This window comes from Chlamydotis macqueenii, chromosome 3, assembly GCF_036417535.1.
Source record: "Chlamydotis macqueenii isolate bChlMac1 chromosome 3, bChlMac1.mat, whole genome shotgun sequence".
Classification (NCBI taxonomy): Eukaryota; Metazoa; Chordata; class Aves; order Otidiformes; family Otididae; genus Chlamydotis; species Chlamydotis macqueenii.
This window is the reverse complement of record NC_141558.1, coordinates 117,533,324-117,605,081: the sequence shown is the minus strand read 5'-3', so window position 1 is coordinate 117,605,081 and position 71,758 is coordinate 117,533,324. Positions and strand designations below refer to the sequence as shown.

The 71,758-nt window shown below is 44.7% G+C and overlaps 2 protein-coding genes across 2 annotated transcripts in view; one reads left to right on the top strand and one right to left on the bottom strand.

Annotated features, from left to right (window-relative positions):
• The window catches only part of LOC147601456 (serine/threonine-protein kinase MARK1-like), a 12,029-nt gene extending 8,435 nt beyond the window's left edge, over positions 1–3,594 (bottom strand). Inside the window, 2 exon segments of the mRNA XM_086744675.1 lie at positions 2,830–2,942; positions 3,522–3,594. Of these exon segments, the coding sequence (XP_086600801.1) occupies positions 2,830–2,942; positions 3,522–3,594 (186 nt within the window).
• A 22,442-nt stretch (positions 3,595–26,036) lies between these two features.
• On the top strand, positions 26,037–62,155 carry LOC147601455 (serine/threonine-protein kinase MARK1-like). The gene is given in 16 exon segments (XM_086744674.1): positions 26,037–26,402; positions 31,678–31,881; positions 32,543–32,596; positions 39,286–39,334; positions 40,386–40,451; positions 41,430–41,500; positions 42,525–42,581; positions 45,650–45,886; positions 45,976–46,095; positions 50,102–50,195; positions 50,775–50,893; positions 57,018–57,118; positions 58,206–58,367; positions 59,174–59,425; positions 61,796–61,886; positions 61,889–62,155. Coding segments are annotated over 16 exon segments (2,310 nt in total).
• Positions 62,156–71,758: the final 9,603 nt, after the last annotated feature.

The following is a 71,758-nucleotide window of genomic DNA, read 5'->3' as shown; positions in this document are numbered from 1 at the left end:
GCAAGGTCCTGCACATGGGTTGGGGCAATCCCAAGCACAAATACAGGCTGGGTAGTGTATGGATCGAGAGCAGCCCTAAGGAGAAGGACTTGGGAGTGCAGGTGGACAAGAAGCTCAACACGAGCCGGCAATGCGTGCTTGCAGCCCAGAAAGCCAGCCGCATCCTGGGCTGCATCAAAAGAAGCGTGGCCAGCAGGTCGAGGGAGGCAATTCTGCCCCTCTACTCTGCTCTTGTGTGACTCCACCTGCAGTACTGCATCCACCTCTGGAGCCCTCAACATAAGAAGGACATGGACCTGTTGGAACGAGTCCAGAGGAGGCCACAAAGATGATTAGAGGGCTGGAACACCTCTCCTATGAGGACAGGCTGAGAGAGTTGGGGCTGTTCAGCCTGGAGAAGAGAATGTGCCAGGGAGACCTTAGAGCAGCCTTACAGTACCTCAAGGGGGCTTATAAGAAAGATGGGGAGAAACTTCAGCAGGGCCGGTTGCCACAGGACAGGGGGTAATGATTTTAAAATAGAAGGAGGCAGATTCAGACTGGACAGAAGGAAGAATTTTTTTACACTGAGGGTGGTGGAACACTGGAACAAGGTTGTCCAGAGAGGTGGTAGATGCTCCATCCCTGGAAACATTCAAGGCCAGGCTGGACGTGGCTCTGAGCAACATGATGTGGTTGGAGACGTCCCTACTCCTTGCAGAGGGGGTGGACTAGATGACCTTTTGTTGTGGTTTTGTTTAGTGAGGGGGGGCCTAAGCTGGTAGCTTTTGTAGCAAACTGCTAGAAGTCGCTCCCCTTTGTTCAGTGGACTCGGCCGGGCCTAGGGCGGACCCGCTGCTGGCCAAGGCCGAGCCGATTGGTAGCAGAATGTTCCGTGACAACGCCTTTGCGATAACGTATTTAAGAAGGGGAAAACAGAAAAAAAAAAAAAAGAGAAGAGAAGATGTGAAGAAGCTGAGTGGGGGCAGAGGCACAGAGGGGGAGGTGCAGGCCTCATGGGCCTTGCAGGCCTCACCCTCTGGCCTCTTGCCAGGTGGCCGACTGGGCCCGACTCTGCCCGGCCCGGCTGCAAGAAGTGGAGAGGAGATGAGCTGGATGATGTGAAGAGATTCTGAGAGGCGTCTGCCAGCCTGTTGTGGAGAACTTTTCTTGTGAGAGGAACGGCTGCAGATGCCAAGGTGAGTTGGAGGGGGAGGAGTAATGCGGCTCCTGGCCAAGATTCCCCTGCAAGCCTGTGGTGACGACCGTGGTGGAGCAGGTTGTCCCCCTGCAGCCCATGGAGGTCCACGGAGGAGCAGAGATCCACTTGGAGCCCATGAAGGACCCCACACCGGGGGAGGTGGATGCCTGAAGGAGGCTGTGACCTGTGGAGGGCCCGCTGGGACAGCCGTTCTGGAGAGACTGAACTCCGTGGAAGAGATGACCCACGCCGGAGCAGTTTCACGAAGGACTGTGGCGTATGCGTGGCACCCCATAACGGAGCAGGGGAGGAATGCGAGGAGTTCTTCCCCTGACCATGAAGCAGCGGCGTAAAACAACGCGTGATGAACTGACCACAACCCCCATTCCCTCTTCCCCCCTGTGCCGCTCGGCGGGGGGGGAAGGTAGTAGAAATAATGTTAAGCTTGGGAAGAGGGAGGGGTGGAGGGAGGTTATCTTGTTCTCTGCCTCATTATCCTGCTGTTTGTAGTTATAAATGAATAGTTTTGCCCGTAACGGTAACTTTAATGATTTTCTCCCTGTGCTTATTTCAAACCTCGAGCCGTTTTTCCTTACATTATCTCCCCCTATTCTCTTGGAGGGTGGGGGGAGTGAGAGAGAGACTGCGTAGTCTGGTCCCGATCGGGGCTGAACTACGACACCTTTAAAGATCCCTTCCAACCCAAACCATTGTATGATTCTGTGATTCTATGACTGACTTTGTGTTACTAATTTCAGTTTGCACACACTTCATAGAATACCTACAATCATTCTGCTCCTCCCCTTACCACGCACAGATTAGCTGCTGAAGACTTGCTTTCAGTATATGACATACAGTGCTCAATTGGGGTGGTAGAGGTTTTCAAAGTGCTAATATTACGTAGCAATGCATGCTGGCAAAAGATTTCAAATACACTACACTTGGGTACTGTAGGACACCATGAACTCTGCAGGATTTACTGTGTGTTTAGGTCTCCCTCGTCTACAGCTTTTTGGCATTATTATCACCCCACAGAGACTCCTGAATAAACTGTTTCAAAGCCATTTTTGCCAGGAAGATTAACAACTGCAGTAATTGTTTTTGAAATCAACTCTCTTAAGCCACACTGATACGAGTGAAGGTGATAAATATGTTTTTAAGAAATCCTGCCTTCTCTAACACCAATATTTCCTCATTGTGTATCCTAAACATGGACACTGCTGCACATGAACTTCCTCAAGGCAAAGTAGATGCTTTCACATTAGGAGAGACAGACTCCTATTTGGAACAAAGATGTCTGAAGCAGTAATAAGATAGCGGTTTACAAAACTACGAATGATATAACAGAAGAACGAGTAAATGAATCATTTCTTAATACAAGAACGAGGTTGTAACTCATAACACCAAGAGGCACACACACAAGGAAACAAGCAGGTTGGTTCCTCTACACCTCACCCCATTTCTGAAGTCCAAAATGAAGTGGTTTCAGAAAGCCAAATAGACGAAATTAATAATTATAAATTACCAATCACAATTTTTCTTTAAAAAAAAGATGTTACAAAACAGTTCATAAAACATCAACAACCAGAATATTCAACCCAGCCAGAGGTAAAGGCCAAAATCAAAGATGTAAATTAGGTAGCACTTACTTCAGGCGGTTTTCTACCTAGAAGCAGATAAGTAGCCATGACTTCATCGTACTTTTTGTTCACTAAAGATTCGTGGGTTTCTTCTCTTGAAAAGCCCATTTTGACCATAATGTCTAGAAGTAAAGAGAGCTAGATACATTAGCAAAATAAGTGCTTGGGTTTATTGACAACTGAAGAACAGCAAACAGAGAAAAAAATCCTTAGAATGTAACGGGTAACTAGGATTCAACTCAACCAGCATCATCTTTGCTGTGCAGATCAAAAAGCCTACAACTCCCCTCTTTCATTGCTATTTTCTTCTTGAAAACTCTCAACTATGTTATTCAACATAGTTCAACGTGATTCAACAAACAAGTAAAACACTGGCAAACAGAAACTAGGGCCAACGGAGTATCTTTCTCTGACCATGGTGGATAAAAATTGTTGCCCTCACAACAAAATCTGTTTCCTTCTGCCTGTTGAATTCTGTAATCTTATTTGTCTCTTGCTGTGCTTGTAGACTCACGTCAGCTCAGTCAAGTCACAACAGTAGTTATAAGGACAGCACTGTAATGAAATTTCTCATTTAAATAAAAATAAAACATTTTACTTGTACGATGAGACTGTATCTCCAATTCAGTAAGAGTTTCGTTTGACTTACAAGATAAAATTGCCTGCATATATCAGCTGCAACATCCTTGTAAAAGTCTTACCTATTGTCTTAGTGTCAATAAAATCTGGTTCAGGCTCAGGCTTTAGTTCTTCTTCTTCATGGCCAACATTCATCCACCGATCCTTCATAATTTGCTAAGAAAAGAAATGAGCTTTAGGTCAATATGCCATTTACCATACCCAATTAAATCTGTGCTAGCAGGTCAGAGGAAAAACAACTTCAAAATTCATAATAATCTGAATGCTGCTCTTTCCCTCACACCTTTTCACCCCCTCACATCTTATAGTTTCTTCTTTTATCTTTCACGTCCTTTTCTTTACATCAGTTCATCCTCCCCTAGTAGTCACCCTTGCCCAAAATATCAGAAGAACTACTGAGAGAAAAAGCCTGCAGGTCCAAACACAAGAATCTTTCATTTTGTACCCTTCACTTCCATTCCCTCTTAATCTTATCTTGCCGAGTGCCTGACACTCATGCCCTTACCTTGGTTAAGATCTCTAGATATTTCTGCAACACCAACTCTATCACAATAAATAACTCCTCCAAATAATAACAAAGGAAGTGTTTAGAAACTAAGGAATATTTCAGGAGCGTGCTGATGCTTCTTACAGTCATTTGTTACAAGATCGTGATGCCAACTGGTCATTTTTTCCTATGGATCTTCTCACTGCCCTTGACCTAAATATGTTCACAGCTTGGCTGGAGGGAGAAATGCTTCTTAACTCTCTCTGTGCCATGCAGATATTTACTTTAACAATTTCTCCTGCATTTCTTGGAAAATTTCCTTCTGCTGTAGCCTGGATCTTTTATATCCCTGGAAGACTGATCAGCTGGAATCCCTAACCACCACCACCACAATTGCTCCTTAAGGGCATATTTATTTAGTTATTTATTTATTTTTAAACAGCTAAAATAATTTTCCCTCCTACAGTAACAGGCACACATGCCTCTTTAGGGACAGATGCTAATATTGCTCACTAGGTTGACAGAAGAGCAAAACAAGTGCCAGCAAGTCAAGTTTCCCACAGGCTACAAAGATGCCTCGCAAACACTGAATTCAGTTATTTCTCACAAAGAGCAAAAGACTCAATTTTCCATTGATATAACCAAGTTCTTTGTAGGTAGTGCTGCTGCCAAATTACAGATCCAAATAGCTGTATCCTTCAAAGAACAATACAGAACTTTGTACTTGGGCCAGTTAACATTTTGCTGACAATAAGACTTAAAGATTTGTTCAAAATTCTATCACAGAACCGATTTTTTGGCATTTGAGGGGGAAAACGGGGAAGAGATTGTGAACATGTATTGCTATATGCAATATCTGCAATTCCAATTAAAAAAATACTGTTCATTAAATCTGAAGTTTAAGCACGATGAGGTGTTTGGATGACAGGAATCACACTGCTCAAATCTTTTCTCCCTTTCTTGATCCTTCTTGAATTAATATGCAAACCCAAGAATTCCCACTTAGGGTTTTTCATGCCTCTTCAGTAGGTGGATCTATAGTTCCATGTAATCTCCTCTGGGTATCCATCCGTTCAATACCTGAACTTTTGCTGCTTCTGTTTTTAAATACATGATCTCATAGGCGTACTGAGTTATTGCACAACTCTTAAACAGGCTCTTACAGTCAAGCATTTTGAAGTGACACAAATGATCCAGTTCCAGGATCAATATTACATCTGTGTAAGTTCAGCTGCGCTTCCAGTCAGCTGATTAAACAGCAGCAGCCTCGGTCAGGATATTTAACGATCTGACCCAAACTGTGTTTCTTAAAAGTCAGCCCACTAGATATTGATGAGGTTTCCCACAATTTTCATGAAAACTATCTGAGCAAATAAAGCAAAGCAAATAAATACAACTGCATCGGCACTATTAACGCTGCTAACGGATGCAGAGTCTGTACGCTACGCTACGTTACAAAACAGAACCGCTCTTAGCCTGCAGAGCACATTTGACGGGCCTTGTTGCGTGCGCTGGCCGTGCACACAGCAACGTCTGGTCAGTACTTTGCTACTGAATCTGCTGAGGGTGTAGATAGAGGTGGCTCGGAGCAGGGAGAAGGGGAGACCCAGAGCGCACTCTACGAACAACAGGGGACGCCCTGAAGGTGCTGCGCCTGCCTCCTTTCTCTGCTCTGACCCGGCTGATCATCATCCTCTTGCTCGGCGTAGTCGGGTTGGTAACAGAATAGATCAGCAATGGATTTTTTTATTATTAGCACAAAATCCTGGTTGTCAGGATTTTGATGGGCTTTGCTGCATGTATCTGATCATTCAGAATCTATTCACAAAAGCATTCAAAACTTGCAAAAAGGAGTACAAAAACTGCCACAAAGTGATGATTTTGACATATTCAGAAATCTTTTTGGTGGATTGATAAAAGCTTATTACAAATAGCTGTAGGATGCTTATTCTACTAGAAAACTATCAGTTTATTCTGAGGAAGGAAAACAGCCTGGCATGAATCACCAGCTGTTTTATAGCAACACTGCTCAGCAGAAGGTGACTCACCAACATGCATCAGGCTTTTCTTTTCTCAGGCTCACACAGAAACAGCATTTACAGATCATTCTTGTTCCGTATGGATGGCAATCAGGTTATTCCCTTAAAGTTGCACCAGGCGAGCTAAGACATGCAAACGCCTTCATTCAAAAAAAAGGCAAAGAAGGCAAATGAACAGCATTTTTTTCCAGAACGTAAGTCAACTCCTCGATTACAAAAACACTATCAAAAAGTAGAAAGATCTAGAATACAGAAAGAGTGCTAGCAGGGAAATCCTTTACTGCCACCACAAAAGACTGACAGAAAAAACAAACAAAGCCAAAACCCACAGAATTTTGAAGGCCCATGTTCCTGTGTCATCAATACAAGACTTCTATCCCTGGAGGCGTGACGTGGAAGCCGTTCCATCCACACCACTGAGCTGAGCCATCTGATGTTCGCATTCTCTAGCTACAACTTCCACATGTGGAAATCAAGACGGAGCTGGCAGGTTATCTGGCCCCTTCTGATACAAAATGGTTGTACAGTCTTATACCAAATGCTGTATGTAGTTTTTTTCAGATGCAGCTGGTAATCCATTTTCTTTTCTGGTGGACACCACAGAACTGGGTGTTCTTACAGCCCCAGCTTCCAGAATCAAGTATGTGAGATATAAACGCTGTTCTCAGTAAGAGAAGTATATGCAGCTTGCACAGGAGCACAGGAAAAGCTGAAAATATTAATCACAGTGAACATTTAATGCCCCAAAATCAGAAGACAAAAACACTTCATTTTCTTTCTGGATTTTTACATCAGTCTCAAGATTTAAAGGCCCATGATCTCCAGTGTTTGAGATGAACCATAGTGATGCAGCAAAGCTCACCATGTCTCAGACCACAGTCCTTTTATATCTGAGTATATTTTTAAGTATTCTCATGCTCTTAATCCTGTTGGGGGCCCAGGGCAGAGAAAGGACACCAGAAAACCAAAGACTACCTTTTCCTGATCTGTTTCCTCCACTGCTTTGACAATTCCTCTCAGTAGCCAGACTCAGATATCACCTCCCCAGCTGCCCCCTCATCCTCTACTTCCCTTCATTCTTCCTTTCTCTCTCCCTCACCTACTTGCTTTTCCATCTGTCCTTGGCTCCGTTCCACACATAGCCCAAAGCTTCAGAAAACCAACTCATGTCGGAGAACAAACTTCTGCTCAATTAATCCAAGATCATTTCCTCATCCTTGCATTTCTTCAACTCCATCTGATTTTATAAAGCGCTGGAAGTTTTTGCAGAGAAGAGCACTCAGTGCGGGGGAAGGGGCTGGCAGAGGTGCTCGGGGCTGGGACTGTTTGTCCCAGAGGGTTTCTGAGATGCAAGTCTCGGATTTAATCTTAAGAAAGCAGCAATGGCCTCACATCCTCCCCAGTGGGGCGCGTGGAGCTGCGCTTAGCGGACAAAGGATGCCACCTGAGCTGCCACCCCAAAGGGAGCAGAATAGGCTGTCGCTAATCCTTGCGGGCCGACCACCAAGTAGCGGCTTCCCTTCTGCAGAGCTTTGCAGACATTCTGCGGAGAGAGACGGGAGAAGGGGATAAAAAAAGGAGAGGTGATAGAAAATACCTTCATGTAAAATCATTTTGACAGCCAACGTCACTGACCCAGAGAGTGAACTTCTCCCACAGCTGATAAGGGCTGGAGCACGGAGCAACATTTAGCTATCTATTTTTATACAGAAATACACACCCACAGAGTATAGTTAAACTGAATGGATGCAGACTCCACAGGAAGCAATGCTTTTATGTGGGCTTATAGTCAAGAACAAAATTAGTTTAAATTCACAGCTAGTTTGCAGAGGCACGTGTTTCCCACACACACAGGTTCTAAGTATTCTGAGTAACCAAGTGTTCTAAGTAACTCTTAAAAGCACGTGAGCTGTTAAAACTGGTGCTGAACAAGAAGGCAGTAAATCACCGAGAATACTTTTACGGAAGTTTCATTGCTTTTTGTCAAAACAAATTTTTTTTGGGTCAAAATAAGAATGTTTTGACCCACTTTCATGTCTGTACAAATTTAAGAACTCATCTGTGTACTGCGTTAGAGATAACTTGCTACAGGTTATTGAAACTAAAAACTTGATCGAATTTTAATTTCACTCTTGATAGTTTTTGCTCATATGGCTGGTCACGGCTGGGGAATTAACACACTGCAGTCAGTCTGGCAGGAATATCAGAATTCCCTTGTAGTAACACTTTATGGTTGTGTGGGACTAGATCAAAATCATGTCTTGTAATATGGAAAACACTGAAACAGAGCATACATTTTTAAATCTAATGAAACTGGTGAAATCCAGTCAGTATCTATTTTATTCCTAGGATTTCTTAAAGCTGGATTACAGTGGTACTAGCAGATGAAGACCTTCAGCTGTCACGATGCCACTGCACAGCTGAATTTTGCTGTATTTGCTCCTATGAAAACTTACGCAAAGGGAGTTCAGATGGTAAAATAAAAAGGCAGCTCAAACCCAGGGGTAGAGCCTGGCGACGGAGGAGGAGATGCAGAGCCCTCCCTTCCCACATCTGCCCCTGTCCCACTATCTCGCACTGGCGACTTCTTTCCTCCTTCCTGCACCATATACAACTTACCTACCCGCACCTCACCGACGCCTTCACGAGTTGGTCTTTACTGCCAAAGCTAAACTGGCAAACCTTCTGTCTGACCAACAGAAAAGGGAATATGCAGTGTTCAAGAAGTACCCTGTGCCCTAAATGCTATTGGAAGCGCCCTTATACCAGTGAACTGCTGCGGCATCACCACGCTCGCAAAGCTGCTCTGTATAAATCAAGCCTACGTTGGAAGCTCTTCGGCCTTGAGACTGCTTCACGTTACGCATGTTTACTGTGATTTGGAAATCACTCTGCTGGAAACCTGAAGTAGCAAATCCATCAGGAAAGAATGAAATATTCTATTAATCTCTTCATGAAACAGTAGTATTTGTGAGGCAGCTCATGACTATGCTCTCATCAGTAAATTCTGTGAATGTCAAAATTAAGTAACTTTGCCAAGCTAACTGGCATTTTCTGGATGTCAGACATAGCAAGCATATCCTTAACAAAATCTTTTTCTTTCTTTTTTTTTTTTTAAAGAATGCAGTAGAAAGTCCGGTCTCATACTGACATCTGTTACCTCTCCGGTAGGAAAGAGATTCCAGACAGATTTTTCCTGCTAACAGAAAACTATGTTTTGCTACAAATATACAAGACATATCTAAGCTGTATTTAAGCGACGTGAACAACAGAAAAAGAATCAAATCCTTCCAAATAGCACTTTTGTAATTAAAGGCATCTGCCCTCCGGGGGCGGGGGGGTGTGGGGTGGGAATAATCGCCGGACTGCAGGAGTCGGGAATTTCCACACAGGAAGACCAAAAGAACAATTTTGAGCCAAAACAGCAGTTACACAACGCTGCCGCGCCTTCCCCAGCCGGACCGCCTCCTCCCGGGCAAGGGCTCCAGCACGCCAGCCGGCTCGGCCCCCTCCTCGGACCCAAGCACCGGCGCCTCAGGTGCCCCAGGAGCCCCTCGAGGAAGCCGCTGCCGAGACCCCGCCGCCCGCCCTCCCCGCTGCCCCGGGGGGCGGCGGCCGGTCCTGGGCTGCGGGGGAGGCCCTGCCCTCACCTTCCCGTACTTCTGCCGCGCTCCCACCGTCATGGTGCCGCCGGGCAATTCCTCCGCCGCCGCTGCGCCACAGGTGGGGCCGGAGGCCGGAGGCGGCCGCTGCCCCCTCCCCGGGCCGGGACGGCGGCGGGAAGAGGCGACCCGGCCCCCGCCGCCCTGAGGGAAACCGGCCCGGGACAGGCGGGCGAGGGCTGGCGGGCCAGCGGCGTCGCGTCCCGGCCTCGGCTCCGAAAACTTTCCAAGGGGAAAGTACTGCACAGCCTTCATGGAAAGGCCAAGTTTTTCGCCCAGAGGCAGGGGGCGGCTGACAGCCGTGTGGCTCTGCAGCTGGGTGGGCTGCAGTTGAGGGCTCGCACCTCCTAAGCAGTGCCCGTGCAGCTGGGGCAGATCAAGAAAAGCCAAATTGTAGAGGGAGGATTGGTATCGTCTATTAAACTAGTTGGTGTTTTTATCAACACTGAGAATCCTAGAATGGTTTGGGTTGGAAGAGACCTTTAAAGTCATCTAGTGCAACTCCCCTGCAACCAGATCAGGTTGCTCAGAGCCCTGTCCAACCTGTCCTCGAATGTTTCCAGGGCTGGGGCATCCACCACCTCTCTGGGCAACCCGTTCCAGTGTTCCATCATCACCATTGTAGAATTTTTTTCCTTCTCTGTAGTGTAAATCTACCTCCCTCTATTTTAAAATCAGTAGCCCATGTCTTATCACAACAGGCCCTGCTGAAGAGTTTTTCCCCATTTTTCCTAGAAGCCCCCTTGAGGTACTGGAAGGCCACTGTAAGGTCTCCCCGGAGCCTTCTCTTCTCCAGGCTGAACAGCCCCAGCTCTCTCAGCCTGTCCTTGTAGGAGAGGTGCTCCAGCCCTCTGGTCGTCTTCATGGCAGATACAAATATTTCACGTAAGCAGATGTAATAAGGGGACAAATTAATCCTTCACTGCAGGTTTTTATCTTACTGAGGAACAGAGCCTTGAACCTGTCTCTCCCCAGGATGTGCCCTTAGCTTTTGGCAAGTAAATCCTGCAGCTAAGCGTAGTTATCTGCCCCAGGGACCTTGTTTCACCGTTGTCACGGTTCTGGCCAGAAAGCTGTGCAACGGAGAGCTTGGCCAGTCCTCAGAAGGGTGGAAGACATGAGCCAAGTCTCGGGTCTGTTGCTACCAGGAAAGTGCTCTATCTCTTCCCCTGTTTTATATTAAAGGTGTCACTGCGCCTGCTACCATTATCAGGTTTTAAATTGAATTTAATTTTTAATTTAAATCTCCAGAAGGTTGAGGTGGGAGCCTAAAGCAGTGTTCTGGTTTTGTTTAGTGAGGGGGGGGCCTAAGGTGGCAGCTTCTGTAGGAACCTGCTAGAAGTCGCTCCCCTTTGTTCAGTGGACTCGGCCAGGCCTAGGGCCTACCCACTGCTGGCCAAGGTCGAGCCGATTGGTAGCAGAATGTCCCGTGATAACGCCTCTGCGATAATGTATTTAAGAAGGGGAAAAACGGGAAAAAAAAAGTAGGGAGAGAAGATGTGAAGCAGCTGAGCGGGGGCAGAGAGGGGGAGGCGTGAGCCTTATGGGCCTTGCAGGCCTCACCCTCTGGCCTCCTGCCGGGCAGCCGACTGGGCCCAACTCAGCCTGGCCCGGCCGCAAGAAGTGGAGAGGAGATGAGAAGTGAATAAGATGTAAAAAGGATGCTGAGAGGCATCTGCCAGCCTGTTGTGAGGAATGGCTGCAGACGCCAAGGTCAGTGAAGAAGGAGGGGGAGGAGAAATGCGGCTCCTGGCTGAGATTCCTCTGCAGCCTGTGGTGATGACCATGGTGGAGCAGGTTGTCCCCCTGCAGCCCATAGAAGTCCACGGAGGGGCAGAGATTCACCTGCAGCCTGTGGAGGACCCCACGCCAGAGCAGGTGGAGGCCTGAAGGAGGCTGTGGCCTGTGGAGGGCCCGCTGGAGCAGCTGTTCTGGAGGGACTGCACCCCATGGAAGAGATGACCCACGCCGGAGCAGTTTCACGAAGGATTGTGGCCCATGGGATAGACCCCACGAAGGAGCAGGGGAGGAATGCGAGGAGTTCTTCCGCCAACGATGAAGCAGCGGCATGAAACCGCGACCCCCATTCCCTTTTCCCCCCTGTGCTTCTTGGGAGGGGAAGGTAGTACAGATAACGTTAAACCCGGGTAGAGGGAGGGGTGGGGGGAGGTTATCTTGTTCCCTGTCTCATTCTCCTGCTAGTTTTAGTAATAAATGAATAGTTTTCCCCAAGTCGAGTCTGTTTTGCCCGTGACGGTAACTTTAAGGATTTCTCCCTGTCCTTATCTCAAACCTTGAGCCATTTTTCCTCCCCCTATTCTCTCGGAGGGTGGGGGGAGCGAGAGAGAAACTGCTCATGAAAGGCTGTTGATGTGGTCTACCTAGACTTCAGCAAAGCCTTTGACACTGTCTCCCACGGTATTCTCCTGCAGAAGCTGGCAGCCCATGGCTTGGATGGGTACACTCTTGGCTGGGTAAGGAGCTGGCTGGAGGGCCGGGCTCAGAGAGTGGTGGTGAATGGAGTTAAATCCAGCTGGCTACCGGTCACAAGTGGTGTTCTCCAGGGGTCGGTGCTGGGGCCTGTCCTCTTCAATATCTTTATTGATGATCTGGATGAGGGCATTGAGTGCACCCTCAGTAAGTTCGCAGATGACACCAAATTTGCTGGGAGTGTGGATCTGCCTGGGGGTAGCGAGGCCCTCCAGAGGGATCTGGACAGGCTGGAGAGCTGGGCTGAAGCCAATGGGATGAGGTTCAACAAGACCAAATGCCGAGTCCTGCACTTCGGCCACAACAACCCCAGGCAGCGCTATAGGCTTGGGGCGGAGGACTGTGTGGAGGAAACAGACCTGGGGGTACTGATGGATGCTCGGCTGAGCATGAGCCGACAGTGTGCCCGGGTGGCCAAGAAGGCCAATGGCATCCTGGCTTGCATCAAAAACAGTGTTACTAGCAGGAACAGGGAGGTAATTGTCCCCCTGTACTCGGCACTGGTGAGGCCGCACCTCGAGTACTGTGTTCAGTTTTGGGCCCCTCACTGCAAGAAAGACATTGAGGCCCTGGAACGCGTTCAGAGGAGGGCTACGAAGCTGGTGAGGGGTCTGGAGCACAGGCCTTATGAGGAGTGGCTGAGGGAGCTGGGATTGTTCAGTCTGGAGAAGAGGAGGCTCAGGGGAGACCTTATAGCTCTCTATAACTTCCTGAAGGGAGGTTGTAGTGAGCTAGGGGTCGGCCTTTTCTCTCATGTAGACAGTGATAGAACTAGAGGCAATGGTTTCAAGCTGCACAGGGGAGATTCAGGCTGGACATTAGGAAATATTACTTCTCGGAAAGGGTAGTCAGGCACTAGAATGCACTGCCCAGGAAGGTGGTGGAGTCACCGACCATGGGGGTGTTGAAGAAACGTTTGGATGTTGTGTTGAGGGATATGATTTAGCTGAGAAGTATTGGTGATGGTTGGACTGGATGATCTTTTAGGTCTTTTCCAATCTTGATAATTCTGTGATTCTGTGATTCTGCGTAGTCTGGTGCCGATCAGGGTTGAACTACGACAAGCAGTAAGGTATGGGCATTAAATTTTGCATGCTTTGATACATTGCTGTAGATTTTGATGTGCTACTTGCTTAGATAGCTGGAAGGATGAGGGAATTGCTTGGTGCTGATTAAGTAGCAGCATCAAGAAATAAAAGCACCAAAAATCTGTAAGCAGCAGATGAATGGGATCTTTAATCTTGTTAACCCTGAGCTACCTTGAAAAATTTTAAAGAAAAAAATATGCATAAAATATTTTTCTGGGGCTTTGAGAAGCATTTACGTCTAGGTTTTCTATTTATAGATCCACTGCTGACTGTATACTTTGCCTCTAAAGGAGACGTGCAAAGATAGTGAAAGATAATCTGTCTTCTCAGGCGGGGCCTTTCCCCACAGGCTGGCTTTGTACCTCACACGATTGTTTCATTTTCGAGTTCAGCTATCAAACCCTCTGAGAGTACATCTCTCAATTGAGATTTACTCTCTCCATTTGTGTGGCAGCAGGGGAACCACAACATGTTCTGCGATTAAGAGGTGCAGGGTACCTCTTAGGGTATCAGAAGTCTCACGTCTAACAGCTCGTGGAATTTTAGCATCATCGTAACTGTATGGCATTAGTGACACCCCTTGGTTCTCAAGCATTATTTTTCATCCACAGAAGCAGGAGTGAATGTTTATAGTCTTTTCATTGACCTATATAAATTTTAATGTTGTAAATTGGACTGCATGAAAAGGGATCTACTTCATTTGGAAGGACCGCAGAACCGACACGATGCTAATCCTGAATTTGCACAACGTAGAAGATGAACTCTGTACACCTTCAGACTAATTTGCTGCCTGCAGTAATTACTGTGCTTTTGGAAAGGGCAAAACCCAAGTATTTTAGTATGAGAACTGTTCAAGTAAGTTTTAATAGAGTGCACCAGTGAATCAAGATGACTTGTATCAGATTTTGTTTCAGTGAACATCAAATAAAAAAAAAGCAAAGGGGCTACAGTTCTTTCTTTCCAAACACCACCGTTTTTCTAAGGCAACAATAGACGTCCATTTCCGAACATAACTGTTACATAGGAAAGCTACATCACAGCACAGTATGTAAAGTCCATCTCAGTCAAGAAGCCATGAGAGAATGGCACATGAACTACACTTGCAGCCTCCTCACTTAGGGTTACAGAGTTTACCACAGCTTTTTTTTTTAATTTTTATTTTTTAAAGTGCCAATTTCCCCATGCTGCGTGCATTGGTATAGAGACACTTCAGCTGGTCCCCCGACAAAGCCGACTTGCTGGCTGGAGCGACAGGGGTGCTATTGGACCGCAGTTTAGGTTTATTTGCACTTTTCTGTGATCCTTCCTCAGCTTCTGGACCCTCGGTGCTGGCAGTGGCGCCATGCTGACAGCAGTGGGCTGAACTGTGCTCCCCCTCCCCCAGCAACACTAGTTTAAAGCCCTCCGGACGAGCCTGGCAAGTCTTTGTCCAAGCAAAGCTTTTGACACTGTCCCACATGACATCCTTCTTTCTAAACTAGAGAGACATGGGTTTGATGGACGGACCACTCGGTGGATAAGGAGTTGGCTGGATGGCCGCACTCAGAGAGTGGTGGTCAACGGCTCAATGTCCATGTGGAGACAGGTCACGAGTGGCGTCCCTCAGGGGTCCGTGCTGGGCCCGGCCCTGTTCAACATCTTTGTCGGCGATATGGACAGTGGGATAGAGTGCACCCTCAGCAAGTTCACCGACGACACAAAGTTGTGTGGTGCCGTCGACACGCTGGAAGGGAGGGATGCCATCCAGAGGGACCTTGACAGGCTGGAGAGGTGGGCCCGTGCCAACCTCAAGAAGTTCAACAAGGCCAAGCGCACGGTCCTGCACCTGGGTCATGGCAATCCCAGGCACAAATACAGGCTGGGCGGAGAATGGATTGAGAGCAGCCCTGAGGAGAAGGACTTGGGAGTGCTGGTGGATGAGAAGCTTAACATGAGCAGGCAATGCGCCCTTGCGGCCCAGAAGGCCAACCGCATCCTGGGTTGCATTAAGAGAAGCGTGGCCAGCAGGTCGAGGGAGGTGATTCTCCCCCTCTACTCTGCCCTGGTGAGACCCCACCTGGAGTACTGTGTCCAGTTGTGGAGCCCCCAACACAAGAAGGACATGGACCAGTTGGAGAAGGTCCAGAGGAGGGCCACGAAGATGATCAGAGGGCTGGAGCACCTCTCTTATGAGGACAGGCTGAGAGAGTTGGGGCCGTTCAGCCTGGAGAAGAGGAGGCTCTGGGGAGACCTGATAGTGGTCTTCCAGTACCTCAAGGGGGCCTACAAGAAAGATGGGGAAAGGCTGTTTAGTAGGGCCTGTTGCAATAGGACGAGAGGTAATTGTTTTAAAATAGAGGGGGGTAGATTTAGATTAGAAATTAGGAAAAAATTGTTTTCGATGCGAGTCATAGAACACTGGAACGGGTTGCTCAGAAAGGTGGTGGAGGCCCCATCCCTGGAAACGTTCAAGGCCAGGCTGGATGAGGCTCTGAGCAACCTGATCTAGTTGGGGCTGTCCCTGCTCCTTGCAGGGGGGTTGGACTAGATGACCTTTGAAGGTCCCTTCCAACCCTAACCATTCTACGCTTCATGGCCACGCTTCTCTTGATGCAGCCCAGGATGCGGTTGGCCTTCTGGGCCGCAAGGGCGCATTGCCTGTTCATGTTAAGCTTCTCATCCACCAGCACTCCCAAGTCCTTCTCCTCAGGGCTGCTCTCAATCCATTCCCCGCCCAGCCTGTATTTGTGCCTGGGATTGCCATGACCCAGGTGCAGGACCTTGCACTTGGCCTGGTTGAACTTCTTGAGGTTGGCACGGGCCCACCTCTCCAGCCTGTCAAGGTCCCTCTGGATGGCATCCCTCCCTTCCAGCGTGTCGACGGCACCACACAACTTTGTGTCGTCGGTGAACTTGCTGAGGGTGCACTCTATCCCACTGTCCATGTCGCCGACAAAGATGTTGAACAGGGCTGGGCCCAACACGGACCCCTGAGGGACGCCACTCGTGACCTGTCTCCACATGGACATTGAGCCGTTGACCACCACTCTCTGAGTGCGGCCATCCAGCCAACTCCTTATCCACCGAGTGGTCTGTCCATCAAACCCATGCCTCTCTAGTTTAGAGAGAAGGATGTCATGCGGGACAGTGTCAAAAGCTTTGCACAAGTCCAGGTAGATGATGTCAGTTGCTCGTCCCCTTGTCCACCGATGCCATCACCCCGTCATAGAAGGCCACCAAATTGGTCAGGCACGATCTGCCCTTGCTGAAGCCAACTGGCTGTCACCAACCACCTCCTTGCTCTCCATGTGCCTTAGCATGGTTTCCAGGACAATCTGCTCCATGACCTTGCCAGGCACAGAGGTGAGGCTGACCGGCCTGTAGTTACCCGGGTCTTCCTTATTCCCCTTTTTAAAAACTGGGTTATGTTCCCTCTCTTCCAGTCATTGGGGACCTCACCAGACCGCCACGACTTCTCAAATACGATAGCCGGTGGCTTGGCAACTTCATCCGCCAGTTCCCTCAGGACCCGCGGATGGATCTCATCAGGACCCATGGACTTGTGCACCTTCAGGTGCATGGGGAGTTTCACAGGCCAATCACATTAGGCGTAACCAGTACATTCAAAGTGTAGATCATGTATGACTCTTCCCTGATCCCAAAACATTTAGGTTCTCTTTACAGCTTAAGCTCGTTTGCTATCTTGGATGCAATGTTCTTAAATGCGATAGAAGTCCCAGATATTCTCTTGAAACGAACTCCATTGAGTGACAGTCGTGGCAGGTTGCAGACTTCCATCTCCCACTGAACAAGGCTGTCTTGTCGTGCATCACCTTGAACACAGAAGAGCAAAAACCTCTCTTTTTGTTCATAATCACAGTTATTGGCATCTAACACTTTGCGAATCTCTCTCATCATATCATCTGGGTCCATAGAACTAGTGGTCAGGTCTTCATACTCCACGTGAACCGCAAGGAGTGTGGCTTCGAATCTTTGCTATCCTCCTTCTCTCTGTCTTTTGTGTCCCCAGAAACGCTCCTGGAAGAAGCGACATACAGAACAGTCAAACGTAAAAGCCGTACAGCCAAGAGACAGAAGAGAAATACAGTTCTAGAACAGGGGTTTCTAAGCTGTGACTGACACACCACTAGTTACGCGCAAGCTAATTCCAAGCGTTAGACGGATCCTGTTGGAACAGTTGTGCACCTTCTCCTACACTGATGTGCGCTTCGGTGCAGCGCCCAGTGGTGGCACGCAAGCAAGGCAAGTTTGGAAACCCCTGCTCTAAAACGTTCTGATGACATGTGCAATGGTAACTGCAGCAGACACACGGTACTCCATCCTGCTCCAAAGAAAGTGGAATCTATGAAAAAGCATGACGGAAGCTCTGCTGAGTTCACGATCTGGAGCGTGCCATACACCAACAAAACTGAAGTTGAGGGACACAGTCCTGAAGCAGAAATCCTACTGTAAAAGCAGCAGAGGAAGAAACCCCACCCTGCGATTCACAAGTCTTCAGTTAATATCCTCCCCTCTTTTCCACCTTCCCTCCTTTTGCATTTATGATGCAGTTTTGACCCCTCTCTGTGTAAAAAGACCTTATAATAACATTGTTTAACTGATGAGGGAAAATGTTGTGCTGTACTTTGGTCGTAAATCGCTTGTTTCTCAAACAGTGGAGTACACAGACAGCAGCTTTTTTGCAGAAGTAAGAGGGACATGGAGATGCAAAGTGCGTCTTGATGCAATGACTTGCACAAAATTTCAAGGGACTAGTTTCCAATGAATGTTCTTATTCTGATGCTTCCTTACTGAACAGATTATTTATTCCATTGGAGAAAGCATTCTGAGAAACAGCACTAATTATTTGACAGTAATTCCACAGCCAACTATTTCTGTTCTCGTCCCAGGTACTTAAGATGTCTGATGACTCCCCATCCCTCACTGGGGAAAGGTGCTGTTCTCATTTTGATAGTCTATAAAACTTTTGCTATTCCGAGAGGAGTCAAAACAAGCATCTTTAATTTAACTTTCAGTGTGATCCCCAGAGAACCACATTGATATTAAGAGACAGAGCATGGCAGGGATAAGATCTCAAACGACTCTTAGCCCAAAACAGACACTGTAGGATGACAAGAAGTAAAGGAAGCTAGAGAATGAAAGCAAGAGCTAAAAGCAACTTCACACTTCATGTATTTGAACATTTGATTAATCTCTTTTCCCTTTCCAGGTCAAGAATTCGACAGCTAACAGACTTTGAATTGAAAAGGGCCAATGTAAATAAAATGCATTGTCTGTTATACAATGTATCGTGTTAAGAATGTGCTGCCTTTGTTTTTTTTTTTTTAAATAACGGCTTTCTCTTTTGGAAATCTACACTGACAACACAGTTGACTGACTAACTTTGTTGTAAGTTAATTTGCTCTCTGGTTTTAAAAAAAAAATCTCCCTACAATTATGTAAGTGCTGGAGATACCGATAATAGAGGATCATAGTCCTGCATCCTCAGGTTTCTGAAAAAAGAAAAGCATTCACCTACTTTTTTTTTTTTTTCTCCAGGTCATCATAGGAGGTATGACTTAGACACACACTGACACACTAGCAGCTCATCAGGTTCCATCAATTTTATGAGGAACATCACTACATTTCTAGCTTTCTCTCTTCTTTCCCCTTGTAATACCACCTTATGCAATTAATGATACTTTACTTAGGAATTTGCAACTACTAGCTTAATCTAGCTGTGAATTTATCCTAGTTTTTGTTGCTTCGGTTGTCTTTCTTTTTAAAAAAAAAAAAAACCTCACACAATTGATAGAATTCAGTACATAACAGCATGATTCTGCAAAGAAAATAGAGGTTTCCAAGATACAATTCTGTTGTAAAACTATCAATAATGCAGTATGGACACATTTATACGTAGATTTTAGAATTCCCTGAGATCATTTGTTAGTACCTACTCCCTCTAAGCACAGCAATCAAATCATTGTAAATATAGCCCTTGCAACAAACTGCACCCAGTTAAAAAAGTAAAATATTGCTAACTTTAAATAATGACTCACTTTTAAAGTCATCACTTTCAGTATTTAAGTTAATTTGATTTGTAGTTAATTGTAGCACCTTTGTATTTTAGCTGTAAGGCATGAGCAAAAAAAACCCTTTTGAGTAGCGTTCTCTTGCTCCTTTAAGATAAAGAAGCAGAATAGCTGGTCAAACACAATGGTTACAATATACACAGACAAGTAAAACAAGGCAGGTTCTGGAAGGAGCACACACAGGAAGCACCATTCTAACTAAATTTACATTTAACTAGAAATTCTCAATGACTTCCCAATTACGGCCCTAGTTACAGGCTGGGCTTTTGTTGGTTGGTTGGTTGGTTTTCCTCTCTTAAAAATCGAGGTACTAACCTGCGAACAAACTTGGAAGTTATCTTGCTTATTATACCGGCTGACATTCCTCTTCTAGCATGTGCAAAAGCACCGGTTTCATGTGATGGTGAGGCGGGCGGTCCATTGTAAGTGGCATCACGCCACTCCCTTAGCTGCTCTCCATGGGAAGTGCTTCGACTTGAACTGCCCCGAGGAAAGCGGGTTCGGTCTGGAGGGGTAGTGCTCATACTGTGAGCGGACGGGGGAGCAGCGGGCGCTCTTTGAGCTGCACTGCTGGGAAAACAGAAGCATAAATACAGAGAAAGACTATGCTAGAAACCCTCCTACATGACAACCATTTCTCAAAGATAGCAAAAGAAACCCTGCTCTTGATTTTTTTTTTTTAAATCTGAATCTGCTACTGATTTGCTTTTATGATTCATAGTTGGAAGTAATCAAGAGATATTTTTATGTAAAATCAAATTATCTCAATATTAAGAGCAGTTTGCAAAGTATACACAGATAATAGGACAAAGGAAAAAAGGTGGGAAAGTCTGTAGTATGATCTGAAAGTGTTCCCAGCCCTCCTCTGGAGAAATAAAACCTTTAACAGACAAGCACTCCAAAAACTTAACAGATATTTCTTAAATAGTAATCATCTGGCACAAATAAATGTATAAAGCTATTTGGGCAGTTAATAGTAAGAGCAGCTCTACTATAGTGCTTTTGGACAGAAATGAGCCTAGCAATCTCCAAAACCAAGAGGTTAACATTTCAGTATTTCATTTGAATTTCTGGTGGTCTATGTTGTATGGGCCTGTCTAAATTTGTTAACATTTTTAACTACTTAAGTTTTCCAGAAGCTTCCAGAGGGAGGCAGTCAAGGAACTTCTTTAACTGTATGCAGGCATGTGTGATGAACAGAATCAGGCCTAAATACTCTGTAATACTCACACTACTTGAGTAAGCTACTGTTCTGAAACAGAATGCAACATGACAGCTTTGAACAGACTACCAACATATTGAAGTATAGAATGAACGGAACAACAAGATTTTAAAAGTGCACAGCATTAAAGGAACAATAATAAAGTTATTACCTTGGTCGGTAACCTTCAGTGCCATCTTTGATGGCTGGCAGTGTAACTTTTATGGGACGACCAGAGGCAGACGTAGACTTTTGATGCCGAGGCCGTGTTGGTACAGCAGAAGCTACTGCAGAGCCTGCAGAAGATGGGCTACTCGCAGGCGTTTCTGTTAGGCTTTTACAGTGGCAGCAAGGCAGGAGGGATGGACAAATGAAAAGGGAAGAGAAGGGTTAGTGTAAAAACCCCTAGTAGACAGGGAAAATGACAACTATTTTTTTCTTTTAGAACACGGGAAGTGCTGTTTAAATAAGCAGAAGACGGAGTGACCAGGCTGCCTTGGTCAGCTAATGTAAAGAATATAGAATTCTGAGAAAATTATGTTCATCCATAAATCAAATCAGCATATATGTTACATTAGGCCTTTTCATTCCTCCCAAGATTAGAGACTTCTATTCAAAGTAATGAAGTATAAAGACATATTATTCAAAGTAGTGAAGAAAGATTACAAAGAGTACGTGGAAACAGTAAAAAGTACTGAAACAGAAATTCACAAGACTGAAATAGACTGATTAAATAGACTCTCCTTTTGCCAAGTGAATACTCCTCTTTTCGGTTAAAGCACAAACACCTAAAACTTGAAACCTTTAGAACTGCTGTCACATTATCAGTTGGAAGTGACTGTGTTTCTCCTCTGGACTATCCCAGTCACTGCCTGGCTGAGCCAACCCTTTCAAAATACAGTTCCTTCTACTGGTACTTTCAGTTCTGCTTCATCGAATTGGCAAGGAAGAGATGAAAGTAGCAGCAAAACTATTGTGCTATCAGTTTTTAAAACAAAAGTCAAATGACTTAAGCCGAACTACAGCTTTGCCTCTACAAGCATAAACAAAATTGCATTAATAATGTATTAGAAACAACAGTCCCAAAGCTAAGCAATAGCAAAGAGGTAACGATTTTGGATGAATAATCCAATGACACAAGACGTTCAGCTACACCAAATCCAAATTCAATTGCCACACAATGTCTTGTAGGAAAGGCAAACAGAACTCAAAAGAAAATCCTCCTTCTTCATTTTTCAGAATATATTCAAAGAGCTGCGTATATTCATTGCACTCATGAAAGGAATAGTGATTAAGAGTCATCTGTCTTTTCAACACTATGGAAAAAAATATAAATATAAACTGTAGAATGAAAAACTGTGAAATAAAATTATAGTCTTTTTGGTATTAAATCTATTGAAAGAAAAACTTTATCAATGTTTGCGAGATCAGAAAAATTCTTTTACTGTATTTTTTAACCCTAAATCTAAAAAACACGTTATCTTATTTCCTTTTAAAAAAGGTCTGTTACAAACTTTGTTCAAATATTTTAAACTATACACAAAAATTTGGAAAGACATTTTTGAGAGCACTCATCTAATAATTTAAAGCTAATCATAGAATCATAGAATAGTTAGAGTTGGAAGGGACCTTCAACGGTCATCTAGTCCAACCCCCCTGCAAGAAGCAGGGACATCCCTGACTAGATCAGGTTGCTCAGAGCCTCATCCAGCCTGGCCTTGAACGATTCCAGGGATGGGGCATCCACCACCTCTCTGGGCAACCTGTTCCAGTGCTCTACAACTCTCATTGTAAAAAATTTTTTTCTCATATCTAATCTAAACCTACCTCCTTCTAATTTAAACCCATTACCCCTTGTTCTATCACAACAGGCCCTACTGAACAGCTTCTCCCCATCTTTCCTGTAGGCCCCCTTGAGGTATTGGAAGACCGCTATAATTAAATACTGAAAATTAGTTTTATGCTTTTCAACGTACCTCCTTAAAGCACTTCAAATAGCTGTACTTTACACGTTCCATAGCTCATCATTTTACTATAGATCAACAGCCTTATACTTTTCCTATTTCCAAAATTAAATGCATCGCTAAAGAATTCAAACACTTGAGACAGAAAACAAAACCAAACTAGTTTACTAGATTATGTTATTTCATGCTAGGGATTTTTTGGTTCATTTTCCTTATCTGTTTTATTTAAATAGCTTAAAAAAAAATCAGAATAAGATTTACTGCTTTAAATTAAAAAAAAAGAGAAAAAAACAAACAGTTTTTAGTACTGCCCATTAAAGCTAATGTTATATTTTTCAGTCTGGTAAAGGGGTTAACTAACACCAAAGATGAACAAAGAACGTATTTTTCAAAAACGTAATTGTGGCAGTGTTAAATACAACAGTATTTCACAAAACATACTAAACTGAGTGTAATTCTCATCCCATTTAGAGGTACCAAGTGGTTTCCAGCACTACTAAAATATTATTTAGGCCAAAAGCTGATATCGAAAATGATCGATGAGTGTGAACAATTTCAGCTTTTTGAGTGATTACTAGGAGAAATGAAAAAGAATCAGTCTACCTGTCTCCGCTTCCACCCTCTATAGGCTTCCTTCTTTACTTTCAGTTGGTCCAGGAGCTCCTTGCTCATCCACGCCGGCCTCCTGGCCTTTTTGCCCGACTTGCTCTTCATCGGGATGCACCTCTGCTGAGCTTGGAGAAGGTGCTCCTTCAATATAGACCAACTTTCCTGGGCCCCTCTTCCCTCCAGGGCTGCCTCCCATGGCACTTTGCTCATCAGGTCCCTGAAGAGGCCAAAGTCTGCCCTCCTGAAGTCCAGGGCAGAGAGCTTGCTGTGTAGTTTCCTTGCTGCCCCATGGATCTTGAACTCCACCATGTCATGGTTGCTGCAGCCAAGGCTGTCCTTCAGTTCCACATCCCCCACCAGTCCCTCCCTGTTGGTGAGCACGAGGTCGAGCATGGCACCCCTCCTTGTCGGCTCCTCTATCACCTGCAGGAGGAAGTTGTCATCCACGCGTTCCAGGAACCTCCTGGACTGCCTGTGCCCTGCCGTGTTGTCTCTCCAACAGATGTCAGGGTGGCTGAAGTCCCCCATGAGGACCAGGGCTTGCGACCGCAAGGCTGCTCCTATCTGCCTATAGAGGGCCTCATCTGCTCTGTCCTGCTGGCGAGGCAGCCTGTAACAGACACCCAGCATAACGTCTCCTGTCCCTCCCCTTCCTCTAATCCTGACCCATAAGCTCTCTGTCAGCTCCTCCTGCATCCCCAGGCAGAGCTCACGCACTCCAGCTGGTGGCTGACATAGAGAGCGACACCCCCTCCTCGTCTCCCTTTCCTGTCCTTCCTAAAAAGCCTATACCCCTCCATGCCGACGCTCCAGTCATACGAGACGTCCCACCACGTCTCCGTGATGCCAACAAGGTCGTAGCCCTGCTCGTGTGCGCGCATGTCCAGCTCTTCCTGTTTATTCCCCATGCTGCGTGCATTGGTATAGAGACACTTCAGCTGGGCCTCCGACAACGCCGACTTGCTGGCTGGAGCAACAGGAGTTCTTTTGGACCGCAGTTTAAGTTCACTCGCACTTATCTGCGATCCTTCCTCGGCTTCTGGACACTCGGTGCTGGCACTGGAGCCACGCTGACAGCAGTGGGCTGGACTGTGCTCCCCCACCCCCAGCAACACTAGTTTAAAGCCCTCCGGACGAGTCTGGCAAGCCTTTGTCCAAGCACACTCTTCCCCTTCTTAGTTACATGCACGCCATCTGCCCCTAGTAGACCAGGCTTCTCAAAGCACGCCCCATGGTCTAGATACCCAAAGCCCTTTCATAACTCCAAGCATTTTCAAGCGTGTGCCATACACATGAGCATTTGTAACAGCTGCAATATTTTGCAAGGCACTCAAAATAGCTAGCACAGACAGAGGGAGTCTGAAGGGTTTAGAAGACCGTCTCATAAAAGGGATCTGATCGGCAACAGCTTTGATTCACAATACCGGGGAAGGAAAGGGAAGAGAGATGAGCAGTGTTTTCCTGGATGTCCAGCTGTTTTCATGTTTTGACTGCTTGCTGTCCATAACTATTCCTGTAGGACTTAGGAGCTTCTAGCAAACCCCTTCAAACAAGCCTTTTTCTTTTGCCGAAGCAACAATCAAACTAAACTAGAAGAGTCCAACTTTTTGAAATATCTTGGTAAACCTCAATGTAGAAACGAACAGAAATGTTCAGATCAGCTTGTTCTGCATCACATATCAAGAGCACCCAGAGGACCAGCTTTGCAGGTATGAAGCATGGTGCAACTCTGAACCACACAAAATGATATAAAAATTGGCTGCAAGAAACGGAAGTTCAGAACAGGAGATAGTGAAGAAGTGTGGTGTGCCTTTTCTACCAGCACATGTGTGCACTTTGCTTCCATGGGTGCAGGGTGCATGCGTACCAGGGAATTTGTCTTGCGGTGATTCAAGGAGGGGAAAATTCAGGACTAAGACATTTGTTTAATCAAGTGAGGTGTATGCGTAGGCAGATCAATGTGTGGAAGCTACCTCGTTACTCAGAAGGAGTATAGAGGCCTTCAGGGTTGTTTGATTGAGGAAGACTGTGTGGTTTGGTGGCCAGCATGGTTTGGGGGACTTCTTAAGACTTAGCTGTAAAAGCAGTTAATATATGTGATGATGTAAGTTTAGTTACAGTGTATAATCAGTAAAAATACTACTCCAGTGGCTAGCTAAATGGCTAAAGGATGCTGAGTAAGTAAAGTAGTGGAACACGCACTTTGTATCTACTTGGTGGGGTTAGTTCTTCTGCACTTTCTCCAAGGTAACGTGTCTGAGCATCGGATCATCTTGCTTTTGCAAAGCTGCCTTGGGTAAACAAGGAAAATGATAGCTTTGAGTCTTGGGGAAGCAATGGGTCAGGTTAACTTTCGTGTGATTTTAGTGCCATTGACTTTCTGTAATAACTCAAATGTGTTTTTTTTCCTTGATTTTTGGCTTAGTTTTTCTGTCACAAAAAGACCAACATGCAGAATCGTCATGATTGTGAACCTTGTTACTTTTTTTTTCTTCTTCTTCAGATTTGCTTCTGTGTTACATTGTCATGATGATGAAATGACTGCTTTCCCTGACAAATCTGCATTGAAATGATCTATCCTGTGAAGCCATCTTTGGCTCTGTCTATGGCACTGGTTTTGCTTGCCTGTCCAGTCGCCGAGGCGACAGCTTCGGAGTCGCACGATCCGCAGCGGCGCAGCGCCGCGAGGGGATTCCTGAACCGGGGAAGCTCGGTGGGCAGCCGAGCGAGGCGCCAGGAGCCCGCAGGTCGCACGAGAGCGGCTGAGGAGCCCTGGGCGGAGCCAGGGGGCACGGGCGTTCCGGCCTCTGTGCAGGCATAAAGCAAACAGGGCGTGGCGCGTCGGCAAGGGTGTGGCGCGGCAGCTCGCGAGGCAGTTCGCGAGGCAGTTCGCGAGGACAGGGCGCGTCAGAGAGGGTGCCAACCCAGGGCATTTGCCGTTCCCTGTTGCTGACTCTCAGGGCAACATGGGAAACATCTGCCTGAGAGCAGAGCCTGTAGCTCCGTCCGGGAGGCCGGCACCGGCTACCCCGGCGCTGGTCGATGCCTCCGTGCAGACGGAGGAGCCCAAGGGAGAGGCTGCGGTGCAGACCTCGGGCTACAGCCAGTGCCTGGCCCCTACTCCTGGGGCAGGGGCAGGCGGCAGCCCTGGCTGCAGGTGTGCCCAGCTGGAGGAGCTCCTGCAGCAGGTGGCTGAGCTGCAGGAGGAGGTCAAGCGGCTGAAGGTGATCAGGGAGGCTGAGAGAGAGCTGGCTACTTGGTTCCAGGCGGAGTCTGCACTGGAACCACAGCAGGCAGTCACCCAGCCAGAAACCCCCCCAGTGACACGCGAGGTAAGTAAGTAGGCAGAAGATGCCAATGAATGGAAAGTTGCAAGGGCAAAGGCGCAGCAGGAGGAAGAAGCAGCTTCCCCCGAACCCTGAGGTGCCCCTGCAGAACCGCTTTGCCGCTCTGCAGGCTGAAGAAGTAAGACCTAGCACCTCGGGGGAGGCACTGGAGCCATGCAAGGTAGCGCGACCGGCTCGCGTGATAACTAGTGCTACCAAGAAAAAGAGACGCGTGGTAGTAGTGGGTGACTCCCTCCTGAGAGGTACGGAGGCACCCATCTGCCGACCTGATGTGCTCTCTCGGGAGGTAAGCTGTCTCCCGGGGGCTCAGATCAGGGATGTCACCAGAGAATAACAAGCCTCATACGGCCCACGACTACTATCCCTTCCTGGGTGCCAGCGACACAGCCGGCAGAAGCCTGAGGAACATCAGAAGGGATTCCAGGGCCCTGGGTACAGCAGTCAGAGACTCTGGGGCGCGGGTGGTATTCTCGTCAGTCCTCCCGGTCGAAGGGAAAGGGCCTGAAAGGTCCAGGCGTATCTGGCAGGTCAACTTGTGGCTCAAGGAGTGGTGCTACAGCCAGGGCTTTGTGTATCTAGACCATGGGGCGTGCTTTGAGAAGCCTGGTCTACTAGGGGCGGATGGCGTGCACGTAACTAAGAAGGGGAAGAGTGTGCTTGGACAAAGGCTTGCCAGGCTCGTCCGGAGGGCTTTAAACTAGTGTTGCTGGGGGAGGGGGAGCACAGTCCAGCCCACTGCTGTCAGCATGGCGCCAGTGCCAGCACCGAGTGTCCAGAAGCCGAGGAAGGATCGCAGATAAGTGCGAGTGAACTTAAACTGCGGTCCAAAAGAACTCCTGTTGCTCCAGCCAGCAAGTCGGCGTTGTCGGGGGCCCAGCTGAAGTGTCTCTATACCAATGCACGCAGCATGGGGAATAAACAGGAAGAGCTGGAGATGCGCGCACACGAGCAGGGCTATGACCTTGTTGGCATCACGGAGACGTGGTGGGACGTCTCGTATGACTGGAGCATCAGCATGGAGGGGTATAGGCTTTTTAGGAAGGACAGGAAAGGGAGACGAGGAGGGGGTGTCGCTCTCTATGTCAGCCACCAGCTGGAGTGCGTGAGCTCTGCCTGGGGATGCAGGAGGAGCTGACAGAGAGCTTATGGGTCAGGATTAGAGGAAGGGGAGGGACAGGAGACGTTATGCTGGGTGTCTGTTACAGGTTGCCTCGCCAGCAGGACAGAGCAGATGAGGCCCTCTATAGGCAGATAGGAGCAGCCTTGCGGTCGCAAGCCCTGGTCCTCATGGGGGACTTCAGCCACCCTGACATCTGTTGGAGAGACAACACGGCAGGGCACAGGCAGTCCAGGAGGTTCCTGGAACGCGTGGATGACAACTTCCTCCTGCAGGCGATGGAGGAGCTGACAAGGAAGGGTGCCATGCTCGACCTCGTGCTCACCAACAGGGAGGGACTGGTGGGGGATGTGGAACTGAAGGACAGCCGTGGCTACAGCGACCACGACACGGTGGAGTTCAAGATCCACGGGGCAGCGAGGAAACTACACAGCAAGCTCTCTACCCTGCACTTCAGGAGGGCAGACTTTGGCCTCTTCAGGGACCTGATGAGCAAAGTGCCATGGGAGGCAGCCCTGGAGGGAAGAGGGGCCCAGGAAAGTTGGTCTATATTGAAGGAGCACCTTCTCCAAGCTCAGCAGAGGTGCATCCCAATGAAGAGCAAGTCGGGCAAAAAGGCCAGGAGGTCTGCGTGGATGAGCTCCTGGACCAACTGAAAGTAAAGAAGGAAGCCTATAGAGGGTGGAAGCGGAGACAGGTAGCCTGGGAGGACTACAAAGAGGCTGTGTGAGTGGCCGAGGATCAGGTGAGGAAGGCTAAAGCCCTGGCGGAATTGAATCTGGCCAGGGATGTCAAAAACAACAAGAAAGGCTTCTATAGGTATGTAGGGGACCAAAGAAAGTCCAAGGAGAATGTAGGCCCCCTCCGGAAGGAAACCAGTGTCCTGGTTACCCGGGAGATGCAGAAGGCTGAGGTACTCAATGACTTTTTTGTCTCAGTCTTCACCGATAAGGGCTCTTGTCTCGCCACCCAAGCTGTGGAAGGCACAAGCATGGACTGGGAGGATGAAGAACCGCCCACTGTACTGGAAGAGCAGGTTCGGGAACACCTGAGGAACCTGAAGGTGCACAAGTCCATGGGACCTGATGAGATCCATCCGTGGGTCCTCAGGGAACTGGCGGATGAAGTTGCCAAGCCGCTGGCCATCGTATTTGAGAAGTCATGGCGGTCTGGTGAGGTCCCCAATGACTGGAAGAGAGGGAACATAACCCCCATTATTAAAAAGGGGAACAAGGAAGACCCAGGCAACTACAGGCCGGTCAGCCTCACCTGTGTGCCTGGCAAGGTCATGGAGCAGATTGTCCTGGAAACCATGCTAAGGCACATGGAGAGCAAGGAGGTGGTTGGTGACAGCCAACATGGCTTCACCAAGGGCAGATCGTGCCTGACCAATTTGGTGGCCTTCTACGACGTGGTGACAGCATCGGTGGACAAGGGACGAGCAACGGATATCATCTACCTGGACTTGTGCAAGTACCTTGACACTGTCCCACACGACATCCTTCTCTCTAAACTAGAGAGACATGGGTTTGATGGACGGACCACTCGGTGGATAAGGAGTTGTCTGGATGGCCGCACTCAGAGAGTGGTGGTCAATGGCTCGATGTCCAAGTGGAGACCGGTCACGAGTGGCGTCCCTCAGGGGTCCGTGTTGGGCCCAGCCCTGTTCAACATCTTTGTTGGCGACATGGACAGTGGGATAGAGTGTACCCTCAGCAAGGTCGCAGATGACACCAGGCTGTGTGGTGTCTATGACACTTTGGAAGGGGGGGATGCCATCCAGAGGGACCTTGACAGGCTGGAGAGGTGGGCCCGTGCCAACCTCATGAAGTTCAACCAGGTCAAGTGCAAGGTCCTGCACCTGGGTCGTGGCAATCCCAGGCACAAATACAGGCTGGGTGGAGAATGGATCAAGACCAGCCCTGAGGAGAAGGACTTGGGAGTGCTGGTGGACGAGAAGCTCAACATGAGCAGGCAATGCGCCCTTGCGGCCCAGAAGGCCAACCGCATCCTGGGCTGCATCCAGAGGAGCATGGCCAGCAGGTCGAGGGAGGTGATTCTCCCCCTCTACTCTGCCCTGGTGAGACCCCGCCTGGAGTACTGTGTCCAGTTCTGGAGCCCCCAACATAAGAAGGACATGGACCAGTTGGAGAGGGTCCAAAGGAGGGCCACAAAGATGATCAGGGGGCTGGAGCACCTTTCCTATGAAGACAGACTGAGAGAGTTGGGGCTGTTCAGCCTGGAGAAGAGGAGGCTCCAGGGAGACCTGATAGCGGTCTTCCAGTACCTCAAGGGGGCCTACAAGAAATATGGGGAGAGACTGTTCAGCAGGGCCTGTTGTGATAGGACGAGGGGTAATGGTTTTAAAATAGAGGGAGGTAGATTTAGATTAGATATTAGGAAAAAATATTTTACAATGAGGGTTGTAGAACACTGGAACAGGTTGCCCAGAGAGGTGGTGGATGCCCCATCCCTTGAAATGTTCAAGGCCAGGCTGGATGAGGCTCTGAGCAACCTGATCTAGTCGGGGCTGTCCCTGCTCCTTGCAGGGGTTTTGTACTAGATGACCTTTGAAGGTCCCTTCCAACCCTAACCATTCCATGATTCTATGATTCTATGACCGTTCTCCTGCCCATAGTGAATAATTCATAATGCTGGAGGTGATGTAGGCAGAGCTGTGCTACATTTGGGAAGAACCTTCTGGTTGTGATATACTCCTTGTTTTTTCCGGTTGCGTTGCAGCTGTTTGCTAGTTTCCCCAATTCTACTAGTGCTTATGTCGTGAAATAACTCCGCTCGGCTCAGTGGGTCTATTTGTAAGCCTGAGTTTTTACAGGAGGGGACTGAGTTCGGTCTATAGTAACTGCACACTGAAGTTGAAAGTGCTGCCTTAAATTCCATTTTGTATAAGAAAATAATTGCTTACATAAGGAATTACGAGTGAGATGAGCATGGAGCATTGGGTTGCGTGTTGGGAGAAACAGCGAAATCTCCCACTGCCTTCTGTCTCTGCTTTCAGCTTAAGGTCAAAGATCTAGGAACCACTGTGCTGTAAGGAAACAGGCTCAGTTCGTGCTCTGGACAAAGAGAACGAGATACTCACTTTTTGATGGAAGCAGTCAATAATGGGAAAATATTAACGTATCTTTTGAGTTTTGTTGGTGCTTTATGCTTAGCAGGAACGGAGTGAGCTGGGAGTAAGCATGCCTTCCTGTTACAAAATCTAAAAACTAGTCTGAGAAGACACTGTTTCTACCTACAGTGTTTGGCTGCCTTAAAATCTGTAACTTAAAAGGTTAGAGGCTTTACCTGTTGAACGTTTGCACATACCTGCCACTAATGTTAGAAAGCATTTTAATGACTGAAACTCTTAGCACCCCTTTGACATCTTCTGTTACTTTGGTTTCTCTTTGGAGCATTTCCAAGCCCCATCTGTATCTTGCCCCTTATATACTTGGAAGTTAAAGAGTACAGCAGCACTGCACATTTCGGTGACTAACACTTCATGTGGGATGATCTGTTGGCATGCATTAAAAATAACATCCTTTTAGTTCTTCAGGCTTTTTGAGATCTAAAACATATTTATGAGATATCATCGAGTTTTCTTTTAAAGACTAGGTTATTCTTTTTAAATAAAGATGTAGATTGAATGAGAACTTCTGTAACTTACAAAAAGATGCAAACAGGTTTAGTTAAGAAAAAGTTAAGAAAGTAAAGAAAAAACCAGAGTGAAACCTTGTTTCCAAATATGCTAAAGTACAATTTTTTTGTAGTGTGTACTTTTAAAAGACTAAATTTGGTCATGATTAGGCAAGTTTACTTGCAGCATAGCGGTGTAGTGTATAGTTTGGTATAGTTTCATATTTTAAAAAGTCTCTCATGGTTTGTTGATTACTGCCAAGGTGTCTCTAGTTTTGCTTTTGGAGCTGGTAAGTAAAGAGTCTGCAGAAAGAGTTTGAGATGGGCATCGAAGCCTGCCCAAAGACAGCATGTTCTGCTTAGGCTACCATTGAAAGTTATCCATTATATTGTCAAAGTAAATGAATGACTCCCTTCTACACCTTTGTATGCTTTTAGTCTGTTCTCCTACAACTATCCAAAATCCAAGTAGTGAAATTCCCAACCATTTTGTCTGCCTTCCAGCATACCTCTGTGGATGGATGCACTGAACAACACGTCCAGCCTATCAAGTCAAGTAGCAGACAAAACATCCCCCGATGCAGAAACTCCATTACATCTACCAATGAAGAGCATGCTCACATTGGAAATTATCGCTTACTGAAAACAATAGGAAAAGGAAATTTTGGCAAAGTGAATCTGGCAAGGCATGTGCTTACTGGAAGAGAGGTAAGTGTGTTTTATGTTCTTTTTGGCTGTCTTTATAATAAGTATTTCTACTATTCTTTTACCTTTCTCTTATGAATAAAAAAATATACTTTTTTTTTTTTTTGTCAACGTAAAGGAAGATGCAAAGAGGCTGTTTCAGGATATAGGAAAAGTTTTGAGGTGCCCAAGTTTTCTCCCTCTGACCACTTGCCCTTTTTAAAAAATAGAACTTCTTGGTGAAGAGATCAAAAAGTCTGTTGCACATGGAGGGTTGTTTTGGGGCTGGGAGGGCGTCTGTTCGTCCTCAAGCATTTCCAAAACTGAAGAGAAATCTATTGATAGATACATTTCATTGACAGATAATCTGTTGGCAGATAGATAGATCCTTGATATTGAAATCTATTGATAGATAGGTCTTGTGTTTGGAGGGCCTGATTTTGCAGTGGGCAGGATAACCTTGTTCTGTCAAAGCAATGACAGAAGTATAAAACTGATTCCTTAGTGGAACCATTTGGTGGCAAAGTTTTGAGCTCCTGCTGGTAGATCCTAATTGGTAAGGAAATTTTGCTTGATGAAATGCATAAAAGCAGACATCTCTGCTTTTGCTTACAGAGGTGTGGTATATTTTTGTTCAAATATTTTTCTGAGTTTAATAATCTCTGGTTGTTTATTTTCTCCCAAGGTTGCTGTGAAAATAATAGAAAAAACCCAGCTAGATCCTACTAGTCTGCAAAAGGTAAGAATATACCATAACATCTGAAAATATATAAACAGTTGAACTGTGATCTTTTATTTACTTGACAAAAATATTTGGCCCCTTTATCTTGCTGAACAAACATTTTTGTGTACGTATGACCCTGGGCCACAGTGGTATCCTACTGTCTTTGCTGGAATGTGCATGTGCTATTTGTCTGAGGGCAGTTGCTCTATGTGGTTCCTATCTAAGCATTGCTTCTCTGCTCTTCCTTCCTTCTCCAGCTTTCCTCTTTGCTGACAGTAACATTTCTATCTAATTAAATACACAAGTAGTTTGTCTGGGTACTGAATCAAGATGTAATGCTCTAAAGGATAGCATTTTTCTTGGATTTTTCTGTAATGTAGTAATCGTTTTCTGCGGACTTATGAGAGTGCCAGTTTTTATGGGTATAATAGTTGTTTGGGTTTTTTTTACCTTTTTAAAATATTCTTTCAGCTTTAATTTGTTAACATTTTTATTTGTTAAACTCAAGGGACCTTTGGCAATTACGTTCTGTGTATAGAATTGACAAAATAACTGGGCGTAATCAGGACATTCTTGTTTGTTTGTGCCTGTAGATAGAAATGCAGAAGTCCTTCGTAAACATTGTGATAAGTGTTTTAAGAAAACCCTGGAGTTTTGTGTTTGGTTTGGGGTTTTTTTGCTCCTTGACTATACATATGTTTGGTTTTGGCTGAAGCACGGAATTGTTCTATTGTTCTACTGGAGGCTGCCCATTAGAAAAATTTGGGACATTTTTTGTTTACAAATACTAGACTGCTGCTGTCTGTAGCTGTAGAATGAGAGAAGGAGGCTAGAGCTTATTGCTGGTCTTTCTTCTTTGGCTGCCATTACATGGATTTTATTGGGTAACTTTGGTTATGGGGAGTTATAAACAACTTGGCTTTAATTTCTTTTTTTCTTTTATTTCTTTTAATTCTTTGATTTATTTGCTTTAATTTCTCTTCTGTACTATTTTTGTTTGGGAGAAAGCGTTTAGTTTGTTCTTAGCCACTCTCCAATGTTATTTATGCCATGTAGGATGGACAGGGTACTTTGCAGGCATCCTTGTTTTAACTTAGACCATCAGATGTTGGAAGATGACACAAGTAAGCTGATCTTGTGAATTTTTAATTTTGCATCCTTATGCATGCAATGTGATAGGCTTAAGATATATTACACTTCTTACTTCAGAACCTCTACCTCTTCAAATAGATAAACAATGTTGAATTAAGGGCTCAGCCTTTTATTTTGTTTACAATCTGTTCAGTATGTAGTTCTCATCTTACTTAGTGAGCACCTGTTTAGAAGACAGAGCTGTCTTTTTTTTGTGAACTTGCTGTCTTGATAGTAACACACTAGTACAGCTTAGCTTTTTCCACTGTCGGGATCGTAATTTGCTCCCAAATGTAAGTATTTGGATTTCGTCATAACTAGAGTTTATATCAAAATAGCAGTTCTATTTTCTGCATATCTGCTACATCGAAAGTGTCGTCTTGTACTGGCTTCACTAAGGATGTTTCTGCAATAGCATTCTGTTGCTCTTCTGGGAACTGCTAGTGGAGCAAAAGGTGTTGGTTTTTTTTTTTCTTAATAGATTTGATCAGCAAGTGGCATTTTGGATATTCCCTTTTTAGGGGTCAGCTGGCTTCTTTTCAATCTTTAAATATGTGTAAAGCTTCAGACCTAGGTTCTTTCTGTTGTTGAGAAGAGCAGAACAGAAGTAAAGAAGTAGTGGAAGGTTTGGAAGAATTTCAGTTGATTGAAAACGATGCTTTTTTTGCAACATCCCTTCTCAGTAATGATGTACAAACTAGAGAAGCATTCAAGCACATCTTTCAAAGCAAGAGCGAGCCTTGGTTAACTGAAGATTTTCAGTTTGGTTGTAGTGACTTAAAATAGTAAATCTTCAATGTAGATGTCAGCCTGGCAGCAAGTAGAAGTGTTAGCAATGGTGTGGCAGAGGATCTTTGTACTTTCTGCAGTCTGTGCCCTGCAAAACGAAACTGGGAAAGCAGAAGTCAAATTTTCAAGCCTTGTGCTTCTGCCATAGGTACAGGTTTTTCAGATTGAGTATGGTGCTGGCTATAAGTGAAGCTAGTGAGGCTACAACCAGTATGCAACAAGGAGATTCTTGTTTGTGAGCTTTTTTGAACAATAGCACTTTGTTAAGAATGAAGAGTTGGAGAAGGTCCAGAGGAGGGCCACGAAGATGATAAAAGGGCTGGAGCACCTCTCTTATGAGGACAGGCTGAGAGAGTTGGGGCTGTTGAGCCTGGAGAAGAGGAGGCTCTGGGGAGACCTGATAGCGGTGTTCCAGTACCTCAAGGGGGCCTACAAGAAAGATGGGGAAAGGCTGTTTAGTAGGGCCTGTTGCAATAGGACGAGAAGTAATGGTTTTAAAATAGAGGGACGTAGATTTAGATTGGATGTTCCCAAAAAAATTTTTTACGATGCGAGTTAAAGAACACTGGAACAGGTTGCCCAGAGAGGTGGTGGATGCCCCATCCCTGGAAACGTTCAAGGCCAGGCTGAATGAGGCTCTGAGCAACCTGACCTAGTCAGGGATGTCCCTGCTCCTTGCAGGGGGGTTGGACTAGATGACCTTTGAAGGTGCCTTCCAACCATAACCATTCTATGATTCTATGATTCTAAGAGCGGTCCTATAAATATGTGGTGGGGTAGGGGAAGAGAAGTCGAGGAGCACTTACACCTTATAAGAGAGCAGCACGCTGCTGGTCAAGAAAATAGAGGTGTCTGTGAATTCTGAAGGCGCTATTTTTTATCAGTAAAGTAGATCATTATATAATCCTACAGCTCACCTTGTCATGAAAGGAGAACTAATTTCACTGTCTGTCTAGATTTCTATAAAATTAACAAACTTGGCTTTGTAGGAAATAACTATGGTCTGTTGCTTTAATACGTTTCTTCCTTTGTGCATAGTGGTATCCTGGGTGTTACTGAGTGGGGTACAGGCTATTCTTTGAAGATATCTCTGTTTCTAAATACATAGTTATTGACATAACTAGTGTTAATGACCAGCATGCTTCTCCAAGGGGAAAGTCAGGGTGGGGAGAAGATTGATGCCAAAGTAGTGCTCCATGGAATGAGGAGTTGCAATGTAATGTAATACTTGGATACTGTTAACGCTTGGATTCAAGTGTTATCAAGTGTTCAATGTGCATTTCTACTGGACCAAATACAATCCTGAATATACACCAGGATTCCAGAGAACAGTTTGTTTGCCTAATTTCCATCCTGCTCCCGCTCTGCCATTTTGACCATCTGTATTGAAATAAGGTTCCCTGCTCTTTCTCTCCACTCCACATTTGAGACACCCTTACACATGCCTTTGGGCTGTATGGGCCAGGAATCACAAGGTGTCGTGTGGCTGTGTTTGCGGTCTCTACACAGTGCTGTTCCATTATTTCAGTTCTTTCAGCCTTTCAAATAATTTTTCTCTCCTTGCGTTGGAAGCTGTCACTCCAAGCAGCTTTAGCAAAGCTGCTTGACTTGGTTACGTAGCAGTATTATGGAATACGTAAGTGACATCTGCCTGATTTGCAAGATGCCTATACCTGAGTTACTTCAGAAAAAGATCTGAAAATGTTGGTTTCCAGGTAAACAACTGCTGGAAACTTGTCAGAAGCCGATTACAAGTGCAAAACACTAACTCTGAGGAATGTGTGTCTCCCCATGAAGAAGACAACCTTGTGTGCTGTAGTTTCAGTAGCGGGCAGGCAGTTGGGAGGGAGTTTTGCATGGAATACAATCACTTAGGGATTCTTAATATTTTTCTGAGCAAGCAATTTAGTCAGCAAGTATCTGCAGGTAGATTCCAAGATTTCAACGATTCTTTCAATTCTTACTCTGCAGATTTCTCTCTTTCTCTGTTTTCATGTGTTAGTAAGAAGGCTGACACCATCGCTTCTGTAAAATAAAATAGCCAGCTTCCAGTCAGCTTAACATGATTTGTGTGGATGAGCATCACCGAAGCTGCTTCTGTCATGTCCAGTTCTTGCTCTAAGCATGCAATCACATTTCAACCAACATTAAAAGTGCCTTTGATTAAAAATCCCCAAACAAGCAAGAAGGGCATCTCAGAGCCACTAGCCAGTAAGAAAATAGCCAGATTCATCTTGTGACTTTCGGTTCATTTAGAATTTGCCTTAGAATAGCTGCTTGCTTTCAAAAGATTGAAACTAACTACTTCCTCTTGATACACTCACGGTGACTACCAGGACTGTGTACCTGCTTGTAGATGAGAACATATGCTTCAGTTTTCTGAAAAATATCTATTTATCAGGATATAGAATACAAGATGATTTAAAACTCTTTATTGGCATCCGTATGGAATAAACCTAAGCCCATACTTTGTGTCTTCCTGGTATCTTCTCTTCAGAACCCCATCAAGTAAATGTTTATTTCATGTAACAAAGTATCTGCATCAGGCTGGAGGTCAGTAATGTTCTGTCTGGAGGAAAATAGACTTTTCTGTTTCCTAATCGGCTTTTTCCTTTATAGAAGAAAAAATGACATGTGGAACAAAATGTCATGTCACTGTGAAATCAATTTGACTCTTAAACCAATTAGTAAACTCCTAAATCCTGTGAGAATATTGAATAGAATAATGCAAATTTTTTTTAACAATATCTATGTGCTTCACATTACATGTAAAATTGTGTTTCGTAATGATTTTTTTTTCTATAAAGGAAATAATTTGAAATCTAGAAGTCTAGTGTTTTAATCCTGCTTATGAAGACATGCGTTCATTGCTGTAACTTTTGCACCAGCATTAATACTGTTAAGTTATGAAATATCTTTCCAATCTTCTGGCAGGAATTGCAAATTTCCACATAGCTGCTTAGAAGTTCTTCTGAAGCTGTACCATCTATTGGTTTAGCTTTGTTAGCTTCTGACTAACTGATACTGATCTAGCTGAGAAACTTTCTTGTGCAACAAATTCGAATACTTCAAAAAACAAACAAACCAACCAAACAAAAAAAAAGGCAAAAATAACAGCCTGGTATGATTTTTTTTCATAGGAGTAACTGACTTTAGCAAATGTTCTTGTTTCCTTATGAAGCTAATTCTAGTGCATAGTATTTCATACCCATGTGTTACATCTTGAACACAAGCAAACTGCATCACACTGGTCATGATTTCTCAGAGAAATGCTTTTATAGTCTTTGCTTCCTTCTGAAATTGTTTGAATGGCAATTTTAAGGCAAGTGGATAGTAACTAGCTTGAAATACTTAAATAACGTAAATACAGAACTGCAGTAATGTGACTTGATCAAAAGCTGAATTTCAAAAAGATGTTGCTCTGTAATTTTAACTTGCAGAATAAATGCAGAATTTTAGAAATGTTATGACTAAATTGCACAAACGGAGTAAAAAAAAAATCAGTGTTGTCTAAGCAAAATAATTTTAATTTCTGTTCTCTTGTAGCCTCAGCCATCATAAAAGAAAAAGTAAAGTGCTACTCTTTCAGGAGGTGTTTGGTCTCTGGCTTGCATAGTTGTGCCCTCTTGCAAAGGCAGTACCTGAACAAACGGGACTAATTTTGAAAATGGAGGGAGAGATGTCCTCTGAGACATCGGACAAGCGTAACAGCAACAATGCACTTCTGCATTGAGCCAAGATTCTCTATAAGGAGGATGGTAGCGCTAAGATGTTTCCGAAGTGTCTAAGCATTACGTTGAAGCCAGTGAGCTTTTCTTCCTTCACTTCAGCATCCTAATTCAGCCCAATACGGGACTAAAGTAAATAGATTTGACAAGGGGGAGATGCTGTTCACTTGAAGTGAAACAGGGCAAGCTTATTAGTCTTGACAGCCTGAAGCAGACTAACAGAACTATGTAGTCATTTTGGATTCCTTTCCTTTGCCTTCTTCCCTTTGAGCCCCTACGTTCGTCTTGCTTTGCCTCGTACACTTAATCAATAAACCCATGAACGCTAGACATTTCAGAGTGGAGATCTCTTGTTTCTGATTTAAAAAAAAACCGGTAAACGCACCATTGTCTTAAGGATGTGCACTTAGTGCTATAAGTTTGTCCAGTTGTTTTTAATCGTGTGACTCAGGATCGTAGAGTAGACTTTAATCAATCATAAACCTTCAGACCTTGCTGCGGGGAGAGCAGACATCACTTTTCTCACAGCTCCCAAATTTTACACTGGGTCACAAACAGCAAACTGACCTGCTTCCCCTCTGTGGAGCGGCAGGACTGGGGGATGTCAGGACTCCTTGTGTCTAATTCCATTTTAACATCTGTGTGTTCCACTTTCTGTGGTACTACACCTTGTATTTGCACCCACAGTTCTGTTTGTTTTCAGGGTAGTTAGATGAGCTTGCCAGCACCAAAGAAACCAGAGCAAAGCGATAACAAAAACTTGTGTGAACAATCTGCTGGTTTTGGTCAATATGAAACTCCAGAAAGGGCTGTAAAACGTCTCTGTGTCTGTTTGTATAAAGCTTAAAAATTAGTCTGGTTTTGATATGTAGTCGGTAGTGGTTATTTTTATACAATCTGTGAGGCGTATATTTTCTGGAATTTACTGTACTCTATTTATCTATAGTTTATGCTAATGCTATTTTCTGTGGCTTATGCTGCCGCTTTTTGCCATCTAAAATTGGATATCTTGCCTAATAAACGCACTCTAAGAAAATTGTCTTGCTTCCTTGACAGTTGGTTCGAGAAGTAAGAATAATGAAGACACTGAATCATCCCAATATTGGTAGGAGCCCTGCATTTCTGCAAACTTCTTTTTTTTTTTTTTATTATACTGTTTACATTTTGCTGTCTTTAGCTTTATTTGAGTGTACTTTACTGCTATGCTTTTGTTCATTAAACTTTTTTGAGATAATAGGAGAGAGAACATTCAGTAAATGCTTCATTGTCTCACCTCCTTTATTGACTCTACTTGAAATGAGAGTTTTCCTCTGAGGAGATAAACTGCTCGGTCCAAGAAAGCCTTAACACAAAGTAGGAGATGCTGAGCGCTCCGATCTGTTGGGGGTCCCAACTTGCCTCTTCCATTGAAATTGCTCTTGAGGCCAAAAAGCATGAGTTTCCTAGGTGAAAGTCTAGCAAGCCCATTAGTTCAGTCTAGGAAAGACTCCTGCTGACTGATATTTCCAGAAAATTAGAATTACAAAGGATGTCATTTTCCCTTTCTGCTTTAGTTCTTTCACCTCCCCCACAGCTTCAGGGCCCTACTTTGTGATGACAATTCTTCTGGCTGAGGAGGGCTGGACAGTCTTGTTCCAGAGACAGTTTATGGTCCTGAATCGGCCAGAGGGCTTGTTGCACACGAGGTATGGATGAGGTGTACAAGTTATTAGATGCTAGGCACTCCCTTCTCATCCCTTGACCTGTTTGTTGCCTTTCCAGCATTCTTAGCTTCTGCTGGTTTTTGTTTTCTTGGGGGTGGTGGTGGGGGTGTGTTTGTTTTAAATGAGTGGTTACTATTACAATCTGAGGAAAGTCTTTCAGAGACAATGTTTCTGGTATCCACTCGGTTTTTAGTGGGTTGGAATCTCAAATTTCCGACCGGGAGCAGTTTAGTAGTGAAACAGGGAAGGTTTGTATGATCTTAAAGATGTCTGTGTCAAATTAAACACTAATTTCAGCATGAACTTGTTTGTACAGTGTGCATCAACTTCTGAGGAAATTGTGAATTAATGTGCTTTATTATCGACTGTGATTTAGAAATTATTTTTGCTTTTTTTTCCCTTCAAAAGAATGCTAACCTGCTGCAATCTCTCTCTCATTCATTTTTCTTGCAGTAAAATTATTTGAAGTTATTGAAACTGAAAAGACATTGTATTTGGTAATGGAATATGCCAGTGGGGGTAAGTGGATTCTCAATTCTGCTTTAAGGATAAACTGAAATACGGAAAGCCATGCAGGTTCCATGCCTAGGAACGATTCAAGGATTTTATGGTTCACGGATTATTCCAATCTGGCCTTCACAACAGTCCTAACGGACCTCCCAGGGCAGACTTTCTTGCTTGCATCACATTCTGTAGAGAAACCGCTTAGGTTTGTGCTTAAGGGTAGTTACTGATTTGAGGTTTCTGCTGGAATATCAGGAGATAATCTGGTGCTGATTCTGTAACAGCTTGACTCAGTATTTATCTGCTCTATTTAGGCAAGCACTGGTGCCTCATTTTATCTTGAGGATGTGGGCCAAAGCACTTAGGGAGGCAGGTCCAGGGGATGGGAATAAGGAACACGGGAAAAGGGACCAGCAGGATCCTAAGAGTGAGAAGGAGAGTGGGTGCCTGCTTGAGAAACTGCTTAGCATCTGAATAGGAAATGTTTGTGGGAAGAGATTCCAGCACAGGGCTAGTGACAGCTAGGAAAGGCTGCTTGTCAGACAGTGCAAAGGCGAGGATCTGAAAGGCAGCTTTATTAGAAAGAGAACAAGAAGGGAAAAACAGAACTAATACAGATACTGTTAAGTGAAGCCACTAGAGATGCGCGAAACAAACCTGGTACATAAGTAGTTACGTGTTTCCCGGTGTGTCTTCTATGCAATATGAATGTTTTTTTACGACTGAAGTAATTTTTTTTGTTTATTTCACAACATTTTAAGTAAATTTATTTTTGAAAATGAAGAAGCCTTTGTATGAAGGGTACAAGTTTTGTATTTCTTGACTATTACATGTCTAAAAATGAACTCCAATGCAAACAGTAAAAGGGAATTTTTCCTTTCCCTTCCAGGTGGGGGGTGGGGGGTGTTGTTCTCAAACATTATGTAATTGTGCATGACAGTCAAAAATAAAACCTGGGCAATAAGAGTGATGTTTTGTCCTTGTCGTGGCCAGGACCATTATTTGACTACCTCGTTGCACATGGAAGAGTGAAAGAGAAAGAGGCTCGTGCAAAATTCAGGCAGGTATGAAATGAACATTCACTCTTTCTTTTGTTTCTATTTATGGTGTTTTCAGATAGACATGAGTGTGAAGATACTTCCTTTACTTTAAAAAAAAATATTCGTTGTTGTGATAATGTTTATTAGGGATACAGTGGAAAAAATCCCTGAAGAGAAAACTATCTGCTTCCTACATCCTATCTAAAAATAGTAAGACTGTTTTACATTCTTTTTTAGTGGATGTTCCTAAGAGCTACATTTTTTATTGTGACTCACTTGAGATTTTAATCCTTTTCTGAATATTTTAGAATTTAACAGATGTTCTGTCTAGAGATGTTGGTATGATGGCATGCATTGCAGTGTCATGTCACACTGTTTTGTCTGAAGGGTATTCTGGGACAGGTTTTTATATTCTTATTGCAAACCTTCTCATCTTAATCTTTTTCTTAATCTATTTTTAGTGATTATTTTGTGAAAAGCTTTAATTAGATAAATAAACCAAATTTGGTATTTTTCAGAATGAATGTATGTAAGTAACATGTAAAGAAACTGCTTTTAACTTGCTGTTTCGGACTTGGTTTTTGTTCTACATATGTGAAAGATGTATATGAAAATGTTGAATGAACTATTATGTGAGGGATGAATTGCAGAGGTATGCTGCAAGTATTTCAGAAGATAAAATCTGGGATGGTACACCCGGCTCTTGGCTTGGGGGGTGGAATCATTTCCTTTTACAGTTGTTGCTATAACTGTAGCAATAGTTCTATTACATAGCGATCTGCCTTTAAAAGAGATGTTTTGCCTGTTACCTTGAGAAATATTTTTTAAAACTGTTTTAGTAAGAAAATGAGCTGCTTTTAGAGACTTTTTAGTTTTAGTATTTGAGCTTGAATGAAACCTAGATTAATATTTTCTAGAATGAAAGCTTTATTTATTAATTTATTATGTTCTACTGAATCATATCAGGAGTCCAAATTACTAAATTATATACAAAAACTTATACTGAGATTTGAAATGAAATATTTATCTGGTCACCTTGCTGTTTCAGATTGTATCTGCTGTGCAGTACTGTCATCAGAAATGCATAGTTCATCGGGATCTTAAGGTAGGCTGTTACTTATTTTTAATTTTGCTGTTGACAGTATAGACTTAATTCTATATACTTGTCCTTGTCACTGTCTCTGAATGCCTCAAACACGTGAATGAGGGAACTATCACTTGTATTTTATTCTCAGTTTTCTGAAGCGCAATAATAATGGAGCTTGTCTGTTGGAACAAGGAAGAGACAAGAATAGAACATGTGTTAGTTTCATAAGAAATATGTTGGGTTTTTAATCCATTTGAACTTCTGGTTTATACTGTGATTAATTCAGGCAGAAAAATAAATCGAAGGTGAGCAGAAATTAGTCTGAATTCCTTGTTTTGATGCTTGCTAGTAATCTATCTATCTAAACATACCAAACCCTGTTAAAGAGTTCAGCAATTGCAGGTACAACCTAAGCCTTCGGTCTGAAGTTGTCTTCACGCCACGTTTAGGTATCATAGGACTTGGACACAAGATCTTCACCCGCTTAAAAGTTGGCTTGTGCTCTGGCTGCTGATGTCTTTGTACATTTACAAGGAAAACATTGGTGTAGGTTACTAATCTACCTAAATACTCGTGAAAAGCTGAAGGCTGAATAATTCCTAAGGGCTCTTTTTTAACCAGTATCTTTTGTCTTAACTTTCTTATAATACACTGCAGCATGCTCTCAGCCTCTTTCTTTCAAATCTGTTCCCTAATACCGGTCGATCTGCCAGGTCCTGCATGTGCATGTGGTGCTGGATAATACATGCTTTTCTGCTGAGTCCTCCCTGCCCCGGGACCATTCTCTTCTGATGATGGAGGTGCCTGGCCAGCACTCTGAAGTCAGAATGCAAGGAAGGAAAGGGCTGGATCTCATTGAAATCTTGACTAAAAAAAAATTCCTCCCCGTCTTTTGGGGTGGTTTGGAGCCCATGAATGTTTTGTCAAGCTCCCTGGAGCTTACTGCAGCCACTGTTGTTGAGCTTTCCAGAAGGCTGCACCTAGGGACCTATTGGCTTTGCTGGACAAGCTGTGTTCACAGGTTGTCTTTGCCCTGTACTTGGCTGGGAGTAGGGAGCCACCCACCTTCTTGTGCTTAGCTGGCACTGGCTTGCTCAGCCCAGCTATATTACTGAGTCTCGCTGCACGAACCCCTGCAGTTCTTCAGCAGCCTGCATCTTGCTCTTTGTCCCAGAGCCCATTACAGTCACCACCACTCATTCATTTCCTAGTTCCTTAGCGCACATACAGCTCACTGCATGGCTCAAATGGCTATCCAGAACTGCTTTGCAGTGTTTGCACGGGATGCCTTTTACCATCTGTCACAAGTACTCTGCTGCTGATCTCCGTCCTATTTGCAAGACAGGCAGGCAAGCTCCAAAATAACTTGTTTGCTTTTCTCTCTCCATCTTCTTTTGGAAGGAGTTGTGCTAGACTCATTTGAAAAGTTCAGCGTTAGGTGTGATTGAGAGCCAGTCAGCCTAGTCAGTGAAAAATACATTCCCCAAAGAAAAAAGGGCCAAACATTATGGCTCTGAGGCAATGTTCTCCCTTCTTCTCTTTCCAAACGTTATGTGTCATCTCTGTCTCACTTAAAACTCTTCTCATGGAGCTGCAGAGAAGAAAGAAGCAACTTACTTAAACGGCCTCCTTTTAATTTTCTGTTATTATGAACAGCTTGCGTAGAAAGGGCTATAACCAATTCCAACGTTGCTCATCCTGCGATGCACAAAACTTATCTTACCTTTTCAGGGACTCTTAATACTTTTTGCTCCGAACGTGTAACCAACAAGAGCATAGTCTTTCTGTCTGGCATATTAAAAAGAGGGGTGTGGTGTTTCTGCTTGAAGTTAAGGAACCTAAAAGCATGGGGTGCTTGGGTAGCAGAGTACGGTTGAACTAGTTAGACTATTGTAATCGCAGAGCAGCTGCCCTGACAGTAATGTTTTCACCACAAGGAAAAGGAAGTCTTTGTGCAGTGATGTAGAAGGCTGTCAAATCTGGAAGATATCTCTGTGCGTCTGTCTGCAGGCACATCAGCTGGAACCAGCTGAGATTACAGGTCATGAATTTGGAAAATAAAGTGTTTTCCAGGATAGTTAGTTTGTGAAAATGGCCTGTATTTTACTCCTGATAAAGGCTAAATTCTGTTGCACAGCTATTGGCTTGATCTACTGCTAGTTCATTGTCTCCTGTTCTGTTTACTGAGTGCCAGCGAAATTATTAAAAACAAAACCAACAAACACACACAAACAAAATCATGTTTATCCTTTTAATCAAAGCAGCTAAGAAATTCATTGCTGCCTCTCTGATCCTGAACTAAGGCTGTTTTGGTTTTTTTGGGGGGGCTCAATTCTGAGCACAGCATCCAAGGAGAGATGTCCATGTTTGCTGTAAAAATGATGTTTGGCAATTATGTGAATCATTGCTCTGGCTAATGCCTGTCCTCCTGTGGAAACGGAATGATTCCTGCACTGCTCAGTGCTGCTCCTGTGTTGCTGATATGCAGACCAGGAGCCAGCACCCAGTTAGACGAGTAAACATTGCCAAGTTCTGCTGCACTCCTTGCACAACATCCTTCCATTTTGAGAAATGCACTTTATTTTTTTTTAGTAATTTATTCATATTTCTCTAGCCTCGCTCTTTTAATCTTCTGACCTCCCTGTAATACAAGATAAGATATTGTTTACTGACTCTCCACGTAACTGAATACTTGCATCTGTGCATATGTGATGCATTATATTCACAGGATGATTGCTGCACAGGCATTAATATTCTTAGGTGTATAATACATGCATTTTCTCCATACATAATGCAATACTTGAATGTTAAACACCTTGGTGGTGTTTTTTGCTCAAGCAAACACTAGGGAGATAATCTTTTGTTACAGAATGCTAACATATAGCACATAGCTTGCAGCTTTTCATCTTGTAAGCAGAAGAGATCTTCTTTTAAAGTCGTCAGTCCCTTCTAACGCTAGCCCACCAAAATGGTAGATGATGTCTGGGATTAGATTTATGTTTACATTGGGGTTTTTAAATTTTTTTTATTTTTTACATAAATTTATTGTTTTACATTGTCCTTTTCCTCTTTTATTTTTTTCTTAGCCAGAAAACCTTCTACTTGATGCAGACATGAACATTAAAATTGCAGACTTCGGACTTAGCGAGGAATTTACAGTCGGCAATAAACTGGACATGTTTTGCGGAAGCCCATCTTATGCTGCTCCTGAAATTTTCCAAGGAAAGAAATACAATGGTCCTGAAGTGGATGTGTGGAGCCTTGGGGTGATTTTGTATGAACTAGTAAGCGGATCATTGCCATTTCATAGTCAGAGTCTACAGGTACAGTTAAAATATGAAAGCTTGGCTTTTAATTTCTTTAAATCTTGTACGTCATTAGTGCATTTACCTTTTAAAACTTTCTTTTAAAGGAACTGAGGGAGCAAGTACTGAGGGGCAAGTACCACATTCCATTCTATATGTCCACAGACTGTGAAAATCTACTTAAGAAGCTACTAGTACTAAATCCAACAAAACGAGGCAGCTTGGAGGTAAGCAATTTCATCTTGGAATGAACGAATTTTCAGATTAAGACAGGACAAAATACAATAATTGCTTAAAATGTCTTTATTTTTCACGATAGGTACTTTCTTTCTGGTTTTGGTTAAAATAAAATAATGAGGAAATGTCCAAGAAACAGTGCAGCTTGCAAATAGAAAGTGTTAATAAAGGGAAGTCTAACCTTAATTGCAGCTGACCAAAGACTGTCATTTTAGGAGCATTTCAAAGTGCAAACTGCTCCCACTTGTTTCGGTCAGATGATGGAGCTAGTTCAAAATGTGTAGAAAGCAGGACAAGATTGTAAATAGCTTCTGCTTGGAGTTTTTTTTTTAAAAACAAAACCAGCAGCAGGAAGTCCCACAAGCATTTTTGACTTGACTTCCCACTTCCCACATGACTTCTTAAAAAGGATAGATAAAAGAATCACAACTGTGATAGAAAGCTATGTGGGTTTTTTGTTTGTTTTAATGCCATAATGCAGATAAACACCAAGAACTCTTTGAATGAGAAATTAATAATTACTAGTTATTGCTGTTCAGTCTTTTCTTCCCCCCCTTTCTGTTTCTGAATAGCTGGAAAATTAACCTACGTAATAATACCTCAGCTGAAATCTGTTTTGAGGATTTCTACTGAGTTATGATTTTGTTGTTGGTGTTAGTAAATTAGGGTTTCTTTTCATGGGATGCAAAGAATATCTGTGCATAACTTGTAAGGTGTCTAAAAGGTTCAGTGTTTTTAAGGGGCTGTTTTGTTCAGGATTGCTGTATTGGCACGTACTTGCTGGATAACTCTGGAGCTGATACTCAGCACACTTGGTGTAGAGTTCACTCTAAATGCTGCTCTGTTCTATTTTGTGAGTTCTGTAACAAAGAGAGGCTTTTAAAAATAGCATCTACTTACCATAGAGATGAAAGTAGAGCAGAAGATAAATAGAATGGGTTTCAAATAGTATTTGCATGAGTTAATCACCAGTGACTTTTGTTTCATCTTCCTATGCATACTTGTGCAGCAGTGGATAGTGTTGCAGAGAATACATCCCATTTAAGCAGCTTTTTATTTGTAGGGACATGACTTATGCTTCCTGGCATGGATGCTAGCTGTGTGCGGAAGCATGCATTTACTGAGCTCTGTCTGGATGCAACTTATTTCAGGCTGATGCTGGTTTGTGACTTGTTATCAATAGTTCTAACTTGAATAAGATCTGTGCTGAAGAGAGTAGTGAATGGTGGCTTCTACTTTACATTAATTACTTGATATTCATTATCTTGTATTTATGACTGTCCAGGAGACATAATAAGAGCATAGTCACTCGAAGATGGTGAAAGATTGCTTTTTTTCCTTTATCGTGTTTAGGAAAATCCATTTTCCTTTTATTGAACTTTCCTCTGGGTTTTCAGCAGTTTCTCTTCAGATCCAATTTCACTTTTATTCTAGATATTGTAGTGTTACCTAGTTCTTCCAAAAGTCCTTCCTGTCCCTGGAGAGAAGTGTTGGATAGCAGCCTCATGGGAACGGCATAGTTGTCAGATTCTGTGGAAGAGAGCAAGTAGATGTTATATGTGACGGCAGGTCTTGAGCCAGTACCAAAATACTGATGGTAACAGGCACTGATCACCATGCTAATCTGAGGGAGAGAGACATCACAAACTTTCAGAAATGAATGCTCCTGAAATCACGTTTGTTGAATTAGAAAACTATGGTACATGGTTTGGAAATAAATTAATATTTCCTCAGTCTGAGCACTTCTAAAAATACATATTTGGAATGAACGTATATATTTATTAGAAGTTTCTAAAAGTGGAAGGACAATGTCATCTTAGGTGGGGAGGATTTATTTTTTTTTGTGCTTTGTCTTTTAATTATTTGCTGAGTACCAGCCATACGCCCGCTCAGTTCCCATGCATGTTTTTCCGAGACCATCCAATAGCATGTTGGTCAGCACCGTATGGGTTAGGCTGAGCACTCTTCCTCTGGTAAGGACCAGGCAAATTTTTATTAAAATGGTTTGTCTAGACTTTTTCATGGTTGCAGCAGAGAGAAAACATTTTAGGAGCAAGAGAATGTTTTTGTAAAACAGTGAATCTTTGCAGGAAGAGATGGGAAAAATGCGTTGTCAGAAATTCTGTGGATTTCTCTTAACTATCGCAATTTCAACAAATTCCTCCTCCACCCCCCAGTTTTCAATTCTTTGCAAAGCAACACTGTGTGAAATTGCCACAGAGCAGATTTATGCTTACAAAGAGTAATAAAGCAAATAATTTTGAGACAGATAGGTCTTGAGCCAGGACAGATTTTTATCAGATAGTTTTCATGAAAATTGTGGGAAACCTCATCAATATCTAGTGGGCTGACTTTTAAGAAACACAGTTTGGGTCAGATCGTTAAATATCCTGACCGAGGCTGCTGCTGTTTAATCAGCTGACTGGAAGCGCAGCTGAACTTACACAGATGTAATATTGATCCTGGAACTGGATCATTTGTGTCACTTCAAAATGCTTGACTGTAAGAGCCTGTTTAAGAGTTGTGCAATAACTCAGTACGCCTATGAGATCATGTATTTAAAAACAGAAGCAGCAAAAGTTCAGGTATTGAACGGATGGATACCCAGAGCAGATTACATGGAACTATAGATCCACCTACTGAAGAGGCATGAAAAACCCTAAGTGGGAATTCTTGGGTTTGCATATTAATTCAAGAAGGATCAAGAAAGGGAGAAAAGATTTGAGCAGTGTGATTCCTGTCATCCAAACACCTCATCGTGCTTAAACTTCAGATTTAATGAACAGTATTTTTTTAATTGGAATTGCAGATATTGCATATAGCAATACATGTTCACAATCTCTTCCCCGTTTTCCCCCTCAAATGCCAAAAAATCGGTTCTGTGATAGAATTTTGAACAAATCTTTAAGTCTTATTGTCAGCAAAATGTTAACTGGCCCAAGTACAAAGTTCTGTATTGTTCTTTGAAGGATACAGCTATTTGGATCTGTAATTTGGCAGCAGCACTACCTACAAAGAACTTGGTTATATCAATGGAAAATTGAGTCTTTTGCTCTTTGTGAGAAATAACTGAATTCAGTGTTTGCGAGGCATCTTTGTAGCCTGTGGGAAACTTGACTTGCTGGCACTTGTTTTGCTCTTCTGTCAACCTAGTGAGCAATATTAGCATCTGTCCCTAAAGAGGCATGTGTGCCTGTTACTGTAGGAGGGAAAATTATTTTAGCTGTTTAAAAATAAATAAATAACTAAATAAATATGCCCTTAAGGAGCAATTGTGGTGGTGGTGGTTAGGGATTCCAGCTGATCAGTCTTCCAGGGATATAAAAGATCCAGGCTACAGCAGAAGGAAATTTTCCAAGAAATGCAGGAGAAATTGTTAAAGTAAATATCTGCATGGCACAGAGAGAGTTAAGAAGCATTTCTCCCTCCAGCCAAGCTGTGAACATATTTAGGTCAAGGGCAGTGAGAAGATCCATAGGAAAAAATGACCAGTTGGCATCACGATCTTGTAACAAATGACTGTAAGAAGCATCAGCACGCTCCTGAAATATTCCTTAGTTTCTAAACACTTCCTTTGTTATTATTTGGAGGAGTTATTTATTGTGATAGAGTTGGTGTTGCAGAAATATCTAGAGATCTTAACCAAGATAAGGGCATGAGTGTCAGGCACTCGGCAAGATAAGATTAAGAGGGAATGGAAGTGAAGGGTACAAAATGAAAGATTCTTGTGTTTGGACCTGCAGGCTTTTTCTCTCAGTAGTTCTTCTGATATTTTGGGCAAGGGTGACTACTAGGGGAGGACGAACTGATGTAAAGAAAAGGACGTGAAAGATAAAAGAAGAAACTATAAGATGTGAGGGGGTGAAAAGGTGTGAGGGAAAGAGCAGCATTCAGATTATTATGAATTTTGAAGTTGTTTTTCCTCTGACCTGCTAGCACAGATTTAATTGGGTATGGTAAATGGCATATTGACCTAAAGCTCATTTCTTTTCTTAGCAAATTATGAAGGATCGGTGGATGAATGTTGGCCATGAAGAAGAAGAACTAAAGCCTGAGCCTGAACCAGATTTTATTGACACTAAGACAATAGGTAAGACTTTTACAAGGATGTTGCAGCTGATATATGCAGGCAATTTTATCTTGTAAGTCAAACGAAACTCTTACTGAATTGGAGATACAGTCTCATCGTACAAGTAAAATGTTTTATTTTTATTTAAATGAGAAATTTCATTACAGTGCTGTCCTTATAACTACTGTTGTGACTTGACTGAGCTGACGTGAGTCTACAAGCACAGCAAGAGACAAATAAGATTACAGAATTCAACAGGCAGAAGGAAACAGATTTTGTTGTGAGGGCAACAATTTTTATCCACCATGGTCAGAGAAAGATACTCCGTTGGCCCTAGTTTCTGTTTGCCAGTGTTTTACTTGTTTGTTGAATCACGTTGAACTATGTTGAATAACATAGTTGAGAGTTTTCAAGAAGAAAATAGCAATGAAAGAGGGGAGTTGTAGGCTTTTTGATCTGCACAGCAAAGATGATGCTGGTTGAGTTGAATCCTAGTTACCCGTTACATTCTAAGGATTTTTTTCTCTGTTTGCTGTTCTTCAGTTGTCAATAAACCCAAGCACTTATTTTGCTAATGTATCTAGCTCTCTTTACTTCTAGACATTATGGTCAAAATGGGCTTTTCAAGAGAAGAAACCCACGAATCTTTAGTGAACAAAAAGTACGATGAAGTCATGGCTACTTATCTGCTTCTAGGTAGAAAACCGCCTGAAGTAAGTGCTACCTAATTTACATCTTTGATTTTGGCCTTTACCTCTGGCTGGGTTGAATATTCTGGTTGTTGATGTTTTATGAACTGTTTTGTAACATCTTTTTTTTAAAGAAAAATTGTGATTGGTAATTTATAATTATTAATTTCGTCTATTTGGCTTTCTGAAACCACTTCATTTTGGACTTCAGAAATGGGGTGAGGTGTAGAGGAACCAACCTGCTTGTTTCCTTGTGTGTGTGCCTCTTGGTGTTATGAGTTACAACCTCGTTCTTGTATTAAGAAATGATTCATTTACTCGTTCTTCTGTTATATCATTCGTAGTTTTGTAAACCGCTATCTTATTACTGCTTCAGACATCTTTGTTCCAAATAGGAGTCTGTCTCTCCTAATGTGAAAGCATCTACTTTGCCTTGAGGAAGTTCATGTGCAGCAGTGTCCATGTTTAGGATACACAATGAGGAAATATTGGTGTTAGAGAAGGCAGGATTTCTTAAAAACATATTTATCACCTTCACTCGTATCAGTGTGGCTTAAGAGAGTTGATTTCAAAAACAATTACTGCAGTTGTTAATCTTCCTGGCAAAAATGGCTTTGAAACAGTTTATTCAGGAGTCTCTGTGGGGTGATAATAATGCCAAAAAGCTGTAGACGAGGGAGACCTAAACACACAGTAAATCCTGCAGAGTTCATGGTGTCCTACAGTACCCAAGTGTAGTGTATTTGAAATCTTTTGCCAGCATGCATTGCTACGTAATATTAGCACTTTGAAAACCTCTACCACCCCAATTGAGCACTGTATGTCATATACTGAAAGCAAGTCTTCAGCAGCTAATCTGTGCGTGGTAAGGGGAGGAGCAGAATGATTGTAGGTATTCTATGAAGTGTGTGCAAACTGAAATTAGTAACACAAAGTCAGTCATAGAATCACAGAATCATACAATGGTTTGGGTTGGAAGGGATCTTTAAAGGTGTCGTAGTTCAGCCCCGATCGGGACCAGACTACGCAGTCTCTCTCTCACTCCCCCCACCCTCCAAGAGAATAGGGGGAGATAATGTAAGGAAAAACGGCTCGAGGTTTGAAATAAGCACAGGGAGAAAATCATTAAAGTTACCGTTACGGGCAAAACTATTCATTTATAACTACAAACAGCAGGATAATGAGGCAGAGAACAAGATAACCTCCCTCCACCCCTCCCTCTTCCCAAGCTTAACATTATTTCTACTACCTTCCCCCCCCGCCGAGCGGCACAGGGGGGAAGAGGGAATGGGGGTTGTGGTCAGTTCATCACGCGTTGTTTTACGCCGCTGCTTCATGGTCAGGGGAAGAACTCCTCGCATTCCTCCCCTGCTCCGTTATGGGGTGCCACGCATACGCCACAGTCCTTCGTGAAACTGCTCCGGCGTGGGTCATCTCTTCCACGGAGTTCAGTCTCTCCAGAACGGCTGTCCCAGCGGGCCCTCCACAGGTCACAGCCTCCTTCAGGCATCCACCTCCCCCGGTGTGGGGTCCTTCATGGGCTCCAAGTGGATCTCTGCTCCTCCGTGGACCTCCATGGGCTGCAGGGGGACAACCTGCTCCACCACGGTCGTCACCACAGGCTTGCAGGGGAATCTTGGCCAGGAGCCGCATTACTCCTCCCCCTCCAACTCACCTTGGCATCTGCAGCCGTTCCTCTCACAAGAAAAGTTCTCCACAACAGGCTGGCAGACGCCTCTCAGAATCTCTTCACATCATCCAGCTCATCTCCTCTCCACTTCTTGCAGCCGGGCCGGGCAGAGTCGGGCCCAGTCGGCCACCTGGCAAGAGGCCAGAGGGTGAGGCCTGCAAGGCCCATGAGGCCTGCACCTCCCCCTCTGTGCCTCTGCCCCCACTCAGCTTCTTCACATCTTCTCTTCTCTTTTTTTTTTTTTTCTGTTTTCCCCTTCTTAAATACGTTATCGCAAAGGCGTTGTCACGGAACATTCTGCTACCAATCAGCTCGGCCTTGGCCAGCAGCGGGTCCGCCCTAGGCCCGGCCGAGTCCACTGAACAAAGGGGAGCGACTTCTAGCAGTTTGCTACAAAAGCTACCACCTTACGCCCCCCCTCACTAAACAAAACCACAACAAAAGGTCATCTAGTCCACCCCCTCTGCAAGGAGTAGGGACGTCTCCAACCACATCATGTTGCTCAGAGCCACGTCCAGCCTGGCCTTGAATGTTTCCAGGGATGGAGCATCTACCACCTCTCTGGACAACCTTGTTCCAGTGTTCCACCACCCTCAGTGTAAAAAAATTCTTCCTTCTGTCCAGTCTGAATCTGCCTCCTTCTATTTTAAAATCATTACCCCCTGTCCTGTGGCAACCGGCCCTGCTGAAGTTTCTCCCCATCTTTCTTATAAGCCCCCTTGAGGTACTGTAAGGCTGCTCTAAGGTCTCCCTGGCACATTCTCTTCTCCAGGCTGAACAGCCCCAACTCTCTCAGCCTGTCCTCATAGGAGAGGTGTTCCAGCCCTCTAATCATCTTTGTGGCCTCCTCTGGACTCGTTCCAACAGGTCCATGTCCTTCTTATGTTGAGGGCTCCAGAGGTGGATGCAGTACTGCAGGTGGAGTCACACAAGAGCAGAGTAGAGGGGCAGAATTGCCTCCCTCGACCTGCTGGCCACGCTTCTTTTGATGCAGCCCAGGATGCGGCTGGCTTTCTGGGCTGCAAGCACGCATTGCCGGCTCGTGTTGAGCTTCTTGTCCACCTGCACTCCCAAGTCCTTCTCCTTAGGGCTGCTCTCGATCCATACACTACCCAGCCTGTATTTGTGCTTGGGATTGCCCCAACCCATGTGCAGGACCTTGCACTCGGTCTGGTTGAACGTCATGAGATTTGCACAGGCCCACCTCTCCAGCTTGCCAAGGTCCCTCTGGATGGCATCCCTTCCCTCCAGCATGTCGACCACACTACACAGCTTGGTGTTGCCAGTGAACTTGCTGAGGGTGCACCTATGCCACTCTCCGTGTCACCGACAAAGATGTTAAACAGAGTCGATCCCAATACCGACCCCTGAGGAATGCCACTTGTCACTGGTCTCTATTTGGACATCAAGCCGTTGACCACAACTCTTTGAGTGCAGCCAGCCAGCCAATTCCTTATCATCAAGTGGTCCGTCTGTCAAATCCATGTCTCTCCAGTTTAGAGACATGGACATTGTGTGGGACGGTGTCAAATGCATTGCACAAGTCCAGGTAGATGATGTCCATTGCTCGTCCCTTATCCACCAATGCTGTAACCTTGTTACAAAAAAGTCATTGAGTACCTCAGCCTTCTCCATGTCCTGGGTAACCAGGTCTCCCATTTCCTTCCAGAGAGGGCCCCCATTCTGCCTGGTCTTCCTTTTGTCCCCGACATACCTCAAGAAGCTTTTCCTGTTGTCCTTGATGTCCCTGGCCACATTTAGGACTGTCAGGCCTTCCTAACCTGATCCCTGGCCACTTGGACAATCTCTCTGTATTCTTCCCAGGCTACCTGTCCTTGCTTACAGCCTCTGTAGGCCTCCTTTTTGTTTTTCATTTGGTCCAGGTGCTCCTTGTTCATCCATGCAGGCCATCTGGTGGTTTTGCCCGACTTCCTCTTTGTTGGGATGCATCGCTCCTGAGCTTGGAGGAGCTGATCCTCGAATATTAACCAGCTTTCTTGGGCCCCTCTTCCCTCCAGGGCTTTATCCCATGGTACTCTGCCCAGCAGATCCCTGAAGAGGCCAAAGTCTGCTCTCCTGAAGTCCAGGGTAGAAAGCTTGCTGCGTGCCCTCCTTGTTGCCCTAGGGATCTGGAACTCCACCATTTCATGGTCACTGCAGCCAAGGCTGCCCTTGAGCTCCACATTCCCCACCAGCCCCTTCTTGTTGGTGAAAGCAAGGTCCAGCATAGCACCTCTCCTCGTTGGCTCCTCTGTCACTTGCAGGAGGAAGTTGTCATCCACACATTCCAGGAATCTTCCGGATTGCCTGTGCCCTGCTGTGTTGTTCTTCCAACAGATGTCAGGGTGGTTGAAGTCCCCCGTGAGAAATAGGGCTTGTGACTGTGAGGCTGCTCCTGTCTGTCTATAGAGGGCCTCATCCTCTCGGTCCTCCTGGGCACGTGGCCTGTAGCAGAACTCCACTGTAATGTTGCCTGTCCCTGCCCTTCTTCGAATCCTGACCCATAAGCTCTCTGTCAGCTCCTCATCCCTCCCCAGGCGGAGCTCCATACGCTCCAGCTGGTTGTTGACATAGAGGGTGACACCCCCTCCTCATCTCCCCTGCCTGCCCTTCCTAAAGAGTCTATATCCCTCCGTTGCAGTGCTCCAGTCACAGGAGCCATCCCACCACGACTTTGTGATGCCAACAAGGTCGTAGCCCCGCAGGCGTGCACACTCCTTTGTTCCTCATGTTACGTGCATTAGCATAGAGGGACTTGAGCTGGGTCCCCAGTGAAGCCAACTTACTGGCTGGAGCAGCTGGAATTCCCTTCAGCTGCATTTTAGGTGCTCTCCTGCTGACCTGCGATCCTTCTGCAAGTTCTGGGCACGTGTTGCTGGCACTGGTGCCATAGTGACAGTGGTGGGATGGATTGTGGTTCCTCTCCCCAAGCAATGGTAGTTCAAAGCCCTCTTAATGAGTCGGCAAGTCTCTGGCTGAAGATGCTCTGTCAGGTGGACCCCATCAGCCCCCAGTAGACCAAGTTTCTCAAAGGGAGTCCCATGGTCTAAGTAGCTGAAGCCCTGGCTGTGGCACCATTCCTGTAGCCATTTGTTGATTTGCTGGATTTGACTGGCTCTTTCAGGCCCCTTCCTTTTGACCAGGAGGATCAAGGGGTCTAGCCTGCACCCTAGAGTCCTTAACCATTGCTCCCAGGGCTCTGTAATCCTTCTTGACAGTTCTCAGGCTGCTCCTGGCTGTATCACTGGTGCCCACGTGAAACAGCGGCAGCGGATAACAGTCAGTGGGCTGTATGAGGTTTGGTAGTCTCTTGGTAACATCCCTGATACGAGCCCCCAGTAAGCAGCACACCTCTCTAGAGAGCGCGTTGGAGTGGCAAATGGGTGCCTCCGTACCTCTCAGAAAAAAATCACCCACTACTATCCCCCATCGCCTTTTCTTAGTTGCACTGGTCGTTATGTGGGGAGCAGGGTCGGGCTTGCCTTGCTCAGCTCCAGCATCTCTCCTGATGCGCTGGGTCGTTCCTCTTCAGTTTTCAGAGCTGTGAAGCGATTCTGCAGGGGCACCACAGGTTTCAGGGGAAGTCTCTTCCTCCTGCTGGCCCTTGCCTTTGCAAGCTCCCATTCTGCTGTATCATTGGCTCCCCTCCCTTCTGCATGTGTTGGTGGGGGAGTTTTTGGCTGTTTGGCCAGGGGCTGTGGTTCTGGTGCAGACTGCGCTTGGAACCAGCTATCCAACTCCTTCTCAGCCTCCCTGATGCTACATAGCCTTCTCACCGCCTCCTGCAGCTCCTCCACCTGAGCAAACTTTCTGCGGGCAGGGCTGCCGCCTGTCCCTGCCCCAGGAGAAATGTCCAGGTGCTTCCTGCAGCCTGAGGTCTGCACTGCAGCCTCTCCCTTCAGCAGCTCCATCTGTGTGGAGGCAGTCCCATCAGTATTTCTTGCTGCAAGACCTAGTTGCCATTTTATCTGCATCATAGTTTCTGGGTTGAGTGACACAGATCAATAATCTTTTCATTTTTCTCTTGAAAAAATGGCTGGAGCTCTAGTTGGCAACTTCATCTGCACAGGGAAGCCTTTCAGCCAGTCAGATAGATGTATTCCCTGGGATGCCAGTTTGTTCTTTGATCCCAGAGGCAAAGAATTCCGTAACACAGTATGTGGGAATTGGAGAATAATACTTAGTAAAGCAAGTGTCAGAAAAATTAAACTTTCCTACGTTTACTTTTAGCATACTCTCAACGGTACGGTAATGAGATGGTGAATGAGCTCTTGGGAAAAAAATAGCTGATGATATAAATGATTTGTGTCAACAAGATTAACCTAGTACATTTGAAGACATTAAGGATACACATCAATGGCTGAAACTCTACTTGTATTTGCTTCCAATGCTTACATTTTTGTACAACATAATACACAGTAGGATAAAGTATTTCATTTAATTTTAGTCTTCGTTTTCTTCTAGAGTAATGTATTTTCTGGTAGTGGAATGACAAGGAGGAACACTGATGTTTGTGAACGTTCTTCAGATCGCTGTTCTGCAATACAGAATGGGAAGGACAACAGGTATTCTTCAAATTTTCTGGCTTATTAATTTTGGTACAAGAACGGAAGCATAGAAGAAACAGGCTGTGCAATTAGTCAATACCATTATGAAGCATGGTGCGAAATGCATAAAGTCTGACTAGGTTTTCGTCTTCTCTTCCACCACAATTTCTATGTTTGTGATGAAATTAATAACTAAATGTGTAGATCTGCCTTGTACTCTTTTTATGGAATCACATAAAAATGGAATGTGCTTGGGTTGTCGTCCAGCACCGAGTTCAGTAACTGTGCTCACAGCTAAGTAGGCAGTTCTACTGTGGAGACCTTCAGGTGGAGCGCCTTAGCAGTGTAGCCTGATTCTTTTTCATTTCTCCTAGTAATCACTCCAAAAGCTGAAATTGTTCACACTCATCGATCATTTTCGATATCAGGTTTTGGCCTATAATAGTATTTTAGTAGTGCTGGAAACCACTTGGTACCTGTAAATGGGATGAGAATTACACTCAGTTTAGTATGTTTTGTGAAATACTGTTGTATTTAACACTGCCACAATTACGTTTTTGAAAAATACGTTCTTTGTTCATCTTTGGTGTTAGTTAAACCCTTTACCAGACTGAAAAATACAACATTGGCTTTAATGGGCAGTACTGAAAACTGGATTTTTTTTTTTTTTTTACCTAAAGCAGTAAATCTTATTCTGAGAGTCTATTTAATCAGTCTATTTCAGTCTTGTGAATTTCTGTTTCAGTACTTTTTACTGTTTCCACGTACTCTTTGTAATCTTTCTTCACTACTTTGAATAATATGTCTTTATACTTCATTACTTTGAATAGAAGTCTCTAATCTTGGGAGGAATGAAAAGGCCTAATGTAACATATATGCTGATTTGATTTATGGATGAACATAATTTTCTCAGAATTCTATATTCTTTACATTAGCTGACCAAGGCAGCCTGGTCACTCCGTCTTCTGCTTATTTAAACAGCACTTCCCGTGTTCTAAAAGAAAAAAATAGTTGTCATTTTCCCTGTCTACTAGGGGTTTTTACACTAACCCTTCTCTTCCCTTTTCATTTGTCCATCCCTCCTGCCTTGCTGCCACTGTAAAAGCCTAACAGAAACGCCTGCGAGTAGCCCATCTTCTGCAGGCTCTGCAGTAGCTTCTGCTGTACCAACACGGCCTCGGCATCAAAAGTCTACGTCTGCCTCTGGTCGTCCCATAAAAGTTACACTGCCAGCCATCAAAGATGGCACTGAAGGTTACCGACCAAGGTAATAACTTTATTATTGTTCCTTTAATGCTGTGCACTTTTAAAATCTTGTTGTTCCGTTCATTCTATACTTCAATATGTTGGTAGTCTGTTCAAAGCTGTCATGTTGCATTCTGTTTCAGAACAGTAGCTTACTCAAGTAGTGTGAGTATTACAGAGTATTTAGGCCTGATTCTGTTCATCACACATGCCTGCATACAGTTAAAGAAGTTCCTTGACTGCCTCCCTCTGGAAGCTTCTGGAAAACTTAAGTAGTTAAAAATGTTAACAAATTTAGACAGGCCCATACAACATAGACCACCAGAAATTCAAATGAAATACTGAAATGTTAACCTCTTGGTTTTGGAGATTGCTAGGCTCATTTCTGTCCAAAAGCACTATAGTAGAGCTGCTCTTACTATTAACTGCCCAAATAGCTTTATACATTTATTTGTGCCAGATGATTACTATTTAAGAAATATCTGTTAAGTTTTTGGAGTGCTTGTCTGTTAAAGGTTTTATTTCTCCAGAGGAGGGCTGGGAACACTTTCAGATCATACTACAGACTTTCCCACCTTTTTTCCTTTGTCCTATTATCTGTGTATACTTTGCAAACTGCTCTTAATATTGAGATAATTTGATTTTACATAAAAATATCTCTTGATTACTTCCAACTATGAATCATAAAGACAAATCAGTAGCAGATTCAGATTTAAAAAAAAAAAATCAAGAGCAGGGTTTCTTTTGCTATCTTTGAGAAATGGTTGTCATGTAGGAGGGTTTCTAGCATAGTCTTTCTCTGTATTTATGCTTCTGTTTTCCCAGCAGTGCAGCTCAAAGAGCGCCCGCTGCTCCCCCGTCCGCTCACAGTATGAGCACTACCCCTCCAGACCGAACCCGCTTTCCTCGGGGCAGTTCAAGTCGAAGCACTTCCCATGGAGAGCAGCTAAGGGAGTGGCGTGATGCCACTTACAATGGACCGCCCGCCTCACTATCACATGAAACCGGTGCTTTTGCACATGCTAGAAGAGGAATGTCAGCCGGTATAATAAGCAAGATAACTTCCAAGTTTGTTCGCAGGTTAGTACCTCGATTTTTAAGAGAGGAAAACCAACCAACCAACCAAAGCCCAGCCTGTAACTAGGGCCGTAATTGGGAAGTCATTGAGAATTTCTAGTTAAATGTAAATTTAGTTAGAATGGTGCTTCCTGTGTGTGCTCCTTCCAGAACCTGCCTTGTTTTACTTGTCTGTGTATATTGTAACCATTGTGTTTGACCAGCTATTCTGCTTCTTTATCTTAAAGGAGCAAGAGAACGCTACTCAAAAGGGTTTTTTTTGCTCATGCCTTACAGCTAAAATACAAAGGTGCTACAATTAACTACAAATCAAATTAACTTAAATACTGAAAGTGATGACTTTAAAAGTGAGTCATTATTTAAAGTTAGCAATATTTTACTTTTTTAACTGGGTGCAGTTTGTTGCAAGGGCTATATTTACAATGATTTGATTGCTGTGCTTAGAGGGAGTAGGTACTAACAAATGATCTCAGGGAATTCTAAAATCTACGTATAAATGTGTCCATACTGCATTATTGATAGTTTTACAACAGAATTGTATCTTGGAAACCTCTATTTTCTTTGCAGAATCATGCTGTTATGTACTGAATTCTATCAATTGTGTGAGGTTTTGTTTTTTTTTTAAAAAAAAAAGACAACCCAAACAACAAAAACTAGGATAAATTCACAGCTAGATTAAGCTAGTAGTTGCAAATTCCTAAGTAAAGTATCATTAATTGCATAAGGTGGTATTACAAGGGGAAAGAAGAGAGAAAGCTAGAAATGTAGTGATGTTCCTCATAAAATTGATGGAACCTGATGAGCTGCTAGTGTGTCAGTGTGTGTCTAAGTCATACCTCCTATGATGACCTGGAGAAAAAAAAAAAAAAAAGTAGGTGAATGCTTTTCTTTTTTCAGAAACCTGAGGATGCAGGACTATGATCCTCTATTATTGGTATCTCCAGCACTTACATAATTGTAGGGAGATTATTTTTTTTAAAACCAGAGAGCAAATTAACTTACAACAAAGTTAGTCAGTCAACTGTGTTGTCAGTGTAGATTTCCAAAAGAGAAAGCCGTTATTTAAAAAAAAAAAAACAAAGGCAGCACATTCTTAACACGATACATTGTATAACAGACAATGCATTTTATTTACATTGGCCCTTTTCAATTCAAAGTCTGTTAGCTGTCGAATTCTTGACCTGGAAAGGGAAAAGAGATTAATCAAATGTTCAAATACATGAAGTGTGAAGTTGCTTTTAGCTCTTGCTTTCATTCTCTAGCTTCCTTTACTTCTTGTCATCCTACAGTGTCTGTTTTGGGCTAAGAGTCGTTTGAGATCTTATCCCTGCCATGCTCTGTCTCTTAATATCAATGTGGTTCTCTGGGGATCACACTGAAAGTTAAATTAAAGATGCTTGTTTTGACTCCTCTCGGAATAGCAAAAGTTTTATAGACTATCAAAATGAGAACAGCACCTTTCCCCAGTGAGGGATGGGGAGTCATCAGACATCTTAAGTACCTGGGACGAGAACAGAAATAGTTGGCTGTGGAATTACTGTCAAATAATTAGTGCTGTTTCTCAGAATGCTTTCTCCAATGGAATAAATAATCTGTTCAGTAAGGAAGCATCAGAATAAGAACATTCATTGGAAACTAGTCCCTTGAAATTTTGTGCAAGTCATTGCATCAAGACGCACTTTGCATCTCCATGTCCCTCTTACTTCTGCAAAAAAGCTGCTGTCTGTGTACTCCACTGTTTGAGAAACAAGCGATTTACGACCAAAGTACAGCACAACATTTTCCCTCATCAGTTAAACAATGTTATTTTAAGGTCTTTTTACACAGAGAGGGGTCAAAAATGCATCATAAATGCAAAAGGAGGGAAGGTGGAAAAGAGGGGAGGATATTAACTGAAGACTTGTGAATCGCAGGGTGGGGTTTCTTCCTCTGCTGCTTTTACAGTAGGATTTCTGCTTCAGGACTGTGTCCCTCAACTTCAGTTTTGTTGGTGTATGGCACGCTCCAGATCGTGAACTCAGCAGAGCTTCCGTCATGCTTTTTCATAGATTCCACTTTCTTTGGAGCAGGATGGAGTACCGTGTGTCTGCTGCAGTTACCATTGCACATGTCATCAGAACGTTTTAGAGCAGGGGTTTCCAAACTTGCCTTGCTTGCGTGCCACCACTGGGCGCTGCACCGAAGCGCACATCAGTGTAGGAGAAGGTGCACAACTGTTCCAACAGGATCCGTCTAACGCTTGGAATTAGCTTGCGCGTAACTAGTGGTGTGTCAGTCACAGCTTAGAAACCCCTGTTCTAGAACTGTATTTCTCTTCTGTCTCTTGGCTGTACAGCTTTTACGTTTGACTGTTCTGTATGTCGCTTCTTCCAGGAGCGTTTCTGGGGACACAAAAGACAGAGAGAAGGAGGATAGCAAAGATTCGAAGCCACACTCCTTGCGGTTCACGTGGAGTATGAAGACCTGACCACTAGTTCTATGGACCCAGATGATATGATGAGAGAGATTCGCAAAGTGTTAGATGCCAATAACTGTGATTATGAACAAAAAGAGAGGTTTTTGCTCTTCTGTGTTCATGGTGATGCACGACAAGACAGCCTTGTTCAGTGGGAGATGGAAGTCTGCAACCTGCCACGACTGTCACTCAATGGAGTTCGTTTCAAGAGAATATCTGGGACTTCTATCGCATTTAAGAACATTGCATCCAAGATAGCAAACGAGCTTAAGCTGTAAAGAGAACCTAAATGTTTTGGGATCAGGGAAGAGTCATACATGATCTACACTTTGAATGTACTGGTTACGCCTAATGTGATTGGCCTGTGAAACTCCCGATGCACCTGAAGGTGCACAAGTCCATGGGTCCTGATGAGATCCATCCGCGGGTCCTGAGGGAACTGGCGGATGAAGTTGCCAAGCCACCGGCTATCGTATTTGAGAAGTCGTGGCGGTCTGGTGAGGTCCCCAATGACTGGAAGAGAGGGAACATAACCCCAGTTTTTAAAAAGGGGAATAAGGAAGACCCGGGTAACTACAGGCCGGTCAGCCTCACCTCTGTGCCTGGCAAGGTCATGGAGCAGATTGTCCTGGAAACCATGCTAAGGCACATGGAGAGCAAGGAGGTGGTTGGTGACAGCCAACATGGCTTCACCAAGGGCAGATCGTGCCTGACCAATTTGGTGGCCTTCTATGACGGGGTGACGGCATCGGTGGACAAGGGACGAGCAACTGACATCATCCACCTGGACTTGTGCAAAGCTTTTGACACTGTCCCGCACGACATCCTTCTCTCTAAACTAGAGAGACATGGGTTTGATGGACGGACCACTCGGTGGATAAGGAGTTGGCTGGATGGCCGCACTCAGAGAGTGGTGGTCAACGGCACAATGTCCATGTAGAGACCGGTCACGAGTGGCGTCCCGCAGGCGTCCGTGCTGGGCCCGGCCCTGTTCAACATCTTTGTCGGCGACATGGACAGTGGGATAGAGTGCACCCTCAGCAAGTTCGCCGACGACACCAAGTTGTGTGGTGCCGTTGACACGCTGGAAGGGAGGGATGCCATCCAGAGGGACCTTGACAGGCTGGAGAGGTGGGCCCATGCCAACCTCATGAAGTTCAACCAGGCCAAGTGCAAGGTCCTGCACCTGGGTCATGGCAATCCCAGGCACAAATACAGGCTGGGCAGGGAATGGATTGAGAGCAGCCCTGAGGAGAAGGACTTGGGAGTGCTGGTGGATGAGAAGCTTAACATGAACAGGCAATGCGCCCTTGCGGCCCAGAAGGCCAACTGCACATCAACAGCCTTTCATGAGCAGTTTCTCTCTCGCTCCCCCCACCCTCCGAGAGAATAGGGGGAGGAAAAACGGCTCAAGGTTTGAGATAAGGACAGGGAGAAATCCTTAAAGTTACCGTCATGGGCAAAACAGACTCGACTTGGGGAAAACTATTCATTTATTACTAAAACTAGCAGGAGAATGAGACAGGGAACAAGATAACTTCCCCCCACCCCTCCCTCTACCCGGGTTTAACGTTATCTGTACTACCTTCCCCTCCCGAGAAGCACAGGGGGGAAAAGAGAATGGGGGTCGCCGTTTCATGCCGCTGCTTCATCGTTGGCGGAAGAACTCCTCGCATTCCTCCCCTGCTCCTTCGTGGGGTCTATCCCATGGGCCACAATCCTTCGTGAAACTGCTCCGGCGTGGGTCATCTCTTCCATGGGGTGCAGTCCCTCTAGAACAGCTGCCCCAGCGGGCCCTCCACAGGTCACAGTCTCCTTCAGGCCTCCACCTGCTCCGGCGTGGGGTCCTCCACAGGCTGCAGGTGAATCTCTGCCCCTCCGTGGACTTCTATGGGCTGCAGGGGGACAACCTGCTCCACCATGGTCTTCACCACAGGTTGCAGGGGAATCTCGGCCAGGAGCCGCATTTCTCCTCCCCCTCCTTCTTCACTGACCTTGGCGTCTGCAGCCATTCCTCACAACAGGCTGGCAGATGCCTCTCAGCATCCTTTTTACATCTTATTCACTTCTCATCTCCTCTCCACTTCTTGCAGCCGGGCCGGGCAGAGTCGGGCCCAGTCGGCCACCTGGCAAGAGGCCAGAGGGTGAGGCCTGCAAGGCCCATAAGGCTCACGCCTCCCCCTCTCTGCCCCCGCTCAGCTGCTTCACATCTTCTCTCCCTACTTTTTTTTTCCCGTTTTTCCCCTTCTTAAATACATTATCGCAGAGGCGTTATCACGGGACATTCTGCTACCAATCGGCTCGACCTTGGCCAGCAGTGGGTCCGCCCTAGGCCTGGCCGAGTCCACTGAACAAAGGAGAGCGACTTCTAGCAGGTTCCTACAGAAGCTGCCACCTTAGGCCCCCCCCTCACTAAACAAAACCAGAACACTTCTTTAGGCTCCCACCTCAACCTTCTGGAGATTTAAATTAAAAATTAAATTAAATTTAAAACCTGACAATGGTAGCAGGCGCAGTGACACCTTTAATATAAAACAGGGGAAGAGATAGAGCACTTTCCTGGTAGCGACAGACCTGAGACTTGGCTCATGTCTTCCACCCTTCTGAGGACTGGCCAAGCTCTCCGTTGCACAGCTTTCTGGCCAGAACCGTGACAACGGTGAAACAAGGTCCCTGGGGCAGATAACTACGCTTAGCTGCAGGATTTACTTGCCAAAAGCTAAGGGCACATCCTGGGGAGAGACAGGTTCAAGGCTCTGTTCCTCAGTAAGATAAAAACCTGCAGTGAAGGATTAATTTGTCCCCTTATTACATCTGCTTACGTGAAATATTTGTATCTGCCATGAAGACGACCAGAGGGCTGGAGCACCTCTCCTACAAGGACAGGCTGAGAGAGCTGGGGCTGTTCAGCCTGGAGAAGAGAAGGCTCCGGGGAGACCTTACAGTGGCCTTCCAGTACCTCAAGGGGGCTTCTAGGAAAAATGGGGAAAAACTCTTCAGCAGGGCCTGTTGTGATAAGACATGGGCTACTGATTTTAAAATAGAGGGAGGTAGATTTACACTACAGAGAAGGAAAAAAATTCTACAATGGTGATGATGGAACACTGGAACGGGTTGCCCAGAGAGGTGGTGGATGCCCCAGCCCTGGAAACATTCGAGGACAGGTTGGACAGGGCTCTGAGCAACCTGATCTGGTTGCAGGGGAGTTGCACCAGATGACTTTAAAGGTCTCTTCCAACCCAAACCATTCTAGGATTCTCAGTGTTGATAAAAACACCAACTAGTTTAATAGACGATACCAATCCTCCCTCTACAATTTGGCTTTTCTTGATCTGCCCCAGCTGCACGGGCACTGCTTAGGAGGTGCGAGCCCTCAACTGCAGCCCACCCAGCTGCAGAGCCACACGGCTGTCAGCCGCCCCCTGCCTCTGGGCGAAAAACTTGGCCTTTCCATGAAGGCTGTGCAGTACTTTCCCCTTGGAAAGTTTTCGGAGCCGAGGCCGGGACGCGACGCCGCTGGCCCGCCAGCCCTCGCCCGCCTGTCCCGGGCCGGTTTCCCTCAGGGCGGCGGGGGCCGGGTCGCCTCTTCCCGCCGCCGTCCCGGCCCGGGGAGGGGGCAGCGGCCGCCTCCGGCCTCCGGCCCCACCTGTGGCGCAGCGGCGGCGGAGGAATTGCCCGGCGGCACCATGACGGTGGGAGCGCGGCAGAAGTACGGGAAGGTGAGGGCAGGGCCTCCCCCGCAGCCCAGGACCGGCCGCCGCCCCCCGGGGCAGCGGGGAGGGCGGGCGGCGGGGTCTCGGCAGCGGCTTCCTCGAGGGGCTCCTGGGGCACCTGAGGCGCCGGTGCTTGGGTCCGAGGAGGGGGCCGAGCCGGCTGGCGTGCTGGAGCCCTTGCCCGGGAGGAGGCGGTCCGGCTGGGGAAGGCGCGGCAGCGTTGTGTAACTGCTGTTTTGGCTCAAAATTGTTCTTTTGGTCTTCCTGTGTGGAAATTCCCGACTCCTGCAGTCCGGCGATTATTCCCACCCCACACCCCCCCGCCCCCGGAGGGCAGATGCCTTTAATTACAAAAGTGCTATTTGGAAGGATTTGATTCTTTTTCTGTTGTTCACGTCGCTTAAATACAGCTTAGATATGTCTTGTATATTTGTAGCAAAACATAGTTTTCTGTTAGCAGGAAAAATCTGTCTGGAATCTCTTTCCTACCGGAGAGGTAACAGATGTCAGTATGAGACCGGACTTTCTACTGCATTCTTTAAAAAAAAAAAAAGAAAGAAAAAGATTTTGTTAAGGATATGCTTGCTATGTCTGACATCCAGAAAATGCCAGTTAGCTTGGCAAAGTTACTTAATTTTGACATTCACAGAATTTACTGATGAGAGCATAGTCATGAGCTGCCTCACAAATACTACTGTTTCATGAAGAGATTAATAGAATATTTCATTCTTTCCTGATGGATTTGCTACTTCAGGTTTCCAGCAGAGTGATTTCCAAATCACAGTAAACATGCGTAACGTGAAGCAGTCTCAAGGCCGAAGAGCTTCCAACGTAGGCTTGATTTATACAGAGCAGCTTTGCGAGCGTGGTGATGCCGCAGCAGTTCACTGGTATAAGGGCGCTTCCAATAGCATTTAGGGCACAGGGTACTTCTTGAACACTGCATATTCCCTTTTCTGTTGGTCAGACAGAAGGTTTGCCAGTTTAGCTTTGGCAGTAAAGACCAACTCGTGAAGGCGTCGGTGAGGTGCGGGTAGGTAAGTTGTATATGGTGCAGGAAGGAGGAAAGAAGTCGCCAGTGCGAGATAGTGGGACAGGGGCAGATGTGGGAAGGGAGGGCTCTGCATCTCCTCCTCCGTCGCCAGGCTCTACCCCTGGGTTTGAGCTGCCTTTTTATTTTACCATCTGAACTCCCTTTGCGTAAGTTTTCATAGGAGCAAATACAGCAAAATTCAGCTGTGCAGTGGCATCGTGACAGCTGAAGGTCTTCATCTGCTAGTACCACTGTAATCCAGCTTTAAGAAATCCTAGGAATAAAATAGATACTGACTGGATTTCACCAGTTTCATTAGATTTAAAAATGTATGCTCTGTTTCAGTGTTTTCCATATTACAAGACATGATTTTGATCTAGTCCCACACAACCATAAAGTGTTACTACAAGGGAATTCTGATATTCCTGCCAGACTGACTGCAGTGTGTTAATTCCCCAGCCGTGACCAGCCATATGAGCAAAAACTATCAAGAGTGAAATTAAAATTCGATCAAGTTTTTAGTTTCAATAACCTGTAGCAAGTTATCTCTAACGCAGTACACAGATGAGTTCTTAAATTTGTACAGACATGAAAGTGGGTCAAAACATTCTTATTTTGACCCAAAAAAAAATTTGTTTTGACAAAAAGCAATGAAACTTCCGTAAAAGTATTCTCGGTGATTTACTGCCTTCTTGTTCAGCACCAGTTTTAACAGCTCACGTGCTTTTAAGAGTTACTTAGAACACTTGGTTACTCAGAATACTTAGAACCTGTGTGTGTGGGAAACACGTGCCTCTGCAAACTAGCTGTGAATTTAAACTAATTTTGTTCTTGACTATAAGCCCACATAAAAGCATTGCTTCCTGTGGAGTCTGCATCCATTCAGTTTAACTATACTCTGTGGGTGTGTATTTCTGTATAAAAATAGATAGCTAAATGTTGCTCCGTGCTCCAGCCCTTATCAGCTGTGGGAGAAGTTCACTCTCTGGGTCAGTGACGTTGGCTGTCAAAATGATTTTACATGAAGGTATTTTCTATCACCTCTCCTTTTTTTATCCCCTTCTCCCGTCTCTCTCCGCAGAATGTCTGCAAAGCTCTGCAGAAGGGAAGCCGCTACTTGGTGGTCGGCCCGCAAGGATTAGCGACAGCCTATTCTGCTCCCTTTGGGGTGGCAGCTCAGGTGGCATCCTTTGTCCGCTAAGCGCAGCTCCACGCGCCCCACTGGGGAGGATGTGAGGCCATTGCTGCTTTCTTAAGATTAAATCCGAGACTTGCATCTCAGAAACCCTCTGGGACAAACAGTCCCAGCCCCGAGCACCTCTGCCAGCCCCTTCCCCCGCACTGAGTGCTCTTCTCTGCAAAAACTTCCAGCGCTTTATAAAATCAGATGGAGTTGAAGAAATGCAAGGATGAGGAAATGATCTTGGATTAATTGAGCAGAAATTTGTTCTCCAACATGAGTTGGTTTTCTGAAGCTTTGGGCTATGTGTGGAGCGGAACCAAGGACAGATGGAAAAGCAAGTAGGTGAGGGAGAGAGAAAGGAAGAATGAAGGGAAGTAGAGGATGAGGGGGCAGCTGGGGAGGTGATATCTGAGTCTGGCTACTGAGAGGAATTGTCAAAGCAGTGGGGGAAACAGATCAGGAAAAGGTAGTCTTTGGTTTTCTGGTGTCCTTTCTCTGCCCTGGGCCCCCAACAGGATTAAGAGTATGAGAATACTTAAAAATATACTCAGATATAAAAGGACTGTGGTCTGAGACATGGTGAGCTTTGCTGCATCACTATGGTTCATCTCAAACACTGGAAATCATGGGCCTTTAAATCTTGAGACTGATGTAAAAATCCAGAAAGAAAATGAAGTGTTTTTGTCTTCTGATTTTGGGGCATTAAATGTTCACTGTGATTAATATTTTCAGCTTTTCCTGTGCTCCTGTGCAAGCTGCATATACTTCTCTTACTGAGAACAGCGTTTATATCTCACATACTTGATTCTGAAAGCTGGGGCTGTAAGAACACCCAGTTCTGTGGTGTCCACCAGAAAAGAAAATGGATTACCAGCTGCATCTGAAAAAAACTACATACAGCATTTGGTATAAGACTGTACAACCATTTTGTATCAGAAGGGGCCAGATAACCTGCCAGCTCCGTCTTGATTTCCACATGTGGAAGTTGTAGCTAGAGAATGCGAACATCAGATGGCTCAGCTCAGTGGTGTGGATGGAACGGCTTCCACGTCACGCCTCCAGGGATAGAAGTCTTGTATTGATGACACAGGAACATGGGCCTTCAAAATTCTGTGGGTTTTGGCTTTGTTTGTTTTTTCTGTCAGTCTTTTGTGGTAGCAGTAAGGATTTCCCTGCTAGCACTCTTTCTGTATTCTAGATCTTTCTACTTTTTGATAGTGTTTTTGTAATCGAGGAGTTGACTTACGTTCTGGAAAAAAATGCTGTTCATTTGCCTTCTTTGCCTTTTTTTTGAATGAAGGCGTTTGCATGTCTTAGCTCGCCTGGTGCAACTTTAAGGGAATAACCTGATTGCCATCCATACGGAACAAGAATGATCTGTAAATGCTGTTTCTGTGTGAGCCTGAGAAAAGAAAAGCCTGATGCATGTTGGTGAGTCACCTTCTGCTGAGCAGTGTTGCTATAAAACAGCTGGTGATTCATGCCAGGCTGTTTTCCTTCCTCAGAATAAACTGATAGTTTTCTAGTAGAATAAGCATCCTACAGCTATTTGTAATAAGCTTTTATCAATCCACCAAAAAGATTTCTGAATATGTCAAAATCATCACTTTGTGGCAGTTTTTGTACTCCTTTTTGCAAGTTTTGAATGCTTTTGTGAATAGATTCTGAATGATCAGATACATGCAGCAAAGCCCATCAAAATCCTGACAACCAGGATTTTGTGCTAATAATAAAAAAATCCATTGCTGATCTATTCTGTTACCAACCCGACTACGCCGAGCAAGAGGATGATGATCAGCCGGGTCAGAGCAGAGAAAGGAGGCAGGCGCAGCACCTTCAGGGCGTCCCCTGTTGTTCGTAGAGTGCGCTCTGGGTCCCCCCTTCTCCCTGCTCCGAGCCACCTCTATCTACACCCTCAGCAGATTCAGTAGCAAAGTACTGACCAGACGTTGCTGTGTGCACGGCCAGCGCACGCAACAAGGCCCGTCAAATGTGCTCTGCAGGCTAAGAGCGGTTCTGTTTTGTAACGTAGCGTAGCGTACAGACTCTGCATCCATTAGCAGCGTTAATAGTGCCGATGCAGTTGTATTTATTTGCTTTGCAAGCCAATAGCCCAATTTATTTAGCGTAGCTAACGCCTGGGCACTTGCCACACCAGGTGCAAAGATTGCAGCAGCAATAATTTCACTTGGTTTCCAAAACTCTATATTATTTTGGCAATCAGATTCAAAGCTATGTATGCTTCGTTTAGGTCTTTTATGCTGTCTGGATTTTGATATGTTAGTGCTCGCGTGATTACACCATGCGATGTATAGGTCGGAAAGCATTTACAATCATTACCCCTCTAATAACATTAGCTCCTGAATAGTTAAAAAAAAATAAATAAATAGACAGAAGTCCATCTTCACTGATCCCAAAAGTTCCATCTCTTGTAGTTCAGCTGTCCGCACTCGCGGCTGCTGTTGTTTTACACAGAGTTGCCGTCCTACCGTTATCTGGCAGATTGCCCAAGCGTGTTCTGAAAGGCTTATTTGCAGATGATACAGACAGACAAGTGGTGTCCTGTCCTGTGGCATTAGCCATAGTTACCCACACGTTTGTACTTTCCGTGACTGATGTCCACGGAGCTGCCACACAGCTTGTGAACAATCCAACGAACGCAAGGCAGCTTGGAGCGCTGGTCGTAGCCATCATGCAGGGATCCACTTGTTCACTGCTCCTGTAGAGACACAAGCATATCCTTTTCCCCACATCATAAGAGGGAATGGTCCTTCCCAATTACCTCTTTCCAGATTCTTAACCATCACCGGAGCTTGCCCTCTGATGGCGTCATGTACAGTAGATGATCCAAAATGTTTCTGTATTGGGGAAGAATTGTCACTCCAAGGATTTAGAAAATTGAGTACATACATTGCCTTTGCTAACTTTTCGTTTGCAGGTTTCCCTTCCATTCCCCCTTCTTGTTTTAACAGCATATTTTTAAGTGTACCATGGGCATGTTCACTGATGGTCTGTCCAGTGGCGTTTTGCGGGATACCGGTAACATGCTTGATGCCCCAGAGAGCAAGGATGGTTTGGACTGCGCGAGAAGCATACGCTGGCCCGTTATCTGTTTTAATAACATGCATGGGAACCCCCATGAAAGCAAACGCTGACGTCCAATGTTGGCAAACATCTCGAGCACGTTCTCCTGTATGAGCAGAGGCAAACAATAAGCTGGAATGGGTATCAATAGTTACATGTACATATTTGTGTCGGCCAAATGACGGGACATGAGTTATATTGGATTGCCATAATTCTTGAGAGCAGAAACCGCGCGGATTAACCCCACATAGAAGTGGCATAATTGTGTTCTGGCAACTGCTACAGGAACGCACAATTGCCCGAGCTTGTTCCCATGTCAGCTTAAGTTGTCGATGAAGGGCTGTAGAGTTTTGGTAATAAAATTCGTGGGACAGCTTAGCCTGCATGAGTGCGTTTGAAACGAGGGCTGCATTAGTGAGAGCATCTGCTCTTCTGTTACCTTCTGTGACGGGTCCTGGAAGCGAAGTGTGAGCTCTCAGCTGTACAGTAAGGTAAGGATGCTCCCGCACATGTAATACCGACAATAGCTGTTGAAACCGATCATACAACAAAGGATTAATTTCCTTTAACATTGCCCATTCAGCACGTTGTATTACATTGACCACATAGGCAGAATCGGAGACAATACTGAGGAATTAATCTTTCCACTTATACAAAGCTCGTACCACCGCCGCAATTTCTACAATTTGGGTTGAACCTCCTACCAATTGTACGCCGTGATGCCACTCATCATTTTTCTTCCACACAATCACGGATTTGTGCGTTTTTCCTGATCCATCTGTAAATATTGTCAAGGCATTTTTTATGGGAGTGTAACTTAGATGAGTTGCTGGATACAACAGTAATTCTCCTAAAAACTGCAACATGG